The sequence below is a fragment of the Seriola dumerili genome, unplaced genomic scaffold (assembly GCF_002260705.1).
Source record: "Seriola dumerili isolate Sdu_G_001 unplaced genomic scaffold, Sdu_1.0 BDQW01000167.1, whole genome shotgun sequence".
Classification (NCBI taxonomy): domain Eukaryota; kingdom Metazoa; phylum Chordata; class Actinopteri; order Carangiformes; family Carangidae; genus Seriola; species Seriola dumerili.
In genome coordinates this window covers 766,346-825,178 of record NW_019174422.1, presented here as the reverse complement: position 1 = coordinate 825,178, position 58,833 = coordinate 766,346, and the positions used below count along the sequence as shown (strand labels likewise).

The 58,833-nt window shown below is 40.8% G+C and overlaps 1 protein-coding gene across 1 annotated transcript; it reads right to left on the bottom strand.

The window, feature by feature from the left end:
• Nucleotides 1-13,941: 13,941 nt before the first annotated feature.
• Nucleotides 13,942-57,636, bottom strand: map3k11 (mitogen-activated protein kinase kinase kinase 11). The gene is made up of 10 exons (XM_022752214.1): nt 56,523-57,636; nt 34,140-34,320; nt 29,895-30,043; nt 28,530-28,705; nt 26,640-26,886; nt 21,569-21,685; nt 18,131-18,302; nt 17,909-18,021; nt 17,095-17,706; nt 13,942-14,543 (listed from the first exon to the last, which is right to left on the bottom strand). The coding sequence occupies exons 1-10, from the start codon at nt 57,277-57,279 to the stop codon at nt 13,942-13,944; spliced, it is 3,126 nt and encodes a 1,041-aa protein (XP_022607935.1). The 5' UTR covers nt 57,280-57,636.
• Between the last annotated feature and the right edge of the window lie 1,197 nt (nt 57,637-58,833).

Below are 58,833 nucleotides of genomic sequence, written 5' to 3'. Positions count from 1 at the left end.
CTATGCTTTATGGTCTTACCGTATACCTATGACGTTTAGTATTGCCTTCTAACCTTCATACCTCATGCTCTGAACTCCTCTTCTCCGCACTTACCTGTATAACGTATGTATCATTCCATGCCTTACTATACTATGATGCTTTTATGGCTTACTATACTATGACGTTATTTATACCTTACCAATACTTGCTTATTATGCCTTACTATACTATACGTTAGTATGCCTTACTATACTATGATGGCTTTTTATGGCTTACTATACTATGACGTTATTATACCTGACAATACTATGACGTTATTATACCTCACAATACTATGACGTTATTATACCTCACAAAACTATGTCCTTTTTCATGACTTTTTATGCCTTACAATGCTATGACGTTTCTATACCTTACAATACTATGACTTTTTATTCTTACTATTACTATGATGCTTCTATTCCTTACAATACATGACATTTTCATGACTTTTTATGCCTTGCTTTTATGACTATATGCTTATATGACTTACTATACTATGTTATTATGCCTTACTATACTATGATGCTTTTATGGCTTTACTATACTATGTTATTATGCCTTACTATACTATTGATGCTTTATGGCCTTAACTATACTATGACGTTATTATACCTGACAATACTATACGTTATTATACCTACAATACTATGACGTTATTATACCTTACAATACTATGACGTTATTATACCTCACAATACTATGACGTTATTATACCTCACAATACTATGACGTTATTATACAATACTATGTACTTTTCTTGACTTTTTATGCCTTACAATGCTATGACGTTTCTATACCTTACAATACTATGACTTTTTATTCCTTACTATACTATGATGCTTTTATTCCTTACAATACTATGACATTTTCATGACTTTTTATGCCTTGCTTTTATGACTTACTATACTATGTTATTATGCCTTACTATACTATGATGCTTTTATGGCTTACTATACTATGACGTTATTATACCTGACAATACTATGACGTTATTATACCTCACAATACTATGACGTTATTATACCTCACAATACTATTTCCTTTTCATGACTTTTTATGCCTTACAATGCTATGACGTTTCTATACCTTACAATACTATGACTTTTTATTCCTTACTATACTATGATGCTTTTATGACTTATGACGTTATTATACCTTACAATACTATGCTTTAATGCCTTACTATACTATGTTATTATGCCTTACTATACTATGACATTATTATACTTTACTATATTGTGATGCTTTTATGACCTATTATACAACGTCCTTTTCATGACTTTTTATGCCTTACTATACTATGACGTTATTATACCTTTACAATACTTTGACGTTTTTACTGACCTTACTATACTATGAGTTTTTTTTATGGCTTTTTTTTTTGCATCACTATACGATGTTTTTATGTCTTGCTATAGCTTATTAAACTGACATTTTTATACCTCACTATACTATGACATATTTGTCCCTATATCAAGAGTGATTTTACCATATGTGTCACCTATAAGAGGATATATTATGACATATTATGATATATTATGAGATCCCCCTACTGTAACACTTTAGCCATCAACTCTGGATCCCCTGAGCAATACAGGACCAGAATCATGTAGTAGGAACCATAACTGATTTAATGAGCCAATCGCGGTTTCACTGTACCGGCCGTGTGTACTTAGACTTGCATGCCTTAATCTTTGAGACAAGCATATGCTACTGGCAGGATCAACCATATATCCTCTGGATATATGAATATATAAGTTGATAACGTACATGAAATTCTCAAAGTAAAAGGCATTAAAATATGCTTTTTAAAATTCTATGTTTATATGTGATTTTCTTAATTTCTTGTTAAATTTAAACATATTTCTATCTTTTATACTTACATTTATAATTTGAACATTAACTGACATGCTTTGGGATTGATATATATTTATGTCACATGTCTATAATATATATACTAGACATACTAAATAGACAGAAATATGTAATTTTATATATGTATAGGCTATACTTTAAATAAATATGATTTCACTTCATATATGTAAATTCAACACACGTACATACATTACATCGTGTATGGGCATTCCTGAATATAAATTCAGATCTCAATTGTAAATATAGGGGGGCCGGTTTGACGTGTGTTGAGACCAAACCTGTGCCTTTGCATCAGACATATCTGCAGATGCATATAAACACACGTACATCTATGAGTGCATGATATCTTAGTGGCTCAGATACTCTAACGAGTCCCTGATGTGCTTCAGAGTTTAATTCAGTTTAATTCTCCAGACAGTTACCCTGGTATTAGGCTTCACCCTCGTCATTATTAACCTAAAATCTTCCCACTCGAGAAAGAAATCTGATTAGACTGAGATCTAAAGGGTTTAATGTGGGTCAAAAACATCAGAGGCCCTCGTTATCTATTCTACTACATCACATCTCGTCTTCACTCAAGATGGCAAGTCACATACTGAAAGAGACAGAACATCTGGTCTGACGAGGCACTAACACAGTGGTAAAAGGCGTGTGAGTGCATTCATGTGTCTGCATGAGGGGTCCAAAATTTGTGGTGTTGAGGAATATGCACCAACGAGCTGTCGCTGTCCTGTCATCACCTGTCATGTAGCTGTAAAGCAGCAGGTCTCAACACTGACATAACATCTTATGACCGCGTTATAGAAATAGAAAGTACAAACATACATGCAGTCATTATTTCCACTGAACCATGCTGGGCTACATTTCATTTTATAGACTGCAAATGATGTGAGATGTGGTAATATGGTGATAAGAATTTCCTTATCGCGCCTCGGCAGGACCGACTCTACGTTTAATGTTTAAAAGGAGCCACTTCCTGGAGGAAAATGTCCACATCTGCCCACTAGAGGTGACCGCAGAAAGCAAGACAGGTACATCTTTCTAGCCACTTTCATGAGTATCTAGGGATTTTAACAGGTTGGTCCACCACTTTGGTCCAAAGTGAAATATGGTAACTGGGCTGTACTCATATGCCGCTTTTCTAGTCTTATCGACCGTTGACAGCGCTTTACACTACAACTGCCAGATGGATTGCTATTGAAGTCCATACAGATATTCATTGTCCAGAGAATGAACCCTTCTGACTTGGGTGATCCCCTGGCTTTTCCTCCAATGCATTTCTTCGATTTTCAAAGCTAACTGTTTTTTTAAAGGTGTTATATAACTAAAATTATTATATTTCACTGAACATTTTTGGTTTTCAGTGAAATTTCTGAACAACTGTGGGATAGACCGCAAAGCAGTTTGCTACACTGGTGTTCCTAAGAGGATGAATTGTATTGATTTTGATCAAGATTTTGAAAACTCAGAAGAAAGAAATCTCTTAATGTTGAAAAGCCCAGTCGTCTTGAGCTCACAAACAAATAGCTTGAAAAGATGTCTCAAAAAGACATACAGTAATGACAACACAAATGTATTGGCCACAACCTGCATTTTGATAAATTGTAGGGACTGAGCTCTATAACTGAATAATAGGGACTACTTTTGGGACAGAATGGTTTAACACAATATCAAAATTAATATAATAATATTGTCAATGTGTTATCATCTGTGACTACACAGGTTTTTTTTTTTTAAGAATATAAAAAGGATAACAACTACACTGCATACAGTGTTTGTCAAAACCACTTTCTGATATTTTTCAATAAAAATAGACTAGACTAAATAGTTAGTCAGGATGTTTTTCTTGTGGTGATAATTTTTATGTTAAGATCATTAAATAATAACTTGGCTTCACAAGAAAACACAAAGGAGATAATTACACACATCCTCCTTGGCCCTCCACAACAAGTAAGACACTGAAAGGTTTTGTACACTCCAAATTGGCGTCTAACATTGCCATGTGAGTCCATGAATTACACCAATATAAGCAATCAACCTTACTTGTAAAAAAAGTAGATAACTGTTATGGCATCAAACTGTGTCGTTCCACCTTTTTGGCTATGATAAAAATAAAGACACAACTGGTGAGGAGTGTTACATTTTATTTGGTCTTATCTCTTTTTGAGCTTTTTCCTTTGTTTTTTTTTCCACAGGTTAAAACCCATTATAATAGTCAAGAGAAATAAAAACATTTTCACATCTGTATACAGAAATAATCCTCTTGACACACAACAATAAAAACAGTTGATTAGGCCCAGCCCAGTGCGAGATTTCACAAAAATGCAACAATAACGAATTTTCAAAGCCCGATGACTGCAAAAAACCTCTCACTCACACGAGCAGAGACAGTTCTCAGAGATGTAAAAATGGCTGCCAAGGCAATGCAATAATTGTGTTATCACATCACCTAGGTTGTAATAAAACAAACAAAAAGAAAAAGACAAAGAAACGAATGTGGAACAATTACAATAAAAGCAAATAGATACAAAGACAGAGAGGAGGTAACCTTGTCTACCACTTTAAGGTAGTGACAAAATCCTCATCTCCACCTAGCAGTTTTATGCACATAAAATCAGTATGGGTGCCCCAAGGGGACATTAGACTGTAATTTAGGTTTGGGATTTTGCTGCAATGTACACGAGAAACAGGATTTCAAGCTCTACCAGGCAATTCTCTTGAATCTTCTGCTACACAAAAATACTGGGAATCATTTTCGATACAGATTTGGTCAAATTGGAGAACTGGAATGTAAAGTTAATCTGCCTCAAGTGAAGCACCCATACATGCATTTGTTAATACTCCAGTGAAAACCTATAAAATGTCTTGTTCATATGAAGCAATCGATCAATTCATCATCCTAATGTAGACTGTGTCCATGGCCATCTAGAGAAATAGTTTTAATCCAGTGTGTAAAAAAATGGCCATTTATAAATATCCACTTTTCTCCTGTTTATATATATATTTTATTTTTTTTATTTTTAATGTCCTTAGCTTGCTGGTAGGAAGCTGTCAGAAGGAAAAGCCTTTTACAGCACTGTGATGCTGTGAGTGGAAGAGATTTGACCAGTGAGTCATGGGGATTTGTACCATCCAAACCGTTTAAAATTGCTTCTATGGATCATTTAGAGTTCAGTTATTTAAGCCCAAGCATGAGCACCTGAAAGAGACCACCTACTGTTAAATACTCTCAAGCCGCAGTCAAATACTTCACCCTGAACTATCTGTGCCTTAGAAGACGTTAATCGAGTGTCGACAATAGTCTCAGCCCTGATCCAGGACAATCACTCCAGATATCACGGGCCTAAACGCTTATCAGACAGAGCCAAGACATTTTGGTCACTTAGGCATTCATGAAATTTTTTCCAACATCAGACAACATTGTTCCCATCGGCAGCAGTAAGCATGTTGCTGTTGGCTTCATTGAAATGTTTGTTAATTTACACATATCTATCATTGTTGTGTCTATAATCAGGTAGATTTTCCCAAAACACATGTTAACAATGCGACTAAAGTAAGGTTATGTTATGTCACACCAACGACCAGAGCTACATAGAACAAAATCCATGCATAGATTTCCATATTTTAATTTTGGGGGAACTTTGATATACAAATGTGTGCCATTGATCAATTTCAGCTTAGCTGACCGTTGAGGAAATGAACACGTCGAAAGCCCAAAACCTAGATTAGACTCTATCTTATGGGTCCAGCTAGCTAGCCACCTAGCAGGGCAGTGGCCAATTTTATCCAAATAAATTGATTTATACATAGTTTTAAACATGGCTGCTGGTGTCCTGGATTTCTATCAGATAGAACTCAAGCATGTCAGTCACTCACACATTCATAAAATGCATCATTGGAGGAACTTTGAAATTACAATCTCATCGATTGCTGGGCTTTTTTCTTAGCATTTTTTAGGCAGGAAAAATGTGAGGCTGGAAAAATGTTGGTGAAGTAGCAAATGTTATACTTTACCTCACCAAGCTTCAAGGATAGGTTGTGCTCTGGGGTCTGACCGGGGCTTTCTACATACACATTTGTAGTAAGACATTATGTAATTAAGAAAAATGCCAAAAATATCAGCTATTTAATTCCTTTTATCTGCAAATGCTAAGCAGATGACAATAAATCATTTTGCAGTCTATATTTGAGACACAATGGGTACTGTTTACTCAACAAATTGGTTTGCATCATTCATTCAACTCTCTAAAAACAGAAATTTACAGATTGAACAGATTCTGTTCTGGAAAGATCACAAGGTAATTGAGTGTCAATAGCTTGGCTTAATCATGACCAAGGTGCTGCTGTATGCTGCTGAGTGAAGGGAGGGGGAGGGGGGGGGGTCGAGTTGTTTGGGCCTATGGATTTTAATAACCTTCATAGTATAAACTCCATGTTGTTTATTTTACTAAACAGAGCGCCAGCCTTCTCCAAGAGCTGTCACTGTGGTCTTAGAAACGAATTGGTCCTCCTTTCATGGCCCCCATTCATTCCGTTTTCATTGTTACAGAAAGAGGACAGCAGATGGTGACCTTGGATGCACAGATTGAAAAGAATTAGAAATAATATTCACACTTTGAGGGGCTGAGCATTAGCTTACACACCTGGCGGTGACTATCACAGGCATGGCTTTTGTCCATATCCCTACTGGGATGTGCATTTCCTGAACAGTCAATGAAAGGTCATAATTGATCATTTGGTCTCGGCCTGTTAATGCCAAACAAAGCCCTGGGCGGGTGTTTCAGTTTCATGTGAGCCAGGAAGACCAATAATGTGTCTGTGGCAGTGACGGTTGGCTGTGAGACAACTGAAATGAGGCTGATAACCAGGTATATTTGTAACATCCACTTAATTGAACACGAGCAAGAAAAAGGTAAATGGTGTGAAAGCCACTGAAATGCCAGGCCATCTATTTTGTAGTTTGCGAATTCCCTCTTTACTGACCCGGCAAGGGTAAGATTTCATCAATAAAATATACTGTAAGTGAAATGTGCTTTTCCCTCTGTCCTTGTTGAATCCTTCAATTTTTTCATTAACCATGAAGGAGAAAAAATACATTTTAACCACAGCTGCAGCAAGTTATTAATACAGTCCCCTCCTGACTCTGACTAGACATGGGTATGTTTACATGCACACTGTGCTCTGTTACTTAGATTTATCATAATGCCAGTGATGGTTCAGTTCAGGTGTTAAAACTATTCAATCGAATTAAAGTTTCCCCCCAGTAACCAAGGTTCACATTTCTGTCCTGGAGCTTGGTGAGTTTACTCAGAGGGCCGTGTAGAAACAAGACTCAGTCGTTCTCAGTATGAGACCATCTCTCCGTTGTTCAAGCCGATGGGTTTACACAACACTTTAATGCTCTCAGTGTTAGCTGTTCATCACAATCACACAGCGCCAGCACATGTCGCTCCTCATTGTAATCAAGTATCACCTTCTGGCACAATCACAACCCACACACAAGTGTCTGCACAGTGTCAGAAAAAGACAGATCGCACTGAACTGTAACATATCATAAAGATAAAAGTAAGAGACATCCTGATTTAGCAAGAAAAGAAGTAGGATCTAAACAACGGAGCCCCAACTCTAACTAAATGTAGGAAAAGCTTATCAGACAGGTCAAAAATACTACTGAGTACATTAACAAGTAATATTGTTAGTCAGGTAATTAAAACGCTTTATAACCACTTAGCCCAAGTTAGCTGGGAAAGCTGCTGCTCATTGTGTCTAGCTACCAGTGTTTTAGCTAGTCACACAGTTCTGAAAAATTAAGAAACCAAGATGAAAAATGGACATGAAGCATAAAATGAGCAATTGAAAGATGAAACAGTGAGTCGCTATCTGAAAGTGAGGGGCTAGCTGGTTAGCATGCTAACTTAAGGAGAAGACAACTGTTGATGAGTAAAGGAATGAAGATTGATGCCCAACTCGCAATGGTTCTTCTAGACTGGTGAGAAGCTGTTAATGCTAATGTTAGCTATGTAGCAATGGCAAAACTTACAAATTGCTCCTTTAAAAGAAAAAAAGCTCAAGTGAGTGGGGGTCATATAAAGATTTATATTTCTTTTTACTCTATTCTAATTATCTAACTGGTAATATATGTCTGACAGGGCCTGGGTTAGCATTAGAAGGTGACAAGGTCCCTGTGTGAAAGAATTTAGGTATTTTTTACAGGAATTTTGACCTAAAAATGATAAATGTGGCACTTTAGTGGCTGGCAATATTATTTCCAAAGTATAGGGTTGAATTAATGGCTTAACCAGGCTAAATCAGATAATTAGTATGTGTGTAAATTTCACAAAGCCAAATCAAGCATCCATTGGTAACCCTAGGGGATGGTGGCAACAGGGAACAATTTAAAACTGACAAGCTTGCGACATGTTTTTTTTTTTTTTTTTTTTTTTTTTCTCCAGGACAATGGCTCTGATTTTTCAGCTCTGAAATTCCAAAGCACACCCACCTCTGACCAGTAGCCGCTTGGCGTGATGAGGGTCAGGGCATTGGGTTCCTCCATGCTGTCTCATTAGCTTTTATTCATATAATGTATTGAACATTTGCCATTCACTGATTAGGGGCAATGGTCTGAGCTTGAACTCTGAATTAAGATCATCAAATCATGTCTACTCCCTGCTGCTGTGAGGCTGAGAGTGGATCACTGGTGGAGAGATATCACTTTCTCCTGTGGAGAATTCACTTCCATTCTCCCTGTCAGTTTGTACTTGGGACGCTGATTTGCAATGACAGATGGAGCAATGCCTGGAAGAGCAGAGCATCACAAACAACATATCAGGAGTTTCTCATTGGAGTCAGCTCCTGGCAGCTACGGCTCCTAAATCAGACAGACAAAACCAAGAGGCGGGTGTCCCTGTCCACAAAAGACTTCCTAAAATGTGTCCCGCTTCTTCCCTCAGCTACCGAACTAGGACTTTTGTCAAATTCTTATTATACCCTAGGAGCCAAGGTAGGAGCATTGTGTTTATGTAAAAAAATAAGCACATATTCTAAGTATTGTAATGTATTTCCATGCACAGGTTTTTCACTACTTAAAATGAACCACTTCCAGAAATTATTACCAGGAGAAGAAGAATTCCTACTCTGACTACAGACAATACCTTTATCATAAAAGGTAAAGGAGATGCCGGCACTCTCCTCTTAATCATACGTTAAGAGCAAGGTGACTGCTGTTATATATAAGTAATATTTTATGTGGTCAATTACTCAATGTGCACACCCTTAATGGGGAACGACGGGTAACGCTTCTCAGCATCAGGTCTGAGGGAAAATTAAAAGTCTAGCACATACAGACGAGGCATGAGTGGCAGGCTGAAGTGGATACTTGACACACGCAGTGAATTTGTGACAGAAATAATCTGCTAGACGTTTCAATCATCTCAATTTCTTTCATGTATCTTTTTTTTTTTTGCTCACACAGCTCTGTTGACAATAATAGCTATCTGAACCTAATGACTACCAGAGGATAGCTGTTGTGGCTTTGTGTGTTGACACAAAGAGACGAGCCAATAACTCATCACTTGTCTTGTCTGCAAAATGTTAGTGGCGAGGAGAAGAGATCAGAGGAAGATGGGGAACACTGCTGTGAGAGACAAATTCTATATTAAACCTCCGACGTTTGCCATCCCTGAAGAAGATCCACACTGCTCACGTCCAGGTGACAGCAGGTGAGAGATATATATATATAATAACAAATACTATAATATAAAACAACAGCAAAACAGTGAGATCTCTTGGATGTGCTTTCTCAGAAACTGCATCTACATTTTAAGGAGAAACTAAGAAATACGATGTAGCGGCTGCTGCTTTTTCTGCCGTGATTTCAACATTAACATGACAGTAACGCCCTTAAGCTTAAGCAAAATCTGAAGATCCAAAGGAGGACATTCCGACTAGGGAGGATGATCCTCCCGTCCCCTCATGGGTATACCTTTTGAACCCACCAGGTTCATGCTGATTATGTGAAAAATGACATTCGCACCGCAGCCGCTTGTCTAAGCATACATGTTGTTGGAATCAAATGAATTTTCAGGGTTAAAGCTTCAAATTAAGTGTCATATCGTCTAACAGCCCCCCTGGTAGATACCTTTTCCTATGTCATAACCCGAAGAATTCGTACAACTATTTTTTTGCATCATTCTGAAACCGACAATCCGACACTCATGTCCACTTTAAAACAGCAAGTATCGCGGCAGAGTAGGCAGCGTGTGAACGCTCTAAAGCTCTCTTTTTTTTTTTTGTTCCCGACACAACTACTTCCGTCAATTCTCGTACGTACAAACAAGGGCAACACCTTAAAATGCTTTCAAGAACTGACAAAAGTGTGCATCATTATTCCCATTCATACGGTTCACGACATCTCCCCCGTCTCTATGACAGCAGGCTTTTCAGCCCATCTTTCAGTGTGGCCATTCAGATCTGCCATAAACACATTTGCCTTTTGATGTGGATGGAGAGTACATTGTACAATCTAGTCTGTCTGTCACTGTGTCTCTTTTGCTACCGCTGAGTATTACTTGGATGTTCACTAGATGATGAACAGACAAATTGATGTGCAATAGAAAGCTCCTGTTTCAATTCCAAACAAATTCAATTGTCTCTGGTAAATGAGCACTCCTCAGTAAATGGACTTGCACAAATGCCATTTCTTTTTGGCGGATAGAAAACCTGGCTGTTATTGAATTGAACGCTCCACAGTGTCAGGACACAACTGCCCTCAAGAAAACTTTCCAGAGAAGCAGAAGGAAGCAAAGGAGTAGGAGTGAGAAGAAGAAAAAAGAAAAAAGAAAAAAAAAAAAAGAGCGCTATCTCCCACATCACCTGAGGGGGACGTAGAAAAAGGTGAGCCTTGACAGTGAAGATTTCATCCGGTCAGCAGCCGAACAGCCAGTGGCAACAGAGAGAAATGGAAGGGAAGGGAGAAAAGACAGCTCAATCTGCCTTTGGAACTTTATGCATAAAAAAAGAGCCTGGCTTCAATCGAGGCGTAAGCTGATGCGGGAAGCGACTCGATACCTTGCGAGGAGGATGCAGGGCATTTTCATAACGTCGGGGCAAATTAATTAACCAAATATCTGAATGCTTTGTTAATGCTCCCTGCTCTTATCAAGAGGCTAATTATCGCTATCAGCCTCCTCTATTTGTCAGTAGGATTATTAGGCTAATCTCAAAGCTTTCCCCTTTGGAGACGAGGTTTTCGCTCTTCATCGGAACAAAGCTGTTATTGTCTTCCAATGACACGGTGTCAGTGATGAACTCAATCAGTATTTGTACCTTGTAATGCTCAAGTAAAGACGCGGCTAACACGATGAGTTTGTGCCATGTGCCAAGTGGGTCTCTTTCAGTTGCTTACATGCTTGACCGACGCCAATTATGTTAATGGGCTACATGGAACCAGCTGACTTGGATACTGTTATGCAACATCAGTCTGTGATGTTCAACCCATTCCAGGAGTTCTTTTGTGATGCATTTGCTGCCGCAGCCACTTTCCCCTCAACCTGCCTCACCTCACACATTTCCCAGGGTGCTTTTTGAAAGACCACTGAGAAACTGCCTGAACCCGCTAGTATTTAAAAACGACCAACAATGATAATGTTTGTGAACCAAAGGTGGAAGAGCTAGCTTTTCCACTGCTGCGCTTGTGCTTTTGACCTGTGGAGGCTGCTGTTGGTGGAATATTTTACCTTGTGTTATACGTGTGTTATATTCTCTGTTGTATCTTTACTGAGTGTATCTCAACATGACATTACAGTTATTCGGAGAATCCTACCAGATCTTTTTAGTACTGTTAAAATGGGTTTAGGATGGATTTTTTTTTTTTTTTTTTTAACCAAAATAACTGAGGAGAGTTGAGGAGCGTTGCTACTCTAGTTGAAAAGCCAGCCTACATCTCACAAGCTTCCTCATTTGATGATACTTGGTGCATGTCATCTGTCACCAACTTTAAGGACGTGAGAAGATGAGACGGCTGATACCACTCTCATGTCTGTAAGGAGTCAGAAGAAGGTTGGCTTAGATTAGCATAAAGACCAGAAACAGGGATAAAAGTGATAACATTTACCTACCAGCACCTCTAAAGCTCAATAGTTAACACTGGATGTGTCACGATGTTTGAAGCTTTCTCAAGAGCCGCTCATCCTAAAAAAAAAAAAAAAACTTCACAGTCATGACACCGCATTTTCTTGGGTCATCAGTGATACACCCGTGAAATCTGAAGTTGATTGGATGAATGATTGTCGGGGAAAGCAAAAATACAGACAAACAGAGATTCCTCCATTAAAAGTTAGATGAGATTCTTTTTTTTTAACCTCCGGACGGAGCTGGGCTAACTGCCACCCCCTGCTTCCAGTCTTTATGCTAAGCTAAGCTACCCAGCTAGCACCGGACGTCAATGTAACATCAGAAAGACGCTGGACTCATCAGACAAAAAAAAATAGATTTGGTCGCCTGAAATCACAACCTACATTCACCATAATATCAGCATCTCAAGACATTGGTGAACAGCTGTGCGCCCGCTGGGTATCCAGATGTTGACTCCAGGTTCATAATGAATGGACAGATATGACAGTGGTGTCAATCTCCTCATCTCGCCTGCTGCAATAAAGTGAATAAGTGTATTCCCTAAAATGTCGAAACTGTTCCTTTAAAATCTGGTGTTATTGTGGTAAAATGAAGCACTCATTGAAAAGCTTTTTGGCTCATAATTTTTCAGAAAGGAATTTTGGTGGATCATTTTGGAACAATATTTATCACTTCTAGAACACGCATGGTAGATTTTCTGTCGATATGGAAGTCACTGTGAAATTGTGGGCTGGCTTTTTGAGGCCACTCCTACTCTGGTGGACTGTAAAAATGTATTCAATGAAGCGTCCATACCTATGTACTGTAGGAAACACATTTTTGGTTGAACCTTCCTAAAGCATCAGATGGGCAGTGATAAGACAGTCTGGAAAGTGGAAAATAAGTCAACTAACCACAGAAAAGTATATTAAAGTTGTCTTTAAATACTCTCTGTGATCGTCTCAACTCTCTCTGTATTGTCCAGTGTGGAAAACCCACCCGTCTGGCACTCTGTGGAGGTAAAAACAACTTTGCAGACGCTCTTTGTCCCAGCCCTGTCACAGTGGCATTCTTTGGCATATGAAGGGAATGCAGAGGGCTCCCCCGTCTTGTTTCCTGTGCTCTGTCGCTTGCCAGCCGAATGAATCTGTCCAATCCCTGGCATTTTCCGGGGAATGTGACTGGAATGTTATCTGGTTCCAAGTGGAATGCTTGGGTCATGGTTTTGTCTTGGATTTCATGAGCAGCCTAGAATATCCACTCTGAGTGTTTTCTCCCATAATGCAACATACAGATGCTGTTTGAAAAAAAAAAAAAAAAAAAAACAACAAAAAAAACAACTAAGCTTTCCTTGAACAATGAGTCTAGACATACACGCACACATGCACGCGCAGACGACATTTTCCTCCACAGCAATGCTAAGCTGATTTGCAAATTTAAGCCAAATTCATAGCATCTTCCCTACGCACCAGATTAACCATTCAAGGAACCTTGAAAAGATATATATTAAAAACACTTCACGAAATAAGGCACTCCAATTTTCCATTGTCCCGAATGCTTTCAGTCTGCAGAGAGGTAGAGGCAGATGAAGATGTGCAAGTCGCCTTATCCACCTCTGCATTGTCACAATGCTTCAAAGGTAGGGGGAGATGAAAGCAGGTGATATGAGCAGTCTGATAGAATCTGAAGATGGGACTAGTGATCTGTGTTCTGCTCCTTCAAAGGGATAGAGAAACAGAGATAGAGAGGGAGAATGAAATGGGCACCAGTTTTGGTTCACAGGTAACTATCCCACAATCCAATGTACCACTTTTCCTGTAAGATATAGGACATAGTAGTGGAACCGTCCTGGACTGTGTTCCTGTGATTAAAAACTGCACTTTTTAACATCCGTAAGTGAGAGTCGGCCACGAGAGCCACAGGCGAGGCCGGGTTCAGAACCTGTCGTCTCGGAGCTGCGTCGGGGACTTGAAGGGCTTGAGCCCCAGTGTCCTGCGGGGGTGAGCTCTCTCTTTGGTGCTATCCAGGGGCTTGCTGCAGGCCGCCCAGCCCAGGTCAATCAGGGGCGAGTCAGCTGGGTTGAGGGGCGCAATGCGGAATGAGGGCAACGTGGGCGAGCCATTGGTGGAGCACGGGGCAGAGCGGGATGTGGGAAAGGGAGCCAAGAACGGGTCAAAGGGCGACGCTGTGTCCGAGCCGCTCGAGGGGTCGGCTTTGAGGGCGAATGGGTCACAGTCTGGTGATGGGAACGGGTCACAGTTGGTGAACGGGTTGGTAGGGGAGGGCTGGTAGCTCAGATGGTTGCTGTCCGAGCGGTTAGGGCTGCGGCCCCCACCTGAGTTCCCGCCGCCGGCTGAGATGAAGCTCCAGGGGTCAATGCGAGGGCGGATGGGGGACGGGCGAGGCCGGGGGATGACGCTGACCTCCAGGCGCCGGGTTTTGGGGCTCCAGAGGGCAGGGTTGGGGTGGAGAGCATAGGGCACTGCAGGCTTGTCATCAGACTCCTGTGTGTCTTGGCACAAGGGCAGATCCAGAACTGGAAAGAAGAGAAAGAAAAACCATTAAAGGGGCATTCCACATATTTACGACTACAATTCTACACAACTGAGGGGCTTCCAAGAGACAAAAATTGAGAGTTCAGTCCCAAGCTTTCAAAAAAACTAGATCCTACAGTTCCCATGATGCAACTCAAAAGCATCTTTCATTAGACCTGATCTGCCTCTTGCCCTCCTCTTTCAACCTCCATGCCTGCAGTTTATAATAGTGATGTCATGATGGTTACCTTTAGTTCAAACTCTATGACATCATCAGGGTTATTATCTTGGACTATAGAAAACTCCTCCAGAAGCACAGAAGACATTATACCACTATTGTCAAGGGCTAAGTCGTACTATCCATGACGAGTGAACAGAACTGTCAGACAGAGACACAAAATGAGCGAAAGGCTGAATATTCAAAATATTAAACATCTTTATCATCCCGTCCTTCACTTTCTTGCTTGAGGAGGCTTTAATTGTTAATCTGGAAATTACTCTCAAACTGCTGTAGCGTTGCTCTGCTGCTCTTAAATGCATTCCTATCCAATCAGACTTCTGCATTTGTTCTCACACATTCTGCTACGCACATAAATCTGTGTGATGAAATTGATTCAAACAGAAACATGAAAGTCGTAGATTACTGTAGCAAAAAAAGAGACGGAACAATCACCAGCACAGGATGTTGATGCAATTAGTCTACATTAAGTACAACATAGTGCTGTGTAACTAGTTGACAGAGCTGCGAGCAGAAAACAGCAAGTGTAAATTAACACTGACAAGAACATTTAACTCAGAGTAAATCAGCTTGAATGAACATTTGCTATTTCCAAATGCGACGTGTCTGCCAAATGGCGTTATTTACATCAACAGCAACTCTCTGAGCATGCTAAGCTATTCAGCTGACAAAAAAGAGCAATCAGGAGTCACATGAGAGCAGACGAGAACGCCAGTGAAGGAATCCTCTGAATTCATCTCCCTCTTTCAAGCGAGACACTCACAGCCAGCAACCTTGTGGCAGTATGTCTCTGCATCTGAGCCTGAGTCATCACACTCAATAAACATAATAAGATGTTTAGCTAAAACACTCGCTGTTTAATTATGTGTGGCTTTTCGCCTCTGCGTGCCCGATGTAATGAGCGCATGCGGTTTGTGAGATTACGGTTGTTAGCAGCGGAACAGGCGAGGCATGTCTGCTCGGTACCTGGGGGCAGAGCTGTAAGAATCGCTCTGTGGAGAATCCAAGGCTTTGTGAGTCAAACGGACCAGATATAGAGTGTGAAATGTTACCAGGGGCCACTCTTAAAGCCCCTCGTAAAGCCCACTCGCTCTTAAAACAACCAATACCCACGCCTCCGTCATTACAGCTCTAAAATGTGTCAGTGCTTCTAAGAAATGCATATTAAGTCTTCAGGAAAAACATGTGAATGTACTGTAAATGGATGTGCTGCTGATATGCAGATCACATCTGTTAGCATGACACGTGAATTAAAACTAAATATGATATGATACAAATATGCCCCCTGAGAAAATTGGTTATTTTCACATGTAATTTTGAGGGGGAAAATGAGTGCTATTCTTCTTGAATGTGTTGTTTTATTGTGTGTGATGTATGTATTATCTACATATGACATAAACACATATTTGACATGCTTAAATATGAAAAACTCAAACTGCAGTATAAATAGCACCCAAGATGCACTGCTGAGCTCCAGCAAAACTCCCAAATCTTCTGAGGAGGTGGCCAGAGAGACACTGCAGTGTCGGTGAAGTCAAGAACAGATGATCAGAAATTTTGAATTTAGCACTTTCAGGCCGTGTGACCTCAGCTGCGCCGCATGATGTTCTGCCTTCATCTCCAACTTTGCAATACGAGAAAAACTCTGACTTGAAAGAGGGAAAACAACAGAAGATTGGATGCTAGCTTTGCTTAGCAAGTATTAGCGGTGAAGTATGGAGGGCCAGCTGTTACCTGAGATATGCAAATCGCTGAAGACAAGCTTTGATGTAAATTAAAAAGCTTGTGCAGCACCGAAGCCTCCCTTGTGCCAGAAAGATCTTGCTAAAAAAAAAAAAAAGGCACTGAAATAATTCTACAAGAACTGTGAGGAAACATTGTCTTGAGGAGGAGGTACATTATTCAAGATAAAAGTCAGAGCCAACCTCCTAAAACATGCTTGGTGCTATTGAAGAAATGTGGATAAATGGTGGAGCTGAATTAAAAACAAAATCAAAGATCCAATCTGTAATTTCAAGGGGCTCTCGCTCAGACACTGAGATATCCTGACTATGAGTCACATTCCCAAAACACTGGATTTCCTTCACTTCCCATAATGCATGTCAACAAGAACTTTTCTTTATTGCTTATTGCTTTGAAAACTACTTTCACATTTCACAGAAACTGTAGTTGCCAGGCCCAGAGTTACTCAAGTGATGTCACTTGAGTAACTTTGTTAGAGTTGATAAAGTGTGAGTAGTAGTAGTCGTCATTAACTGACTTTTAAAAATTGGTGAAATGCCCCTTAAAGGTGAAAAAAACTGATTCAGACTGACCGAGCTGAGTGGTGTGCAGTCCTTGGCTGGACCTCCTCCTCCTGTCAGCTCTGTGCTCCCAGGCCTCACAGCCCAGCTCCCCGTTGGTAGAATGGGAACACGGCATCCATTCCCCCGGGCTGGGCTTGTCCTGCTGCACGGGAGTCCTGGGAGTCTGTGGACTGTGCGGCGTCCGTTGGCCGCTCCTCTCACGGGGGTTTGGCGGTGGCGGAGTCAGGGGCAAGGGCTTAAGTTCTTGGTACTGCAGAGCTAAATCCAAGAGCGGTCTGGGGAGCGGCTCAGAGGTGGAGAAGGTGATGAGATCGTCCACTACTGGGGGTTCTGAAATGAGGGGTTTAGGGGAGGAGATCTCCAGTTCGAAGGTGGTGCGGTCCTCTAGGGAAGGGGGGTTAGTTCGAGGGGGCACCCTTGGGGGGATATCAAGGCAGCGACCCAGTCCTACAGAGGCCAGGAGGGAGCCACCGCCAAGTAGGGCCCGGTGGGTGCTCTTAAACATGCCACTGAGGGAACCCCTCTCAGGCCTGGGGGAGCCAGCCGGGGAGGAACCCCCTTCCTCGCTGCCCGAGTCTCCGTGAGGTAGAGGAAGCCGCATGCTGTCCTTCACTGAGGAGCCTGCAGAGAGAGAAAAACATTTTTTTTTTTTAAAGTTTTAAAAAGACAAGAGAAGGAGAAAGAGACAGAAAAGGAACACTCAATGTATTTATTATTCATTTAGCCTCTATTTATAATTCACACTCATGCCAGTGTGAATTATCACAATGGCTAATGGAAGATGCGACTGGCGGTTAGGCTGGTGATGGAGGGCGTCAGATACCGTTCTGAGCAGGGGGAGGGGTTGGAGTGGAGGGTCGGTACTCCTCAAAGTCATCCTTGGACTCTCCATTCTCATTGCTGTCTGACTCCAGGAGCTTCGCTCTCATCGAGAGACTGCAAGCAAAAAGAAATTCAAAAACATTTAAGCACGGTGTGCTTTAAATCTTATCGTTTTAGGATGTTAAATGTTTACATGTAAAAGAAAAGGGCACCACTGCTGTACCTGCTTTCCTGGGGACTAAGGCGCAGGACTTTGGGGCTTTTGGGACTTTTCGGGCTCTGAGGCCTCCAGTGGGGGCCCAACCTCAGGTCTCCATTAGCTTGTTTGAGAGAGGGGGCCTCCAGGGGCCAGACGGCGCTCAACCCAAACGTCCTGCTGTTGTCACTGGGACTGACTGCAGAGAAGAAAACAAGGTGAAATTATTATCAGCGAGCACATCATTACTATGCATTCTGTCTAGCTGTATTCTAATGAGGTGAGCTTTTTAAAAAGGCAGGTTTCAGCAACGGTGATGGCAGACCTACAATTATCTCCAACACAGTGACATTTCACTGACTCCGGCTACAGCCAGAATTCATGAGACTTCAATGCTTCCTGATTTCCTCTTAAACTGTGCTAACACTACCTCAGCATGTGGATTCAGTCTAATGGGTAACCTCTAAATGGTTTACAGAGCAGGAGGTGTGAAAAGGAGCCAATCTCACCTGAGGAAGTGCAGCATGCTAATAAAAGTTGGCATTTCAAATACCATTCACATGCTTCTCCCAGGCTGTGACACTACCTCTCGTGCCACTACCATACCCACGAACGAGCTTGAGCTGCTAGCACAATCCCCTGCTGTTAAAAACAGTACTGTACTCCACTTTATTAGTACTGGTACTTTAAAAAAAAAAAAAAGAATGACAGTGGTTTAATAGGAGCTGTATTTACTATGAGTTTTGTCGAAGCGTGACAGCGGGGCAGAGAGTCTGCAGCGCTCTGACTCCACTCACCATGACAGCGACAAAATGAGAGGCATGGCTGCAAATACAAGTGCTCTTGCCGACTATCCTCGGCTGGATGAGCGACAGGTTGGAGAATGTGACAGATTATATAATTACATCGTGCACATGCCCTCAAATATAAGTCAAATGAGTGTGAATCACTTTGTGAGGCGTAAACTTCTTTCCACCACTGGAGTTTGAGGAGGAAATTAAGGGCAATGATGACTGTTTAATTTGGCTTTATCTCTTTAGCTAACTAACCAATGTGGCAAACAATGTTCACATTGGGTAACATTACTATAAACTACAAGCTGGCATTCACATGTAGATATAAATGATCAATTTATACTCAGTGAGTGCTGGTAATGGTAATCATGATACTTACATTTTTATCAATAATTATTTATATTACTCAAAAAAAAGCGCTCAGTAGAGCTCAGACCTCCAACAAGCACGTGTCTTGAGTCTCATTAAACACTGTTTAATAAATGATATCTGGTTGCAAATATAAAGTTGACTATCGAAGAAATCACATAAAGTCAAGTATAGGGATCATCACATTATTACATAACATTTAAAAGCTTTAATAACACTATGTCCTTGATCTAATTATTGACAATAATCCACTTATTAATGTTATAAATTGTCAAAGACACACCTACATGTATGAAAAATACTAAGGAAACCCACAACAACAACAATAATAACAATAATAATAATAATAATAATAACAATAATAATAATAAATTACATTAAATGTCTTGCACTTCATTGTGATGAAGCTTGATTCCTTTCCATTACTTTAAAGCTGCTATTTTATTTCACAGAATTCTGGTGCTGCTTATTCCCAGTGGTTTGTGTCAGTTCAGTTCAGCTTCAGAAATTGGAGAAAGTAAATATGCTCTCTGAATGGACAAGTTGTATTATTTTCTTTGGCCTCTGCTTCACTGGAGGCCTGGCTCATGCACTTTGCCTCACGCTCTCCAACACATTGTTTTTCAAAGCAAGCACAGAAGTCAGTTGATAGTGTCAGTGTTGCAATATCATCAAGATCAAAATGTGGCATGAAAAAAATTCCCCTTCCTATGTAAACATGTTCTTTTTGCAATATGTCTCTGATGATGTCATAATATTTTGATGGTTGTAATGTTTTTGTACATTTCCGAATGAACTCCTCTACTCATCATCTACTCCATGTTCATATTAAATCTGCATGGCTACTTCTGTTATACAGAATAACCGAGATGACATTCACTTACTGCTACATATGAAACAATAGGAGTAGGAGTCCACAGCCATGCTAGCAAGTCTGCCTACAGTAGGCGTGGCAGGGCTTTAAGCTAAATGCTAATGTCAGCATGCTAACTTGTTCACAGTGGCACGCAGATGTTAAACTGATATAATGTTTACCATGTTCACTATCTTAGTTCAATTTGTTAATATGTTAACATATGCTAATTAGCACTGGGAACAAAGTAAATCTGAGCTTGAGGTAAATGTCATCAATATTGTAGGTATTTGGTCATAAACTAAAGTATTGGGCAAAGCAAAAATGACCTAATGATGATGCTACATAAAAAAAAAAAAGTCCTCAGTTCTATTCCTTCAAGTAAATGTTGAGATACTGTATCTACCTGAAGAAAAAAACTGAAGATGTAACCTGGAGGTGGCGCTAAAGGAAAAGTCAGGGAATCATCAAAGTCAGTAAACATCTAGATTTGGGAGGATCTGGCAATAAATCACTGCATGCTACTGAGAGGGCAGGCATAAATATCCACTAAACACATTTTAATGAGAAGCACACTCATGGCTTAGTGATTGCCATTAAAGAGAGTCATTAGGAGGTAAAGAAAACCAGCCCTCTATTTAATGAATAAATGAAGCTGACAGATGTTTTGGATTTACAAACCGCTTTTACAGATAAATGTTTCACCGCAATTTGTGTTTTTATGTCAACCCCCAGTGGTAATTGTTTATAAAAATCCTGTTCACAGCCTGTTGCTACACCACAAATTTCCTTTTGGGTTTTGTTAAGACGCCCTGTGACCTACTGCCTACAATTTCCCTTCGAAGGGAAGCAATCTCGGGGCGTTTGTCTAAGAGCCTGACAAGCAGAGGAGTATTGTAAATCTCTGCCGCTGCTGCAACCCTTCTCAACCCCTTCTCCTGGAGCAATGAATTCCTCCCAGCTTATTTTTAATTCAGTCAACCGCACTGTAGCCACTTCATGCATATAAAACTGTAGTCTTTCTGCCTGGAAAATACAGCTCAATGGCTCCCCCTGCTGCAGCACTGAGCTAACCGCAGACAGGGGGAGCGGAGCAGGGCTGCAGTGGACAAAGGCTGACGAGAAATGCTGAGCCACTGAGAGGAAGTCAGATAATATTTGGACTGGAACAGACTATTGAAAAGGGAAAAGGGTGTGTGTGAGAGAGAGAGAGAGAGAGAGAGAGAGCAGCGGGCCAGGGAGGGGCAGAGAGAGCAAGAGGGGGCCCACAGGGAAACAGGGGAAGACAAAGAAGACGAGAGGGTGGTTGAGAGCACATGAAAGAGAGTACTGGAAACTGAGAGATGTGATGTTGCAACAGAGTCTGTGTGTGTTTGCAAGGAGGCCAGAGATCCCGCATTCTTTGGTTTTGTAGATGTGTGTATGCAAGGGAAAAGTGACAGCACTCACGTTGGATTGCGCGGAAGCGTGGGCCGAAGGAGGGCGACGAGCCTGAACCCAAATCAGGAGAGTTGCGCCTCTTTTCCAGGCCTGGGGATGCTTGCACTGTGATCTTATGGATGAAATCTGCACCACATACACACACGCACACACACACACACACACAGATGTTAGACCAGCCATTTTAAAGGTTCCAACACTTTTTTTTATCTTCTTTATTTCTCCAAAACAGCCTATTCTGGCTTCCACAGTCACGGAAATTCAGTGCAATAGATGTTCACAGCTTGGTAACAAATGTTGTGAAAGGAGACGTAAAACTCAGTCATGTAAGAGGATTTCAGTATCCTTACATTACAAAGCTAATTTTGTGCTGTGTTTGACTGGGAACAGCTTAGCAATTAACTGCCAGCTGTGACAAACAGAATGATACTGCTACAATTTGCTACTAGCTAACACTGCAAATAACAAGCTTGAGAGCTCAGTGGGTGTCAGGAGGGGAAATCTTAATAAATTATTTCCTCAAACTAGTCATTTCTTAATCAGCCCTTTAGCATTACACCTTTGCCATGTCCAGTTAGCCTTAAATCATTATTTGTTATTAGGGAATTCTAGGGTTTGACTTGTTAAAGGTTTTATATGTAACGTTCCCTTGTTATTAATGACGCCGATGCTCGTTAAGTAAACTGCAGACAGCATCCTATTGCTCACGCGCATGCCTGAACTCCGTAGGTAGGCACGAGCGAGCATCCTGGGCATCGGCCAAAACAGTGACATGATGGATGAACTGGGAAAGAAGGGCAGGCCTGTATGGCTCTTGGATAGTGACAATTTAAGGATAGAAGGAGAAGAAGAAGGAGCAGCCTACACTTCCTCTGCCACCAGACCATGTGGAGTCTCAACTGGGACTCCATACAAGAGACTGGTGGCGACATATCTGTGAGTGGATGGAAGGAGCCGGCATCATGTTGATAAATGAGGTAACTTAAGTTACATTGCTATTATAGTTTGACGATAAACTATATTTTAGACAGTGCAGACAGTGCTGGCACAGCATTAAAACAAAGTGTGGAAACAGGTCTGGCTATGCATAGTTTGACTAACTTTGTTTCTTTGACACAAGATTTACAAAGCGTAATACCATTTTCAGTTGATGTTGACCCTTGTTTTCACTTGATGTTGGTCCATTCTCATATGGCCAGACAGGCCTCTAGATAAAAACATTTTTGGTTGGTGACTCCATTTCTAAGATAACATTAGCTAGTGTTGCACACTGTTGCTGCACTATGCCGCTGCATAAATGTCACATCCTTTGGATTGGAGTCATTTTTTAAGTTACATTAATATGTTCACCCGTTGGCAGTAAAAAGTGATTAATACATGTCAATTGCTTCACATTCCTACCTATAGTACTTTTAAATTGAAGGGACACAACAATTATACTGACTGCACTTCGTAACTTCAGAGTCCTGATATTTCAGGGACATTTTACTAACTGAAGCCTTTACCATAGATTATGGTCTTGACTCCAATCAGGCTCTATAGCAATTAGCTACTAGGTGCAGAACTGGTGGAGCAAGCTAGTTGTTGCTAGCTGCTGAGAGTTGAAAGGAAAACTGCTAATAGCGAGCTACACAGCCTTGAGGGTATCAGGAGAGAAAATTTCAAATAGATTAAATTCTACCCTGTTCCCTCTGAAATGAAAAAGCATTATGGATTTCCTACAGAGAAAAAAAGGTGGAGGTGGCCGTTTTTCAAGAAATTCATATATTGGAAAATGATGCCAGAATGCAGAGTAGAATCTATCATGCGATTGCCATCTTCTTCAAATACTAAAAAGAATAAAGGTGTAGTAATTTTTGCCAAACATAACTCTCAATACACAGATCTGGGAGAGATACTAAGGGGAGAGTTGCTTACATAAAAACACTGAATTTGAATTTGCTCCAATAATAGGAGGTGACTTAGTCAAGAGAACAACGCCTGGTATCTACTACACAGCTATAATCCTGATATTCTCTGGGACGCATTGAAGGGATGCATCGGATAAAACAATTGGGTTGGATTCCAATTTAAATCATATTCATAAATAAGAAAATATAAATATATATATCAAATATAACCTGTATTAAATCCATTATTGATAAATTGTGTGTGGATCTAATAGAAATCGACGATAACTTTCATGCACTGTATATATCAGTAATAAGGTATGACACCTAATCTTACTATAGTTTTTTTAACCCACTGGAGCTTCTGCTGTTTTTCCAGGTCCATTACATTGATGTCAATACTTCTCTATCTTTACCTAAACCTAATCAGAAGAGATTTATGCTGTTCTGTCAATGAGTAAAAGCTTTCACCTCTCCTCAAATAGTTCAAACCACAATTGGAAACTAATCTTTGAAGAACATGCAACTATCTTCCAGGAACCCCAACCATCAAGCTATTCATTTTAATCCCATTAAAATGACCAAACTGCACTTTATGCACTTAAAATATGTTGGGCACATTTTTTCATATGGTGTGGGAGAGGGTTTCAGAGATGCTATCAAGCATATTGTCTAAAACAATTCCTTACTTGCCAGAAGCCTTAATACCTAATGACAGCTCCAACTTGGAACTGTGTGTTAGCTGGCCAGAGACGTTGCTGGCTAGCTGGCCTGACAGCTGCCAAGGTGCTCAGAGCTTGTAGATGGAAAGCTCCTCATTCTGTCAATATACAAAGATGGCTTCTTGCCTTCATAGACAGAGCAAGCATGGAACACTGGGCTGCCAACATGCACCAGGAAAAAAAAACAGAAAACATTTCACATTGGAAACAAGCGATTACTATAATAAAATCCTTACAATATAACTGTCCTCTGTGGCCATAAGGTCCAGGGTGGGTGGGGTGTGAGGGAGCCAATGGGAGGGTTATGGGAAGGGGGTTTGCTTGTCAATTTTGTGCTGAATAGTGCACAGATATTTGTGATTATATGCATCGACTTTATTTATGATATTTTAACATGTAACTCCCCCAATTTTTAAATACCAATGAAAAAAATACATAAAAAAATTATTCCCTCAAATTAATCATTCATGCCTCATATTATGAACCGTTAGCTCAAATTAAGATGCACTTAATATATTCATCTGTCATTCTTACCCTTGGCTCAAGTCCTTCCATTTCATTAATGGTTTACCTTAAAAGTGTTAAATGATGTCTTTAAATTTCTTATTTACTGACATTAATACATGCAGTATCAAGTGAACACTGACAAAAGGAAGGAAGGATTAATTAATTAATCAGGCTTAAATTATTTGTTGTTTGTTATATTACATTTAGCCGTTATACAACCGTGACAGAGACAAATTTGTAATGCAACAGAAAAGCCTCAGTTTCTTAATTACGACCCTTATAAAGGATTTATACATAGTTTATAAGTAATTTATTAATTAGCTTGTTAACATTTTATTAAATCATTATATAAAACATTAGACAGAAAGGGCAACCATGACCTGTTGCTTGCCAAATAGTGAGCCCACACTTCTCTGTACTGTTAAGCCATCATCCCCATCATCAGCATTTGTACCTGCTGCTTCATCACGTTTGTTAAGTTACTAACAATTAACCACCGTCAGCACCATCTATTTATCAGTAACAAACATTTGTTACAGGCAAAAGCGTAAAGTGTAAAATACATCACCATTTGTTAATGAGTTACTATAAGGCTCCTTTTACCAGTTATAAATAATAGTAACTCATTAATAAACAATGATCTGTTTCACACTTTACAATAAGGCTCATTGTTACCCGTTATACATGGTAGTAACTCATTAGTCAGATTAATGAGTAGTAAGCATTAACTGATCTTGCCAAATAGTTAGCCTACATCAATGTATGGTAACTTGATTATAATTGTTTATGATTTATAAATTGTTAACAACCAACAACAAACAAGTTAATAACCTAGTAACAAACCATTTATAAATCCTTCATAAGGGGAGTTTTGTTGTAAAGTGGTACCAATTAAGCATATATCAGTTAGTCCACAGGGGAGAAAGTCAAGAGCTACACAGGATGAAGAAAAAAGATGATATTAATAATAATAATAATATTGTTGGAAAGAGGAAAGGAAAAAAGAAAAGGGAGTGCGCCAGATATGGTCAGAAGGAGAATAAATACAATGGCTGAGGAGGCAGAGAGAGGGAGGGGAGGGAGAAGAGCAAGAAGGTGAGGTAGGGAGAGCGAGAGAGAGAGAGACAGTGAGAGAGAGAGATAGAATGAGAGCAAGAAAGTTAGAGAACCCAGCCAACAGTGTATCCATGGACAGGAAGTGTTGAGGCGTGGTTGGCTCACTCTCCCCTCTCATCAAACCCCCACCACCACATCACTGCCCTGTCGCTGCTGGGAAAGGCCTAACCACAACACACACACACACACACACACACACACACACACAATGTATTTATGCATGCTTGCTCAGCCCATAACACACACTCACACACACTGAAACACAGTGGATGGGAACTGCAGCAGGCGGTGTGATTTTGTGATAGTAGAGGATATGTAAGGAACAGCAGCCAGCTGAGTACGAGAGGGAAAACAGGAGCACAGAAAGAAGAGTGTTGGTCAGTGCAGATGTCAACAAGTCGGAGCTGTGATCCGCCTTTCACGGGATCAGTGCTTTAGTCACGTCCACGTCTAACCAGGGTCTGAATGTTGTTTCAGGGGCTTTTCAGAATAAAGTGTGAGAGAACACTTTGAAGACTTGTGACTTTAGACACTTCTTGTGATGAAAATATGAGGAAACAATTCAAAAAATCATCCTCCAGTGAAACTACATGAGTCCAGCCTTGATGCGAACCTTCAGCAAAGCCAAAAATTACAACAGTTGCACCACAATGCTCCCTCCCGCACTTCCACTTCTCTGCTCTCTTGTACTTTTCTTTTTTTAATTTTGTTGTTGTTGTTTTTGTTGCCTCTGAGCCAGTAATGGTTCTTGAAATGGGATTTCTAGTCAAGACTTCTGGCTGACAAAATCTAGTTAATGGTTGATTTGTGACAGAACAAATCTAAAGACACTTCAAACACACACACCTTGGGGCATGCTGATCTTCTCGCCGTTCTTGCACTTGAGCTTGTGCTTCTTGAAGGTGCCCTTCCTCTTCTTGACGTTGGGTTTCTCCTGGTTCTGGTTCAGGTGGAGGATGAGGAGGCTGAGCTCACGCTCGAACACGTCCTGCTCCCACTGGGCCAGCTGCTGCTCGCGCTGCCGCAGGAACTCTTCGTGGGACTTCTGCTCCAGAGCCGCTCGCTTCAGCTCCTCTTCGCGGCATCGTAGCTCCTGATAGAGGACGAAAGGCAGGCGGACGAAAGAGGTGAGGAGAAGTTAAATAGCAACATAGCTTTCAAGTGTTTTCACATTCACCACATCACACCCAAACACAGCCATCAGGGGCAATTTGGGGTTCAGTGTCCTGCCCGACAACACACGGACTGGAGGTGCAGGATTCAAACCACTGACCTTCCAGTTAGTGGACGACCCGCTCTACCTCCTTCTAAGTCTTACCTCCTCCTGGGTGCCAGTGAAATGAGATGCTTAAGAGGTTGGATGCAATGAAATCTTTCATCAGTATTAGTGGCAAGACAGCTCACAACTGCCGCTTGACATTTTATTTGATGTCCCACGGATTAGTGTTTGATCTCACGTTGTTGGCACAACTGAACAGGTTTCAGAATGCGAGCTTATCCTCCAGGGATCTTACATTAAACACTGATGAAAGCCAAAACAAAGTTCAAAGTAAAATGAACATCCAAAAGTAAAATTAATGTTTCTGTGATGTGCTGTTTGTGGAGATAAATTGTTTCTCTTTCAGGTATGATTCAATAATGTAAAGGTTAAGTAATGGTGGCAGATATAGCTGCTATATATATTTATTTACAATATCTCATCTAGCTATGCATTATAAATTACTTTAAAGTTTGATATTAGTAGGTTTATGCCTGAGGAATATACACCCATGACTCAGTTTTGTAAAGATGTATCTTTAAAAAGCTCCATATTTTCCTCTTCTCCTGTTTTTTATTTGAAGTGTTGATCCATAAGAAGATATATTTGAGATTTTCAGAACGACAAACTATCTCAATGTAGTTTTACATCTCCTCTCTCAGGCTTCTCTCTGGAGCTCTAGTAACAACAGGTCTGTGAGCCAATCAGCAGAGAAGAGGGTCTAAGACTCTTTTCTGATTGGCTGACTGTTTTCTGAGTGATCCAATAAAAATATAGCAGATTTCATGTAAACACTCAGAGAAACCAAATCCTGCAAGGTTGGATGGTGGGTCCAGGTGGGCGGGGCTTGGGGCATGGCTGAAAGTGGTGACTGCTGCGGCTGGTTTTAAGGCTCAGTTTCTGAATACAGGCTGTGTGCATTTCTCTGTGGACTGAGGCTTTGATACTTTCACAGTATTAATATAGAACCTTGACCTGCTTTATAATCAAACAACACATGGATATCTACCTTTATACAAAATGGGACTTTTAATTAAATGATCTTTGATGAACACACTAGTTGTTTCGCCTTAATTTAACAGATACATCAATCAGTTAACAAATGGTTTGCTCAGATGGATATAAGATCAGTATAATTGTGATGTACTATAAAGGGATTTGTTTCAGGTTTGGTGATGACGTGAAGCAGCAATCACAGCTATAGTATTTACAAGGTTTGACAACCTCGACCTTGATCATCTTTACGCTTTGATAAACTAGCTGATCAACCTTGGCTCTCTGTCAGCTCAACAGCAACACCATCACAAATATATTCAGTCGGTTCAAAAGATAAAATTAGCATCAAACGACATGTTTTCATTTACACTAAGTGGTATAAGTAAGCAGTATAGAACAACAGATTAGAAGCCTGGAGGTACACCAGTAAAAAGAGCTACACAATAGTCACTCAATCATGCCCTGATCGTGCCCTGCCTTACCTTCTCTTTAGCCCGGAGTTCATCAAACATGTCCTGAATCTCCAGTTTCCAGTCCTCCTGCAGGGAGTGGAAGGAGTCCTGCGGCATCTCTTCCTTCACCTGCTGCTCCAGGGCCATCAGCTGGGCCAGGATGGAGCCGAAATTGGGTCTGCGGTGGGGGTCCTGGTCCCAGCACTCTGTCACACATACGCCAGACACAGTCAGACACCAGGTTCCACGCCACAGCGTTTCATTTATAGACCTGCACTCCTGGGGTATTACTCGTACATACTCGTATATTATGCATGAAGGCATAGGTGACCACACACTGGCACAAAATAATATAAATAAGCAAAGGGCCACAGCAGAGCAGAACAGGTATTAAGGGGTTTTGTGTTGGAAAGACTATAATCCAGCTGTGTGCTCAAGTTACAAAGAGTTTCCTTAATACAAATGGAAAAATCTGACACCAAACAAGACAAATCAGACAAATTCATTTGTTTCCAGCACAGTTTCACTTCTTTCAAATGTTTTCTTGAATTGAGGGACCTGAAAGAAGGAAGTCACTCACTGATTCACCATGATCCTCAAACACACTGATCTGCACTAAAAGAAGTCAAATTGTACCACCCTTTTTCAAAGCATTTTCAGACTCAGATGATTTACCGAGTTGGATGTTTCTGCACTTATTACCCTTCATGTTGAATGAGTATCCTGCAACGCCTCTAATTTTTATTTACACATATTTCAGGCGCTTGTGTGAGCTTGTGTGAACATAATCTAGAGTCAAGATGATTACTTATTCAAAGTGTTACGCTTAATTAACTTGCTGTGAGGGGGTTCGCATAATTTGCTGCAACACTTTGGGCATTACAAGCAGATCAAAAACCAATCCGATAATTAATTAATCCTCTGAGGTGGCTATCGGTGGTTTTGTGCTCTGATCTGTTTTATTTTTTTTAAAGACAACCGTAAAAGACAACAAATCAAGGGAGGCGGCGATGTGGAAAGAATGTAAAAACTGATTTTTGGCAGATGCATGTCTGGAACAAGGGCGATGACAGACTGATAGCATGTTAGAAAGAACCAAGGTGATATTTTTCTTTAATTTGAAGCCTAACAGCACAAGAGCTGCAAATATAAATGGGTACAAACATATTGACAGCTCCAGCACAAAACACTTCCTCTCTATGGCCAGGTTATTAGCATACAGGAATTTGTTTTCTCAATTTCAACCCAGCTTTGAGGAAATGGAAAGAGAGCGTGCCGGGGACACCAGTGATCTCACGCAAGAGTACTCTCACACCACCGAACCGAGAGTTGCAGCCTTAACAGTGCTGTGAGCACATTCAATTACATTTCTACACATGCAAACACATGTCCTACCTGACATGAGCTGGGCAAAGGGTTCGGGGCACGTGGAAGGGATGGGCAGGGTCAGCTTGTTGACAGCGACTCCATAGGCGACAGCAAGTCCATCAATGCCTTTGTAGGGTGCCTCTCCTGTTAGCAGCTCCCACAGCAGAACTCCATAGCTGGAAAAACACACACAACAAGGCGTGAGACCGTAAACTCTCGCCAAAATTAGACACAGTATATATCCTGAATCAAGTCTGTTATACAGGATCTAGCAACATATATATCAGCATTTTAAATATATTTAAATATATTAATATGTCAATATGAAACTAAATTTTCATTTCATTTCAGAACTTTTTAATACAATGACTATGTGTGACTATCTGTGTTTACGCTACTTTACTTTCTGGTCCACTGCCATGTGAGAATGTTTTCACATCCATGAGCTGTCAGTGCAAACTAAATACTTCCTGCAGCAGCTTCACAGTAAAAGCCTTCCAGTAAATAGCATTATGGTTAATCATGGACTTTACCGCAAAAACAGCTCAATGAGTCTTAAATTACCAGCACGAGGATTATCTTAAATCCCAGTTCACTCCAGTCTTACTTGCAGATCATTCAACTCAATGTTCACGGATCAGATCTGTGGGCTGCCACAGCTGCTTTTTGGATACGACCACTAGGGGGTGCAAAAGACTGGAATCTTTGAATTCTAGTGGCTTTAAAGCTGGACTAGTTGATTTTTAAAACATTTTTTCAGGGAAGTGGAACAAGCTGAAAACCCAACATTGGCGTATTATCCCATTTTAAATATGTAATGAATGTAAGACCAATATTCATTCTATTTTGGTCTCCACAAACTGAACCAAAACTGTGGGTCGTAGAACCAAAACAACAAGCTGAGGGAGGCTAAAAGACTCTATAAAGCTAAGAGGAACTGTAGAGATACATAGTCATTTGATCCTTTGTTAATATAAAAGACATAATAGACTAATATAACTTCAAGCTTATTTTAGGCAGGTTTTACCTGAGAATATAGGTGGTTTAAATTCATATTGACTTTTATGTCTCAGCGCCGGTGACAGTCTGAGCCAGAGACATATTGTTTACGAGTTGTCTGTCCGTCCCATTCTTGTCGACGCGACATTTCACTTATTTGATATTTGTGTTCAAAGGTCAAAGTTCAAGGTCTTGTGAATGGAATATATCAGGAATGCCTTCTGACACCATGTGACCTCACAAAACACATTTTTGGCCAAACTCACAAATTCAGACACTTATTATGACACAGTTTAACACAAATGTCTATAAGGATAAAATGAAGTGACGACATTTGATATCCAGCTGCTTGATAGAGGCATAAAACCACGAGGAGGTATTTCTAGTTTAGACAGTAACTTGAGAAGGTGACAAAACTAATCAAAGTAGTCTCCACTGAGTTCTCAGCACACAATTACAAACAACTACTTCTAGACTAAATACTATATGTGACGCTTTTTAAGGGATAGTGTTTCATTTAGCTCTGAACTGGGCATACAAGATAACACCTTTACACACTTGGTCATCTATGGTGTTTAGATATTTCAAGATGAAAGAAGGCTAATCTTAATCCTACGTCTTGCTTTGCACAACACATTATGATTTTCAAATTCATTATCCTAGCATTGACAGTACAGAACCGAGACACATTTGTGCAGTGGAGCTATTTTTGCTTGATGAAACACGTGCTTGCAAAGCTGTGTGAACTCATGCATGCAGAACGCGTACGAACACACACACACACACACACACACACACAAACACAAACAGACTTTTGGGCCCACACAATGGGAGCAGCCCTGTGCCCAAAGAAGATGAAGCATGGTGAAGGACTTGGATCTTCCACACTGTCAATTAGCCCTCGCCCGGTCTTGACTGAACGCACTGTGGAGGCTCGCTAAGTGGAGAGCACAGGCCGCAGCCTTTTTTTATTTAGGTCTTTAATTACAACTTCCACACACTGTGACTGTGCAGAAACTGCTGCTCGTCGGCTCACCCCAAGGCAGTCGCCGTCTCCGCGTGGCAGCTTTTAGAGACAAGCGGCCGTGGACAAATGAGAAAGAATAGTAGAACAAAGATTACTGTTCATTTTCGGAGCAGGGCTTCCTGCCTGCCCGACTGCTACTCCCACATTTTTCTGTTTTCCCGATTGTGCAGTGATTGCTGTGAAAATGAGGTTATGTGGGTTTGTTGTCAATAGATGAGGGAGATGGAAAGTGAGAGGATGTATGTGTGAGATGAGTGAGAAGGGCCTCAGCCCATTAGTATAGTAAAAAAAACTACACACTCTCACTGAATAGGGTTCCTTAAAGTACCAGAAAATTCCATAAGTAGCTGGCACCATAGCGGAATCCTTTTTGATGTTCTCAAGGACACTTTGAAAAAGGTTCTCTGTAGCAGCATGCTCAATTGGTTTCACTCTGTATGGGTATGCAAAGAACCCTTAAAGAATGGATGAAATGGTCCAAATCCACAGGATTAAAATTAAACCATAGCATATAAGAAGAACTGTTATAACCACAACGCAGCATAGCCATGAAAGTGTTATTGCTTTAATAAATAATTTATATATATTCCCCTGCTTTCTTCATTGCAAATGCAAATTCATATTCGACACTTAAAAGCCATAATGAATCCTCTCTAAACAAATCACACAGTTGTTTAAGTCATTATTATAAAACCGCTAACCATAATTAAGGGATTTTCTCTTTTTGTGTAGATGTGGCCAAACACACACACAAACACACACACAAACACACACACAAACACACACACACACACACACACACACACACACACACACACACACACACACACACACACACACACACACACACACACACACACACACACACACACAACTATTCCCAGATAAAAGGTTGTGGTTCGGTCTGGTGTGTGGCCTCCTTCTCTGTCTATACTGGAGACAATGGGACAGTGTGCAGCACACATGTCCCACAACAAAGCACAGAGCAGCTCTTTGAAGAGACGCCATCACATGGCTGCAGCGGCCTTGCTGCAATCAATCACTCTGTCCCTCCATCTCTTCATCACTGCCCCCTCCACCCCCACCCCAGCCTCACTTCTCTGCACTTTCACCCTTTCCCCTCTATTTCTATCATGTTTTCTGTCCACAGACCTCTGCAGCAGGTCCACTGTCTTGATGTAGAACCGCAGATAATTAGTACACAATTATTGAATGTCCAAGATTTAATAATGCAGTTGGGGGACTTCCCACATCTTTCAAACTCCACATGTGAAATTCCTTTTTTCTAGAGTGGCTACATTGGTGTGACTGGAACAGTAAGAGGCATCGGCAGTAGAGCTGAAACTATCTGCAGTAGAGCTGAAATTATGTATATTTTAAAGGTGCACTGGCTATTAGCCAGTCAGTAAATGAGAAACCACAAAATATTTGTCAGTAAAGACCACTGCTCAGTGTCATTTCAATTTCATTAGCAATGAATGTTTTATGCCAAACATACTTGTGAAATCCTGCACTACCCACAAGCTTTGTAAATCCTTCTCAATCAGAGAGGTCTCTGTCACCATAGAAACACTAATATCAGTCAGCAAGCACTTTTATCAGAGACTGCTATTAAAGTGTGGATAGTCAGACTTGCTGCTTTATTTATTGGCTCATGATCAAACCTGAGTTTTCAAATCTCAAGTCAAAATTCTGGTTTGGTGAAGCAATAATATTTGGCTGTTACCAAGACAACCTATGACTTTTTTGTTGCATTACATTTAACATTTTAAAACTTTATGCACTGTAGCATAGTTAAACATAGTATATATGCGTATAAATATACTGTATATAAAGTATATGGTGGTGGTAGGTGGATATTTAAAGCTTTGGACAGAGCCATGCTAGCTGATTCTCCCTTCTGTCAGTTCCTATTCTCATCTAAGCTAATTGCCCTAGCTTCATATTTAGGGTCCACATATAAGTGTGGCATTAACATCTGATCAAACTTTTAGCAAGAAAGCGAATAAGGGTATTTCCCAAAATATTGAACTATTCCTTTACAGTGGCACGACTCAATCCATATCCCCTTTTCTTAGAAATGATGAAGGGCACAACAGGCTTTGATAATTTAAATTCCTTGGAAGCACACCTGCGCACATAATAAAAAGCCTGGATTTGCTTCCGCTGAATTCCATTGTAAATTACACAGCAGCTAAATATCATTGAGCTTTAGAGACTTCAGAAACACACACACAAGCACTAACCTCCAGACATCGCTGCCCTTGGAGAAGGTGGAGGATTTGATGACCTCAGGGGCCATCCAGGCATAGGTGCCAGCGGTGCTCATCTTGGTGGTCTTGTGCCACTCTCTCGCCAGGCCAAAGTCAGTGATCTTCAATGTCAACCCCTCCATACATTCATTCTCTATGGGCTGAGCCAGGAGGACTAGAGGGAGGAAGGAAACGTAGGTAGGAAGAGAGGGAAGGAGGAAAGAAAGACAAGGTTTTAAACAGTTAAATATGAGGAGTGGTTATAATTCAATGAAATGTATCATTATGAAGATTGTGTACATTTCTTGCTTGTAACTGAGAAAAAAAGTCATACTAAACTGAGCTTAGTCTTCGACACAAACATTCACACATTCTCCATTTCTTTCTCACTTCCTCTTCCTCTTCCTCTTGTTTTTAGGCCACTCTGATCCAAACTCACGGTGACTAACACATTTCCACATATCCAATGACAGTTCATTTGCATTAGATTTATCAATGTGAAAACATACATCTCCGCCCCTTTTAATGGTTGAGATTATCAGTGTTAGGCGATTGGCTGCAACGCATAAACATAATTTCTCATTTCTACTGGCTCTGAGTATAGCACGGTTTATCTGGCATGCTGAGTCGTGATCATATGCATGACTGGGAGCAGGGCCAAACTGATGCATCCATCCTCAACTGACCTGTGTCGTCAGTGCACTGGCTTAATATGTAAGTCACATGGGCCAATGGAGAGGAAGCAATGTTTTCAAAATTAGAGTTCAGTAGCTCCAGTGCATCAGTGTATTATATACTGGGTCAGGTCGGGAAGTCCAGAACATGCATGTAGCATCCTATCATGCACACCCCAAATGACAGGCACAACGATTGGGCCGGTAAAGAGACTGAGTGGACCAGGAAACATGTTATGAATATTTTTTGACGGTCCACTGGCCCACCGGGATTTGTCCAAGAGCCAGTCTGACTATGCAGGGTTTTGTTGTACCTGGGCGTAACATGCACGCATTATGCCAGTGGTCAGAGTGAATATCAATAAGTCATAAAAAAAAATCTATTTAACTTAATGTTAGCTAGTTAAACCTCTGCATGTGACAAAAAACTTTTGAATATTAGATAATCATATTTTATGAAAAAAACATACTGTAACATACTGGGACAATAAAAGATTTTCTTCATCTTTTATGAAATTTCAAAACTGATACACTACTGGTTAACAATCCAAATCAGACTCGTGCTGCTATCGCACAACAATCTTTCAGTTCCTATTTCGGTGATAGGCAGGTTCTTATTTGTGTTGGTGGACACTGTGCTGCTCTATGTAGTCACTTCTTTGTTTGTTTAAGGTTTAGGATTTGCAGTGAAAGAAATAATAGTGAAATAATTCATATTTATCTGAGCAGAGAACACAAAGTTGCAACAAAGAAATATAGTGTGCAGTATTTCATTAGTCAAACAAAGGAAACAAAACCAACTCGTTTAAATCTGTCAGGATGAAATACCTGTTTGGGCCTCTTGGGCTCCCATTTATGTCAGAAGCAAATACTGTTCTTCAACCGAGGTAAAAGAACACTACACTGGTGCAGTTTAAATGAAGAATGAGGTAACGCCATTTCCACGGATCCAGTGAAAAAAAGGGTTTTCTTTAAGTTGACCAACCAAGGGTCACAATTAGAAGCTGTTTCTGCAGACATGGTTCTGCAGGGATCAGCTGATTTGCATTGAGTATAGTGCCTGAGAAACTAATGCCTTTATGGGCTGTAACTTTTTCAAACTTTGGTTTAAATGCTGGTTACAGTAAAATCAAAACACTGATTATGTCATAATACCAGAAAGATCAAGTGTTGTTTTATAGGTGCCCTGTGGAGTTTTTGACCTCTGGTAGCACTATGGTCCAGTTTTGTACGTCTTGCGCATGTGCACAAGACATTGATTTTCTTCACATTAAAGGAAAGTGGTCTCAGACTTTTGGACCCTATTGTATAATATCAACGTATATTGACAGGCTTTGGGATGGATATATATTTATATAACATATAAGCATACATACATAAACAGACATATTTGCATGGGCTAATTATTTTTGCATCTAGTCATTTTTGACTAAATGTCTATAGTTTACCAAAACCATGCTCACTGGGACTTTATGAAACCCCACATCTACTGGAAATGGTGTTTTTGCTTTCAACTTATCAAACAATATGATGATGATGATCGGCACCAGGATTCAGTAAAAAGCAGAATCAGTGACTGGATTTACTGAGGATTGTTACTTGACAGCAGATCAATCAGATCTGGATGACTGGTGATTTTCAGTACTGATCCACATACAGTCGGTCTGTAAACATGGACGTAAATAGAGAAATCGAGAATGAGAAAAGTGCACACTGTAAAATGTAATAACCTATAAGTAAACACAGTTTGGTAACCAGCCAGCGCTCTGCAACCGCACAGTGTTGGAAGGTTCTTCAGGCGAGATCTATGAAAATAGAATATAATGCTGAGGATGTCGGTTGCTGTGGTGTGACTATGTATCACATGTCTCAGTATGATCGGCAGCCGTGCCTCTCTTCCCCTTCGCTGGCAGGCTGGGCACCGCTCAGGGCAAGGCTGGCCGTCAAACACAGGGAGGAGAAGCAGCAAAGAATTTGACTTATTATAGGGAAGTAAGACTCCTGCTATTTGCAGTCACTTTCCGACTTTCTGGGCTCGCCACTCTTTTCCTTTTTTCTTTTTTTTCTTCTTTTGAGTCTTTCACTAAAAAATCTATTTTCTCCAGTCTGTCTTTTCTTTCACTACACGAATATGAATTTTATCTTTTCTCTACACATATAAATGATTCTCTTTCTCGCTTTGTTGTCTCAGTCTTTGTGTCTCTCTCTCTCTCTCTCTCTCTCTCTCTCAGACATCCTGTGCTTCCCCTATAGCCCAGAGGCAGCGAGTTTTACGTCAGAAAGGAATGCATCACAAGAGGTTGTGTTGTGTTGCTCTGTGTGTGTGTGTGTGTGTGTGTGTGTGTGTGTGTGTGTGTGTGTGTGTGTGTGTGTGTGTGTGTGTGTGTGTGTGTATATGTTGACGGGGTAGGAGACTTGGTCCTTTCATAATGTACTTGCATGACAATTTCTGCACGCACTCCTTCAAAACGAGACACACAGACGACTTCCATGGCAACGAGTTTCGTCCATTCTGCCACTAAGATGATGACAGGTGCAAAGACGGCCAAATGAATGGAGGCTTTTACCTCACCCTCCCTTTATTCTAACAGCCAGACACTATTTTAAATTGAGAAAAAACTGCATTAAGGTATGTCCATCACAAACTTGCAGATTGACTTCTGCCTCAAGACGAAGGCACAGACAATAAAATCGCAAAAGTAGCCAACGGCCAAAACAAAAACAAGCTCTACAGTGAGGGGAAAAAAAGTGCCTGCTCATTTAACCTTTCTGCAGAAAATCAATTTCTGTCCATTCTACAGCTGAGTCATTGTTTCTGTCAATGCCACAGGCCCTAAGGGAGGGGGTGGGAGTGGTGGTGATGTTGGGTGGGGGGTGGGGGTGGGGGTATTTACTGCCACAAGCCCAGATCCCTTGCTCCACCTTTTTTGTCCGCCTGCCGGTCAGTGACTGGTAAAAACAAGCCCTGGTCAATCACCCCTGTTTCCCCCCAGGTGCTCACTCGTCATGGCGTGACCCCACTTCCAGGAAGTGACGCTGGTATCAGCCAATTAGCCACCAGTGCTCAGTGTTGGACCCTTCCTTAAAGAAAAAAAAAAACACAAACAGGAGCCGATTTTGTTGTTCCTGCTCACCGTTCATTGTGCACAATAAGCACAGCGCTATTTTAGGAAACGGAGGTTAAGAGGGGTCACATGGCTTCCGACACTGACAGACAGACAGGAGGGAAGTGTAGATACTGTGGTAAAGCGAGCAGAGTTGACAGAGAGACAGAGAGAGAGAGAGCGAGAGAGAGCTAGGGAGAGCTAGGGAGAGCGAGAGAGAGCGAGAGAGAGCGAGAGAGAGCGAGGTGCTGAATGTTGATCATTATCATATGATTGAGTGAGACAGGGCACAGCTAAAAGTGGCTGCCTGGGCTTGAACCGCAGAATTATAGATAATGGTGCTCACACTCTCACACACCCCCACACACACACGGGGACACACTCCAGTCCATTTTTTTGGCAACACACCCAGCTGCACACAAGTAGCAAAGTGTGAGACATCCATGAACGTAAACAATCACACACATACACACACAGAGAGGGCATGAAGCTGGAGGGCATGAAGCTGGAGGACATGCGCTTGCACACTTGAATACACACCACTCACTCAACTGCTTTACACACACCAACAGAGGTGAAGGCTAAATCCCAGAGGGGTGTATGGGTGTGATATAACTGCTGGACCATCTAAACCCTAATCAGCCACCTGGCACTAGATTATTAAATGTGCTCAAAGTGTGTGTCCACAGATACAAGTTTGTCATTTATCCAAATCAAATCAAGAGGAAATATATCTGATGCCACAGGTCATTTATAATGAAAAAAACAAACAAAGATTACATTTAAAATCTGAACTGTTAAAACATGGGTCAAATTAATTATTCAATCTGTCATGATAATTAAAAATCCACAGTGCCAACAGACTGCCAAAGGCCTTTGCCTTGTAGGGGATGCTGCTCGAATGGGGAACCATCCGAGAAGTAATGAGAGGAAGGATTTTGGATACAACACCACAGATGGAAAAATTGTGCATAAAGATGAGGCTGTTTGCTGCCTTTGTAAAATACAAATTAAGTGACAGCCATAATTCCTGAAGATAAACATTTATAAAACCTGTGTGTCTCTTGTTTAGCTTAAATTCCACTTCGACAAAAGCAATGTCTTATTTAAAAGACTTGAAGGCAATCAATGCAGAAGTTTGACCTTTGACCTGCTGCTGTCTATGTACAGTTGATTGATGTTTCCTGTATTATATTACATCCACCCACTTTACCTCTGCACTGGCCAAAGTATGCGCTCCCGAGAGTGAGTGGAGAATATCGATATCATATTTGTCCATTAAAAAAAAGAAGTGGACAGGACATGGTTAGCCTAGCTTAGCATAAAGACTGGAAGCAGAGGGAAACATATATATATGTATATATATATGGAAACTATATATGTAGTGGGACAGTACATCTTAGCCCCATAACTGCCATCTTTGGAGTGTTCATCTGAAGAAAAATATACTGCTGTCCAGGAAAATGCATCTGTATCTCTGTTGGTCCAGAGACTAATTATTCTGCACTGGAAATCTTGTTTAGACTCTGGGTCAAAGAAGTACTTTCTTTGATTCTATTGGAGAAGTTGAGATATAATCAAACGATAACTTCCAAGACAGATAGATGTACCAAAACTATTAAAGCCTGTGCTCCTTTTATAGATTTTGCTGAAGAATCAGTTGGACTTGATATTATTATATGTATTACATGTATTATATGTATATGTTATACAATGTCCTTATTTTAACTGAAAGTCTATAAATTGAGAGGCAAGCTGGAAAAAGAGGCAAAATAACAACAGTCCCATAACGGGCCTATCTTACTCCAGTACATGCACCTCAGAGTAGACTCAGAGTATAACGATGATTACATTATCAACTTATAACATAATATATGGACATGACCTTGATCATTTTTGCTGAACTTGATACATAAGAATGTCACCAACATTTTAGCCAACATGATGCCAGAATAAACAGCAGGGTTTTTACTACCATTACAATGCTCTGTGTTGCTGTCTGAGTTTCACCTGGCTCCACAGAGAATCAGGTGAAGTGAGGATAACGTGCTACTCGAGGATAATAGGTGTTTTTCCCAGAGGACTGCATAATTCCAGCCAGAAAGTTTGGAAGTTTGACTTGGTTTCAAAGCTGCACTCCACAGCTCCAGTGTGGGAACATTTTAGGTTTAAGCCAAATGCCAGCACTTCCAATACATGAGCTCTTCCTGGGTGGCCCACCCAGGTAGATAAAATCACTCAGTTTCAACATAACACCTTATTTTACTCTTTTCAAACTAAGTCATTTTTGGCCACACACCTGCAGTAACTGAGCGGGGACTCCAGGCTGCCTAGCTACCATCTGCATGTGAGGCATTTAGGGAACATCGGTAAATTGCAGCAACAGAAAATAGTACTGCATGCTCATCAGTCACATGCCGCACCACCGCTTACTACAAGTAAAGTCTGAATGTTCTTAAGAATTAAAAGTCCATTGTTCTTTTAAAGGGTGTACTTGCCTTGTACTTGACAATATATATCGTCGAACAAAAGTAGACAGGCCTAGGAACAGAATCATTGTAAACACCAAAAGACTTACATGTAAGGTTCTCACAGTTTCATAACCCACTCATACATAATAAATGTATAAAACTCATGCACATAAATGTCTCTGCACTTATGAGACAGATATAGCCTACCTGTACACTCATGTATGCCCACGTGGGTCCACAACAATCATCTATGCACACGAACCCCCCACACACACACACACACACACACACACACGCGCAACCAAGCACAGAAACAAACATGCACATTGACACAAGCAATAAAAGCATTTCAGCAGTCTCAGCACACATACACGCCACATTCTTCTTCTACTTCCTGAGTTGAGGCAGAGTGCATCCACAGTTCAGCCCTGTTCAAGCCTTCCTCCTCTCACCACCACCGTTACACTGCCGACGACCGCTGCGTTAGTCAGCTGCTTACTGGACAGCATGTGGCAACACACTGTGTCCAAATCAGCCACTGACCCACATAACATCAAGCCTGCTGCTGACATCTTTAAAAAGCTGTTCTGAAAAGTAGGGAGTTTAAGTCTGGACGGGATAACAGCGTGGATAAAAATAAATCTTTTTTTAAAAAACACCCTCATACCCTTAACGACCTCCATGCCGAGCAGCAAATAGCTGGATCGTGATCTGTGCATGTAGGACAACAGGATTTAGAGGATGATGGAAAAATGTAAGATTACGGTTTAGATCTGGTAAATTGTATGGAGCTTATACATGAAGGACACATGAGTTATTTCTTATCTGCATCCTCCTTTATCTCCCACCTGGTATCACATTTTGAAGAGGTGTGTTTACAAAAAAGGCGAACAGGGCAGGAAATCCACCTCTCCTTCAAAAGGATAAACGGCAAGTATCATGACTAGATCGCTCTTGCCCAGACAGAGCGTCTTCCTGATAGAGAGGCGACACCAACAATGTTGCCACAAAAACACCGTGACTGGTCTCCATGGCAACGGGACTCTGTTTGGCATTGTTTGTTGTTCAGAAACAAGAGTGTGTCAGTAGCAGACATGACTCCTACCAGCAGCGGCCTAGATATGAGTTTGGTGCTGGGGCTGACTCAACCCTGCAGCAGTTTTACCTCAGCGAGGATCCCAGCGTCAGGGATTTTTATTTTTATTTTTTTTTACACGGGACCTTCTAGGGTTGATTTAACATAAGATTACCTGACTGATAAAGTATAACTTCACCCATCCCTGCCAAATACAGTCTATTTAAATTCCCCACATTCTTCACGTTATTAAAACAAGAGCCTTAGGTCTGTTTGGATTTCATAACAGCTGACTAAAATGCCTCTTGCAAATCAGTTCAACATCTTGGGAGAAAAAAAAAATGAAGTCAAACAGTTTCAGGGCATTTGCTGTGACATCACTACCAAAGTAGTGACCTTGTATTTCTAGGAAGTTATAGCAGACACAGGATAGAATTGCCAAAGTTAGTTATTTGCAACATCAGATGGCTGGCAGTGCCTGCATAAAAGTACCCCCCCCCTTTTTTTTAAATTCTTTGTTCCTTGTTGTACCTTAAATCAATAACCCATTGCTTCAAAATTTAAAACCCTAAAAAGGGGCTATTTGTAAGTTTTCTCTGGTTGACCATTGCTTTTGCTATCGTTGTCTTTGTAATACAAGATGTTAAAATGCTCCCTCTGAGCAGCGCTACGTCTTCAGAACAGATTAGAGAATACAGTGAGTCACTATCGGTGATGAGACGGGCCAGGGCTAGCTGGTTAGCGTGCTAGCTGTAACGAGAGTTAACATTGGTGTTGCTTTCCACCTCTGGAGACACATACAACATTTCTTGTAGACTTGTAATAAACAGCTGTTAATGCTAACATTGGATATGTAGCATTAGCAAAACTTACAAATAGCTCCTTTAAGAATATAAGTGGTAAATCTGCCACAATTACCAATGTAAACTGCGTGTGCAGTACCAGACAGCTTGACAGGTGTAGCATCAGTAACTAACATCTACAGCACCTGACATTCAAAAAGAGCAAAAGCTCATAAAGGTTCAACATCCTGCTCAAGGACATTTGAGAGGACTCGTGCTGAACATTCAGTACATGCAGTGATAGAGGCTGTAACCTTTCAGCTGCAGAGCAGCCTTTCTCTAACCATCCAGCCCTGTCACGATAACACAGCAGACGCAAAAGTCAACTCCACAGAGCCGTTCTCTGCCTCTTCACTCTGCACCTCACTTAATTACATTTTCTCGATAATTCAACGCTGGAGCTACATCTCCATCTCTCACCGCATTTTTCTATGCATGCTATCATTCCTCACCCCTCAGTTTCTGTTCGGGGTGGATTGATGAATCATTTTGGAAGTATATCAGGCAAATATTGATCTGATCTGGTATTTTGTGTGCATTTTACGAAAAAAATAAATAAGAAGGAGCAAAAAATTTTACGAAAAGTCTAAATTCTGTCCATGGAAATGCTCCAATTTAAAGAAACTCAATATCACTCCAAGGCAAAAACTATATACAGTACATATATGTCTGTATTAGCTTTTAAATAGCCACATCAGTTCAACCTAAGCGTCCTCTATGCTCTCTCTACCTTCCTCCGTCTCCCCCCTCCCTGCCCTGCACCCGTAGGCGAGGGGAGAATTCCTGCAGGGTGGGGGCTTTCCCCAGGAAGAACAGGAGCTTTGTCCCCTGAGGGACGAGGCCATAGGCTGACAGACAGTCTGGCAACCTCTGACCAGGCAGCTAGTGAGTGAGTGAGTGAGTGAGTGAGTAAGAGAGAGTGAGAGAGAGAGAGAGTGATAGGGCATAATCATGGTGCAGAAGATGTCATCTCACGGCGAAACTAGCGCTTACTCCGCTGGAGTTTCGTCTTAGCTCAGGGGCACACAACATACTGTTCACTGCGTGTAGGAATGAGGTAATGTCAGTGAGTTTACAAACCAGAGCACAGCTGACTTCACTATAAATAGAAGATTCTGCAATCAAGTCTGAGATGGCATTTCTTCCTCATTTGATGCGTGTAAAGATAAAAGTTGTGATTCAGGTTTAAGCACATTTCACATTGCACCACAGCACCACAGTGCTGTGATTAGTTAAACCTGAAATCCCTAATGGTCGTTTTATTGTGGCACAGTTATTAAATAACTTTGCATGGCATGTTGAAACACTCAAATGGCCCATTTACTGCAGGACACTCGCCATGCTCTGCTGCTGAGAAACGTTGATCAGGTTTGTCAGGTCTCACCTTTACAGGTTGACATGTCAGTGATGACTAATTCCTTCACTTCAGTCAATAAAACATGTGTTGATTTAACTGTTCAGCTGTTCATCAAGGAAAAACTATGGTTTGTTACAACCTGGACAACAGTTATTTTCATTATTAGTTAATTTATTGATTATTTTCAAGTGAACAATAAATCATTTTGTGAATAAAATGTCAGAAAATGGTATAAAATGCCCATCACAACTTTTCAGAGTCCAATTTGTAATTCAGTTGATGATAAAAAAAACTGATATATGACTAAGACAAACCTGTTTCTATCAAACACATTCTAGCAAACACGCTAAAAGCTACTCATCGTCAGAGCGACGATACTGAACATGCCCAGAGTGTGTTTCTGGGCATCCACATTAACGCTGTCAGAGGAGGGTTATAAATGATTCCCTGTGCAAAGTATCCACTGCTGAGGAAAAGACCGAGAGGTCCTGAAAATGGTGACTTATTAACAAGCGTCCAGTGTTCATGTTTAAAATTAACCTCCATTAGTGCCATTTCCTTAGAAACTCAGGCAGGAGGGCCATTGCTGGGTTGATCCCAGAAGCTCTGAGGTGAAGGTGGTGGTGGCAGGCAAGGCTGATGCTCTGAGGTGGTAAATGTGATCAAGCAACCAGGTATAAAAGTAAATTTACTGTATGAATTCTGCAGTATAAAGTCATGTCAAATAAAAGCCACTTTTTGACAATATACAGTGACTTTCATGAATATTCCTGTTTGTGTTTAGACCACACTGGAGGAACCGTGACGATCAGGCAAACAGACCAATCACAATCCAGAGACATCCAGAGTAGATGTAAGTTACTGTGACGTGAAACAGAGGAACACTTGTCTGCTTGTCTTGAGCTTATGTTTGAGCATTTCCTGAAACTCACTGCAGTAAACTCACCCATCTCCAAAGTCTTATGCAGGTCAGGAACTACAGCCCAGGAACTAAATGTAGACCATGACAAGGGTCAACATAAAGGTAAACTTTAAGTCCAAATTTCTGGGTTACTGGAAATGCTCTTGAAAAGGGGACTATAATAGTTCATCAATAAAATCAAGAAAATAATGAAATGACAATGAAAACATTATTATATAATTACTCATGGGTCAGAACATCATTTTGATCTCAACTAAACACCTGTAATATTTCAGACACCTGTAATATTTCACACCTGTTTTTTTTTTTTTAAGACATAAATATGTTTTATTTTACAACTTAAAATAAAATAGAACATAGGTCAGTAGAACACCTACTACTGGTCTACTATGGTGTGTGGTCATACCAAATATACAGCCTACCCTACACATACTATATATATATGACCCACTCAAACCACAAAGACGTAATAATAACATAAACCAAACATGTTGTCTTTGATTTTATTTTTAAGTGTATGACTTTTTACTCACTTTACTTACTACTTTCTACAAACTGAACAAAAAATATCAATTGTTTGTTAATGATTCATTTTTTTAAAAAAAATTTTTCAGATTTTGTACTCTGGAACATGTTGATGTCAGATTCTGGATGTCTGTCTCTGTCTGGATAAAGGTTGGTGGGGAAATTAAAAAACAGGGACAATAATGGAAATAAATCCAGGGTGTTATTGTTCTATTCCTGACACAGTCTGACATGTTGTGTGTGATATATTTTAAGAGGGCTGCCAGTAAAGCAAACCAGATCAAAGCAAAAAGTGGAACATAGACTGTACAGGCCAAAAGTGAAAGAGAGAAGGAAACGAGACAGAGAAAACAAGAGCAAAATTCCAAAAATAAGTAAATATCCCCCCATCCCTCCACCTACACAACACACATCATCTATATTTGCTGTGGAGCCATCAAGTAAAGCTAAATCTGAAAATGAAAGCAGCTACATATATCAGCCAAATATAAAACAGCGTCTCATCCATTACATTCGTGATCCAGACCTTCATTCAACAAAATAAGTTTTAACTCATGTCACAAGAGGCCAATATATTATAGAGTATCGTAGTGTAGGGATTTATAATGTGCTAGTCGTGAATAGCAGTGACTTTATAGCAACCTTATTATACGGTATTTCCTTATCTACTCTAGTATTAAGTTAATACAGCTGTTCTTGTAGAGCAGATTGAAGACCTGCAACAGCTGCATATTATCATCTATCTAATTACAGTATTTAAAATGACAGTGATGTTAAAGAAGTCAATATGTCAACAGTCATGTATTACACTGTAGTATTCTTTACTTTGCTTCCCTTTCTGAACTCTCTGAAACAAATGAGCCTGAATCCTCACAACCATTTTCTCTCCCACAAACAGATATGTAGGTTTTTTTTCAATTTGCATGGGAACTGTCTTGTGATCTGTGCGGCGAGAGGGAGGCCGAGCTGAGAACAGGGTTTCAGACCGGAGAAGGGGAAAAAACAACAACAGATTTCACTCTCTGCCTGAGCTCTGGAAACCTCTCGACTTCCTGTGCGCTCTGACCTTCCAGTGTCTGCTTTTCTTTTTTTCTCTCTCTCTCTCTCTCTCTCTCTCTTTTCCTCCCCTGTAGTTCAGTTGTACTGCCCTTCACTCATCCTGCTTGGACACACACACACACACACACACACACACACACACACACACACACACACACACACACACACACACACACACACACACACACACCACACACACACACACACACACACACACACACACACACACACACTACAATAGACTGTATATGAAAACGTACACATTCTGCAGCTGTCATGACTCAGCGTGGGTGTGTCGTCATTGTGTGGGCACAAATCATTGTCTACCTACAGGACATGCAGTAGTGAATAAAATCTATATGAAGACACAGGCAGTATATGGTGCAGATATTATAATATTAGGTCAAAATCATTTTTATTGAAACCCAAATTTCAGCATGCAGATATAATTTGATTAAATACCTGTTGGATTTGAATTTGATATAGTACAATATTTTTGATTGGACTTCACACATATATGCTTGGACACTTTTCATTATTATTTCTAATAGGGCTGAATGATATCCAAAAAAACAAAAACAAATCATACTGCGATTATTTTTCAGTTGGAGTGGTCATTTCTGCAATTTCATTTGGAGAGTATGATTAGTAGGCCTGCATCTCTGTAGCACCACAATGCTTCACTTATGGTATGATGTGACACATTTTTACCTGTCAAAAAAATTGAAGCTGCTGCGATTTACAGATTGCACTTGAACATACTGTGATTTCAATTCATTTTTCAGCCCTGATCTAATATTAATATAAACCTGAGTTTTAATGGAGATTTCTCAGATAAAATAATAATGGCATAATAATTGCATAAATTCAAAAAACAAACATTTCTAAGAAGATGTGTCTGCTGACTGCTGAAAACATTTTAACATTTAAACATTTGAAAAAATTGTACTGAAAGAAACTGAAGTGGCAGTCACAGTATAATCAGTTAAAGAGGTTGTGATGGCAGTTAAACTGTGTAAATGTGTGTGAGTGTTTCTAGATTTTAAATGACCAAAATACACAAGATTAATATAAATTGTAGAAATCCTCTCACACATTTAATTTCATTTCCTATCACCTCACTTACAGATCCACTTGATCATAAACATTCAAAACAACATGTTACTTGTGCAAGTGAGCCAGAACTATTCCACAAGCACCTTTCAATTGAAGATGAGTCAACTCAAATCTCAAATTAAATTCCGCTCAATATTTCATCAGCACTGTCTCACATCCTCCGGAGAACAGAGGGGAGGGCCGGACTAGATGCTACTGACAGTCATAGTTGTGGAGCCGCTGCAGCTGTTGAAATGCAGGATGATGCCAGAATGTAGGAGGAAGCAGGATCAGGAATCAGCATCAAATAGTATTAGAAGAACTGCAGAACAGAGCATCAATAGTTTTAAATAATATTTTCTAACTCTTTGCATAAGTCAAAAAGTACAATTTTAGTTTTCCTATATCTTTTGTGAGTGAAATCACTGCGGTGAAAACAACTGTGGTGTCAGGCTCACAAAGCACACTGGATACACCACAGTGGCTGCCACACACACCTCACCTGACACCACCTGCATTCATCATCAACTGTGACAATGAGAGAAACATCCATACGCTGGATTCTGGAGTTAAATACAGTGTTTATTGTGCGATTTCATCAGATATGTACGTGTTAAGACTGCTTACTTTTTTTTTTTTACTAACCCCATTTTTGTGCGCACACACACACACACACACACACACACACACACACACACACACACACACACACACACAGTACGGATCACACACATGGCTTTATAAATGAGGTCCCTGAACTTTACACATAGAAATGAAGCTGATACCAATCTTCAAATCCCAGTCCACAGAAAGCACATAACTGTATTTATTTAAGCAGCTCAATAAATCTAGTCTGAATCTCACCTTGAGGACATGAAAGTGGTCAAAATTCAACTTCAAAAAAATCATCTCCTGAAAGATTTGATCTAAAAATACTATTATCAGTACTAGCACTGGTAAACCTTCAGCTGAAATCTCTCCATGCTTATATGCATGAGGCTGGGACCTCTGGATTCTGTCTGTCTTCTCCCCAATACAGAATAAAGTGATACAAGTGTGAAGTGAAGGGATACAGCCAGGCAGCTGGCTAAGCCGCACGCTAAGTTAGGCTAACGAACTCCCCTCTGCCTTATCACCCACTGACACACACACACTGAGCTAGCAGCAACGCAGCTGAGCTTCTACCCCAGGTGACCTCCTTCTCAACCCCCTCCCAGGACACCCCGGGCACCCCTCGGATACGCCAGTCAGCAAACACGGAGCTGAAGACGCAGTCATGTTTATGGATGTGTTACTTCATCATGATGCACTTTCTGCCACATTTGACTGCTGAGGTTACGCCTCCTGCTGAATAAAAATACCTTTATACCCACGCATAATTCCGCTCTTGACGTGGATCAAAAAGTGGTGAGCTAGTTGAGTGATTCAATAAAGTTTGAAGGCAGACACTTTCAGAGTCTAGGACAATACTGTGTATTTGAATGTTTTCGATGTCTGTTGCGGAATTATCTCATGACTTGGAGAGGAAACTGATGCGAGTATCGTAGTGATAATGCACAAGTTCCTCCTTCTTTAAGATTTAAATTTCACCAGTTTGACGGTATTTTCCAGAGATTCCTCCAGATCCAGATCAAGCAGCACAGCTGAAACATCTTTTTTCTTACATTTCGTGTTGTCAAAGTCTTATATATAAATCATGTACTTTCCGTCTTTCTTCAGGTCATGGCTATTCATTCTCATAACTGACCAGTTCCTCTTTTTATTAGAAAAAAAAAAATCAGCTGTTATTGTCCACAATTTAAAATGACATTTTGTGTGCCAGACATTGCAGCCAATTCAACATCTGGGGCCAGATAAAGAAATCATGACAGCACTTTCTACACAGTGAGATGAAGCGGTTAAGAAGAGAGAAGGATAACAAAGAGGGAGTTTGTGTGACATTTGAATTGATTAGTTTATTATGGATTTCAATAACTTGGGCTGCAACTTGTGATTATTTTCAATATTGATTAATATTTCCACTACGTTTTCAACAGATCGTTTGGTCTTGACAGCAAATAAATGTCTAAAGACTAAAAGACCAAAATCCAAAGATATTCTCTTTATTATTCACTCATCAAAATTTCTGCGGACTGATTTTCTGTCAATAGACCAATCGATTAATCAACTAATCATTGCAACTGTAATTAAAACATCTTAAAATCCTTCATAATGGTTGTTTGTAATCTAGATGTCACTAGTTTTGTCAAAACCATTTTAACTCTTTAGCTTTTTCCTGAGCTTTCGACCACATCGCATGAAATGAAATCCACATACGACCCCCTTTTATCATGTAACCAAACTTAAATCATATGATAACACACACACCATTTACTGATGAAGACTATGAGTTGTCTTCAAAAGCTCTGGAAAAAAAAAGCCACTCAATGGACCTTGAGTACTAATTCCAATGTGAAGAATGAACATTCACACTTTAATTACCAAATTGTTCAGTGGGGATTAAATGATGCTATTTTCCCCTTTCTTGTGTCGTCAATATGTTGTTATCAGTCTTATTATCCATTTATGGAAGTGAATGAGATATACAGTGGAGAAGTCCAGATGTGTATTCTATGTTTCTGCCTGTGCTTTCAGTCTGGAACTACATAAGTGTCTCCTCACTGTGTGAACAAGCATTAACGGCTGAATTTTTAAGCATTTGAGTGGTTAAGTGTCTGAAGATGCTGTCTTCAATACCTCAATTTCCTCTCTTCTACACTTTGTCGTGACAGTGATTCCTAAAACTGGTCGATTGAGAAGCCGGTAGGATTTACCAAGGGACAGGTTTCAAGTTTGCCTTGACTGACAGGTCTCTCAGGCTATCACAGTCAGCCCTAATGGCCTCTTGCTCACGCCATCAGTTAGATTTTCTTGTTCCAGCTAGTCAAGACAGCAGCAAAAAGTTTACCTACAGGTGATGGCACAGACACTATTGACATGGGTTTCTCCTATCTATGGTTTCAAACAGCTTTTGTGAACTAGCTATGGATCAAATCATTATTCTTTTATCAGCTGAAAACGGACGCTTATTTACATGAGAATGTTGCTGTTTACCACAATATAACATGAATTTCTATTTCAACAAAATGTTTTTTCATTAAAACCTTATAACAAATTATCTTTGATTCTGGCCTGACAATGAGCTCAGCAGGAATAGAAATATCTCCACATACTGACAGCACCATCTTTATGCTTTTATATACCAATGCTGCTTTGAATAAGACGGCATGACTTTTCTGCTGCAGAGGTGAAGTTCTTTTAACAGTCAATAAAAGATCTGACTGGCAAACAACAAAAGTCAAGCCTGACGGTCCTCGCTAATTTCCATCTGTGGATGGGATTTTTATCGTGTTCTTTCTCTCTAATGGCAAGTTTAAGTGAATTATTGGCTCACTTATCACCTAACTACACATTACAGCTGCTTTAACAAAATACAGGTGCATGTTCATTAAGTTTAAACTCTTCTACTATCTTTTGTAAATAACTCAGCGCAATCAAAAAAAATGGCTAAAATGGCTAAATTGCCTTCATAAATCCTCCTGCTGCACAGAGGGATATTGGTATGTGTGTAAGTGCAGTGATAACAGGAGAGCAGTTCACCACACACATGCAAACATCACACACCCAGCCACCCATACACTCAGACACACACACACACACATAGACACAGGGGATGTTTTGAGTGCGCTGCAGAGAGGGGCACTGGGGGCCCTGAATGAAAACATGCCGGTAGAGGGATGTATCATGTTTGTCGGTTCAGAGAGACAGAGGGAGAGAGAGAGAGAGAGAGCGAAAAGGGACATGTTGATCCAAGATCTAACCGTGGCTTCTTCCTGTGAGTTCCAGCCCAGCAAGTGCTTAGCTTGGCACTTTCCCCACCAGTTCTAACTAAAGCCTCTGCAGAGTTTTATGGCGTGTGGTGATGCCTATAGCTGTTTTTGGATCTATGAAGGCTTTGTGCAGATAACTGACAGTGTGAGCACGACAGCTGGACTGAACCAGCTTTTGAAGGCTGTTACTGATAGCAAGAGTTTCACTGCAGCTGCAGCAAGAGGATGTGTTGATACTTTCATTACAGAAAACTTAAAGCTGCACTAATCCATATTTCTTATGTAAACAACTGCTCAAATGACTGTGTTTAATGTGAAAGGGGTTGCTTCCAGTAAAGAACCCACAGAGAATTATAACCAACTCTGCAGATCTTCTCTGCACTACAGAGCACTGTTTTGATTTTAGGGCCTGATACTTCAATGTTTTGATTCACTCTCATGGCTGTCATCAGCCTCGTTTCCAGCTGCAGCAGGTAGCTGTTTTCAGTGAAAAAGCTCTGATAAACTCACTGCCAAGCACCAAGCAACAGACGGACAAAGTTAGCACAAGGCTGATGAACAAAGTGGAGCACAGAGACGAAAACTGAACTAAAAAGGAAGTGAATATTGTCCTTAAATTTCCAAGGTGACCAGAAAAATCTAGGGGTGGGTGATCTGACAATCTTATATTGGGGACGATCTTACTTTGGCATATGAGCTACTTTTCAGATGAATTGTACAGATCGCATCATTAAACAGTGCTATATTTAGATGTTAAGTTCAGTCGTTGCTAACCCAGAAATTGCTAACAGTTAAACAGTTAGCCTGCTAACCACAGCTGGCGATGGCAGTCCTTGATCTGCTCTGCAGCCTTGGTGTGCTTGGCGTAGAGCCACATGTATTCACCTGAGCACAACAAGAACTACCATCAACAACTGCAGTCCAAGATGGTGGCGTTACAGGGATGAGAAACCTGCCTGCAGGCAGAGAAACAGGAAATGGGACGAGCTAAGGCTAGCTGGTTAGCAGTGACTGCACTTCCGAATTAAAGTATTTACATACAGCACCTTATAAATAAATAACAGCACTGTCCTAACGAATACTCCAGATGAACTAAGCAAAAAGTGTGATTGGTTGTGACACAATTTGTAAACAGAAGACAGCATTGTGGGTGAAGAGTAGCAGCGAGCAGACAAATGTCCAAATGAAGCGTCAACGCTTTGGAAAGCTATGAATCACAATTTCCGGTGAGGTCTTTCACAATAAAATCAGAGCGGAAACAGGATGCAAAGATTTGTCAGTTGGGCCTTTGAGTTGAAGTTACTGGCTTTGTATCCAGGAAACTATATGCACAACTAGTCATGTGATCATGAGTTCAACTAAATGATTCAGATTCAGCTCGTGGGTTGTGATTACACCTGAAAAGATTGTGATCTGATCTTTTGGCTGGATTGCCCATCCCTAGACGAATAACTGCAAATGAATGCTAATGTTGCTCCATATTTGCTGGATGTGTAAATAAGCAACTGTTACTGTTATTACTGAGAACAGTTGCTAATGCATTTGCCATAACTAGTTTGTAAGATGATAATATACCAATGTTGTGTTTACAGGTTATCCACCTACCATCCTTGTGGCCAAAAAAATAAAATTTAATAAAAAAAATCAATTACTGCTTTAAAAGTCAATATAAAAAATGTCTAATTAATTTCCCAAATTTACTGTTAATATATGGATACATATAAAAAAAAGGTCTTGGGAGATACTTCAAAAATGCTCCAAGCTGTTTAAGTTGGCAAACCAGTTTACTGGATGTGTTTGATTGACAGCTAAGCCGGCAGGACCACAGACACACACACTTGTAACTGTAAATTGCAAGCCAAAGAAAGACTTTCATATCACTGCTTTGTTGCAGTGGTATGGAATAATTCGGACCATCACTTCATATCTAAACTGAAAAGTATTGACATTTACAGCTTTAAAGTTATTTAGTGCCACAGTTAGCAAGATAATTGGCTGTCTAACCTCAAAACTGACATTAGCAGTGCACTTCACCTGGATGGATGTTGTTTGCTAGCTCATTTAGCAAGTCAAGGTCCAAAGCAAGATTTTTCCATGTTTGATAAGAGAGCTAAAAAGCTAATGTAGGTCATGGTTCAAAGTCTGAGGCTCTTTCGGAGCTTTGTCACAGCCTTTGTCTAGCATATAGCTGTACTCTGGTGTGACCGTAACTGTCAGCACCAGCCAGTGATAGATATTTGAAAAAACAACACTGTTCTGATCCATATATGTTAAAATAGGTGAAAATCTCTTGAAACAAAAACTAATAAAATATATAACTGAATTTCAGTTTAAACGCCCCCTCCAATGAAATTCAAGTTTTAACCTTGTTGACATGTCCATATGGTGGTTTTTATATGATACAAGACATATCATGAGTGATATAAGCAGTCAGCGACATAGCTGAGTATTTTCACCTTGGAAATGCAGTGAACCAAGGACAATCTCAAAATAACAGATTCAGACAGCCAGTTACAAGCTAACAAGCTAGCAAACACAATAAATAAATAAAAGATGCTAAGTACGCTAACCATTCTGATATGTCTGTTGGTCTCTGGTGCTCCTCATCTGAGTCTGGGTCTGACTGAGGCTCAAACATTTGGTATAGTCTTTTCAATGTTTCCTCTAATGCTTATCATCTTGACACACACTGCTCTTTCACCTGTCCACCTGGAGCAAGCAGTGGTGGTGAGCAGGGCACGAGGCCTGATCCAGAATTTCTCAATGAGGAAGTAAGAGTAGATGAGCTTCACACCCAGTTTTTTAATTACTTTTTATGTGTGAAAACCATGGTAAACAAAATGTTAATCATAGCAGATTATTTTTAAGTAGTATAAAGCGTGCATGGAGGGGAACTATAAAAGGATTACATGTTTCCTGCAGAACTATATGCCTGAAACCCCATTAACATAACCACAAGATGTGAAAAACAGAAAATGACTGAGTGTTTAAGGTGTGAAAGACTCTCGCCCCCATCATACAGACACAATAGTGACAGAAAGAAGCTCCTATTCTCTCTTTTCTGTATTTACTTTTGGTGGAATTCCAGTTACGGCCTCTGGCCTCAACCCAAGCGCCCCACCACTCACTTTCTTCAATGATCCTGTTTCATCAGCATCTTCCAAACCAACCAGGCCAAAATGTTCCGCAGGTCATTAGCTAAAACTGTGACTCTTCGCAAGCTCTTCAGGGATAATGATCATGAATGATATTCACCTTAATCCATCACTGTAACAGATAGTCCTAATGGTCAAAAGCAGTCACTTTTTTAATTTAGTTATATGTTGGTGGTCTCTGTCCTCGCCTGTTGATATGATGAAGAAAGTGATCTTTTACCATCATATCATCACTAAAAAAGGTGTTCTTTAACAACCCACCTTATTTATTTCTCCTACAATTATTTCCCACATTTTCTGTATGTAACACAGTGTTTGGTTCACTTATGGCTACAGCTGGACATAGAGTTTCTGCCTCCTCTATTTCTTCCTGTACGACTGCAAAATGGCAGCTCTAGAAAGAAGAACTTGCACCACTATTCTGAGGAACTGACACCCAAATCTGAGGTTCATCATTGATGCTTTAGTACATTTTGTACTGCAACCCAACGGCCCCATTATCTCTCTTCTTTTTTTTTTTTTTCCCTTACTTTACGGTTCATTTTTCCTTTGTGCCAAGATGCTCCTGCACCTGTGCATTAAACCTGTCATCACCTCACTTACAGAGTGGCACATTATTGTCAAACTGACAGGGCGTCGTTTGAAATGCAACGCACCCCCCCCCAAAAAAAAAAACACACACATACACACAATCCCTACTGCTCCCATCCGCCTCCTCCACACCCCCTGCACCACCACAACAGGATATTGCTCAGTGGCACAGCCGGGTTATAGCTGTATGGAGACATGTAGGGACAGGCCAGGGACAAAGATTCAGACAAGAATTAAAAAACAAGAGGCAGGAGGAGGCAGGAGGAGGCAGGAGGAGGCAGGGGAGCGATACGATCTCCCAGTGCACACAGAGAGGGATTGTGTTCGCTTAGACCTGCCTCATATACAAAGATTATATTAACATAACTGCTCCTTCTTTGCACCACAGGAGATGTTTTTCTAGTGGAGAGGTCTTACTGGGAAAGAACCTGACACAGGGGTGAAGATAAGCAAGGGGTGAAACAGAGCAGATGCTGAAGGAGACTGACAGAAACAGTCAGTGCTCTGTTGAAGGTGTCTCTGGGAGAAAGGTATTCTTATGGTGTGTTGAATGGGGATTGTATTCTTTAAACAAACCTTGAATCAAGGGTGTTCACCTTCTAAGGTCATATTCTCGGAAACTACAGTACTGAATTTTTTGTGGTTTCAGTCGTTCCCAGTTCAACAAGGAGCAACCATTATCGTTTTCTATTTTGGTGTACTTAAGCAATCAGGATCCGCAGAAACAAGACAGGATGAGCAGAGGGAAGTTGGAAATCTTTTGTACCGCAAGAGATGCAGCCACAGAGCTGACAGGGATTATATGCTGTATCACAAGAATGATAATAACAGAGGGAAGACTGGTGTAAAATTCAGGTGGCTAAGAGTAAAGGCACTTGCTCTGCTTCAAAAGGGGGAACAGAAAGCTTTATCAGCAATACATCTCTCCCTAGTGTAGCTTTAATGACAAGGTCCAATGTGTACGTGTCTGCCACGAGGCCCAGAAACACTGACGCAAGACCTTTCCCGCCACCCCCGGGCAGCATCAAAGTCCAGAGAGTGAGTTGTGATGGTGCCGAGATGCAAAGCTTCCTCTTGAATTCCTGACCTTTGCTAGCAAAGCATGGCATTTCGTGCTATCATCAACACATATTTGCAGGCCTTTCAGTCTCTGTAGCCTTGGCCTACGTTTTACAGCCCGGGAGTCACGAAACCGAGCTTCAATTCAAACAGATGTGCTGTCGTACTACTAATATTAAACGCTTTTTCATGATCTTGACCTATAATTCTAGATAAAGTTGATATATGACGCTAAGACAATGACTGACTGTAAAAATTATGCTTCAGAATTGAAATTAGAGAGAATTCAATTTCCCAGACTAATGAGATGTTTGGGTTAATAATTCTGCTCGAGGCCTTACAGTATATTGAGAGAGTTTAAAAGAGTGTCTTTGTTCTAGATATGGCCATGTAAACACTAAAAGATTCCTTTTAGCAGCTTTACATACACTAGTACACCATGTTCCATCACTGGCATGGGGGGATATTGCCACACATAAGACCCAGTAAGCACGTCTATACCTTATTTTCATCAATGTAACCCTGACAAACATGGGTTCAAGTGATGAATGACTCGCACTGTAGACAGGAAGGACTTACTGTTGTTGGACTTGAGATCCCGGTGGATAACAGGGACGATGGCCTCGCTGTGCAGGTACAACATCCCTTTGGCTATCTGCACGGCCCAGTTGACCAGGACGTGCGGCGGGATGCGACGACCCGCCAAGGCCCGGCTCAGCGGCCCACCTGAGGCGTACTCCATGATGAGGCACAGGTTGGGTTCCTGCAGGCAGACACCTTTCAGGGCAATGATGTTCGGGTGAGTGAGCATGGCGAAGAGACGCGCCTCCTGCCTCACGTTCTGAGCCGTCACACTGATGTCCTCGTCCGGGTCTTGACGAGCGGCCTTCACGGCTACCAGCCCGCCTCTCCATGTACCGCGATACACTTTCCCGAAGCCGCCGACCCCTATGACCTCCTCCAGGCTCAGCTCCCGGAAATCCAACACGTCGGGTTCAAACTCGCCCACCACAGCTGGGCCGAGCTCGCCAACCACGCTGCTGCCTGGAAGCTTCCCGTATCCGCTGGGCTTGAAGGAGCCATAGTTGGATGGGAAGATGCCCACCTTGTTGTTGACTTTTCCGGCCCACCAGCCCTCGTCCCCTGATATCTCAGAGTCCAGAGAGAGGACTTCAACCAGGTCTCCTTTACGTAAGGTGAGTTCATCTTTACAGGATGCCTCATAGTCAAATAAGGCTGTCCACACAGGATTGGTGAAGTTCCCTTTTTGTGATTGATCCAAATTTTTCCAGTTCGACAGTGGGCCACGACTGAATATGTTCTTCAGTGGCTCCATGGAGCCTCAAGCAGATGTTTTGACTGGATCTGATTTTGCACCCCAAGGGTTTGAAAATAAAGTACAAAGGAGTACTTTATTGCGCCTCGCTCCCTTTCCTGTCTTTCTTGTTGGTTCATCAGGGACCAGTGAAATGTATTCAAAAGCTTGACCAACAAGTGGGCTACAGGAGAGGATTCAAAGATAACTGAAGTGTCTTTCATTCATCTTAACATGAAATGCAATTCATGAACCAGTCAAGAGACTGCTTTTGTTTGATGACGGCTAAGTGTATCAAAGCTTAGAAAGGCAGCACTGTCTCCACTGAATTTCTCTCTGTGTAAGTGATGTGGTATGTGGTTTCCCAACACATGGTTTGAGCTCAATATCATTTCACCGGCCTGTACTTAAGAGCCTCTTGAATCACCTCATTATGGGCAAATTAGCTCTTCTCTTCCCTCATTCTAAATTGCCACCTGTTGAGTTGTGATTATGAAGACTAAAAGTATGAGGACAAAAATAAAATGGCCTGAAACTTGTTGTAAAATACTTCAAGTGTTGTAATGCCAACTGCAAATTAAGATTCCCACAACTTTGAGCTGTCCATTTTGAGTTTTATGTATTTTTAGCCATCAAGTGCAGTGGCCACCACAAGCAGGAAGCGCTGAGAAGCGGAGAAGAATAGCAGGAAAGGAGCATTCAGTCCAGACAACCAGTGTTTTACAAGTTTCAGGGCTGACCAGTTCGCATTATTAAGCCCAAATCTCCAATAACCGCGTCTGGCCGCAACTTTGCGGCGCTGCCGCAGGAAATCCCGCATCCCGTTCCGCGAGAGTATCCATAATTACGGTCTTATCAGAAGCACACAATGAGCTGGGTTTGATCATAACATAAAACTTACGAACCGCCGACTTTGTAACAGGAAGAGCTATCCAAACCTGCTCGGCTTTACTTTCCAGGGAGAAACGCGCAGTAAAAACAAATCCCGTTAGTTCCTCAATGGAGTTCAGCGCGTGGCCTGGTCCAGCTCGGTGGTGTTGTTACAGTCGGTATCCAAACAGCACAATAACTCCATCATTACTTCTTATCCCAGTACTCTTCCTCGGTCAGTGTTCACTCGTCAGGACCTCGAACCACTTCTACGTCTGTGCTTACAGTCAGTAGAGAGGGTGGGGTTTCAAAACTTTTTCTCTCCCAACAGGAAAAGAGTCAGATGACAGGCAACGGTCGAGTTAGATACAATTCGTCATCAAATATCCGGTTATCGCTTTCAAAGTAAAATTAGCATGTTTAGTTTACTGGCACAAATGGTTGGGAGTAATTTAATGGCTTTTGCTTTAGTTTTGAACCTGTATAACAAAAACAGTAGCTCATACAAGAATTACATATTACAACTTCATTATTTAAACTGTAACCAGGGAATCAAATGTAGCTTGCTAAAACATTTAGGCCAAAGCTGTTCAACTCTGATGACATAAGTCATTTAAATGTGATCAGTGTCAAGATTATATTGCATGGACAATAAATCATAAGAGGAAGTCATTAGTACAGTGATAAGTGACGACTCGTTTACTT

Excerpts from the sequence above, each read along its gene's own strand:
- map3k11 (XM_022752214.1), bottom strand. The coding sequence starts at position 57,279 with ATGGAGCCACTGAAGAACATATTCAGTCGTGGCCCACTGTCGAACTGG. Across the intron at positions 17,707-17,908 it reads CCCTCCCCCTGCTCAGAACG|GCTCCTCAGTGAAGGACAGC; the intron begins GTATCTGACGCC and ends CTCTCTCTGCAG. Across the intron at positions 14,544-17,094 it reads ACTGCACACCACTCAGCTCG|TTCTGGATCTGCCCTTGTGC; the intron begins GTCAGTCTGAAT and ends TCTTCTTTCCAG.